We start from the raw sequence: 72089 nt of genomic DNA, 5'->3' as shown, positions 1-72089 counted from the left end.
GTTCACTTCCCGGGTCCTCCCTGCGTGGAGTTTGCATGTTCTCCCTCCGGGTGCTCCGGTTTCATCCCACAGTCCAAAGACATGCAGGTTAGGTGCATTGGCAATTCTAAATTGTGCTTTGTGTGTGTGCACCCTGCAGTGGGCTGGTGCCCTGCCTGGGGTTTGTTTCCTGCCTTGCACCCTGGTGTTGGCTGGGATTGGCTCCAGCAGACCCCCGTGTCCCTGTAGTTAGGATTTAGCGGGTTGGATAATGGATGGATGGATGTATTATTCCATGTCTTTGTCAATTTCCACTGATGGTCGAACATGCATTTTTCAAGATGGGCCATTGCAATAAATTGGTTTTAGTGTTTAACATGAAAAACAGGATAAATTTTAACATGATGCAGAAGCGCTAATCTATATGAAATCTGATCCATCCTTTTCAAAATGGTATAATGGCTAATGTAATAATGATTTAATTATCATGAGAAAACTCTTGATTCAGTCAATCCATTTTATGGGGAATTTAAGGACTCTGGCAGTTCATTGAACAAAGGGTCTATATGTTGTGCTGCCTGTGTGTAAACAGATCAAAATGGTTTGTGTGCTGTGAAGCTTCAACATACAAATAGTCCATTGAGATAACAGATATAACAAGCTCAAATAAATAGAACTTCTACTGCTTCTCTGCCGTGATAAGCATTCTAGATATGACAGTGTTGATATTTGGTGACACTGCAATGTAGGCTCACAGAACTGAACTTCTAAGTATTTTCAGAGAATGCAACTAGCACTACCTCAGTTAGCAGAAACAGAACCATAGCAGGAGATTTTTAGAAAATGAGAAGAGGCAAAAAACCCATGCATCTAAAACTTCGTCTCTGTAAATCTTTTGGCAGATAAAATGCTAAATAGTAACAATCACAAGTACAGTAAATAATATGTTTTAAAAGTAAAAAAAATTAATTCTATACTGTAGGTCAGATGTCAGCAGGTTCTCTCAAAACTGCTTCTATTTGTTCCTGTGGCTGGTTAAATATTCAGTTAAACTTGAAATGTATTTGAAAGTTCCATAATTAATAATGGAGTTTTACATGTATTTTACAGTTGTTGTTTTTAAGCTATTATGAGTCATTAAGAGCTCAAAAGAGCCTTTTTATTGCGTAGCAAACTCTTCACACCAGTGTTTCCCACAGCCACAGACACAAGTACAATAATAGTACAGCACAATGACTCTTCTTTCTTTCTGTTTTCTTGGTCTTTGTCTCTTCTGCTCCCGCCCAGCAAGCTTCATCCCCCTTCCACATGACTCTGGCTCACCCTGTGAGGATGGCATGTCCTTTTATATTGGTTAACCTGTAAGTGCTTCTGCTCTTCCACCCACGTGGTCTGTAAGCACTTCTGGGTAAGGTGGAAACCTCATGTCATATGGCTCCTCAGACTTTGCAGCACCCCCTGGTGGCACCCAAGGTACCCAACAGGGCACCTCAACAACCCAGGGAGGCTGCCATCTAGTGTTCCCGGGGGAGGCAGTGCCCTACAGAAGCTGCCTGCCCCCATCCTTCTTTCTCTTGGGCATCCCATACTGTGTGCTTAAGTGAATCTCTTCTGGGCAGGTTAGTCAAGGTCCTGGTCTGCTTCTATAGCTTATTCTTGGAGACCTCTCACCCCTTTTGCCATTTTTGAAGACTCCTTATCATGACAGATGGGTTTATCTCAGTACAATGTTTAGAAAGGTGAAATTTTCGTTAAAGACGCCAGTGGGAGTGTTTCATTCCATTCTAACTGGACTCACAGAACACCTCAAATATTGTTGTAGGTCTTGTCTTATTCATTATGATTGACCATTGTTTCCTGGGTGATATCCCAGAGTCAGATTTAGTTGAATGTCTACTTTAGTAAAAAAGTACTCACAAGTCTTGACAAACAATTATGTGTGTTAGTCTGAAATTATAGACTTACGGAAATCATAAGATCTGCAGATTTTTTTTAAAATAAATATCGTCATCAATTCTTTTGCAGAAGGTAGTTTCTTTAAGGGTACAAAATGCACACTTTGAAAATGGATCTACCATAACTGCAATAATATGGTAACATACAGGGTATATGTTATGGGTGTAATAAGCCAATAGGGCAACCAAAAGGATTCTTATGTGGAAAATGGCCATTAAGTAACCTTTTATATCCTGATTAATGGTTATCCAATAAAAATGCCAGTGAGTTAATTTATTTGTTCTCATAATACCTGAATCGCCATCATATACCAGAATCATGACATTAAAACCTTACTGCAGACAGGCTCAGGAACATATAAAATTCTTTCAGGTGAATTAGTAAGAGAGACTAAACTGGAACAAGCCCTTATAATTATCATTATTAAATTCTCCCTTTTCCCCTCTTCAATAGCTGTAGCTGCCATAATACTTGTTTTCTAGAAGAATGGGTTAAAATTCAATTGACTGCTCTATTTCTTTAAACTAACAAGACAAAGCATCCACCTCTGTGTTTTTATCTCCTGCTTGTTTTGCATAACAATATAAGAACACAGGAAATCTAATCCCATTTCAGCCCATCAAGGTTATCTCTTTAGATACTAGTTATGCTGTTGCAACATCTTATTCAGATACTTTTTAAAAGTTTTCAAGGTTTATCCTTTAATTGCATGCTTTGGTCAGTTTGGTATGCATTTAGGACTTTGTACGTTTCTTAAAATGACTGATTTTTATGAACAGTAAAATTATTAAAGCTCTCTTGTTGTACACCCAGAGTTGTTGCTGTGGCTCAAGATTATTTGTTGTTTATTTATTCTTATGGGTATTATTTAAATTTTTGTTATAAATTTTGCTTTTGGTCTTGTTCAGTCCTTGTTACATTGATGTAATATTAAGGTTTGTATTTATATTGTGTTTTTATTAATTATTATATCATTGTGTATTATGTTAAATGTATATATATTAGTTTTTAGAACATTATAAAATTGTGAAGAGAACAGGCAATGTAGTCCAACAAGCTTGTCTATCCTTTACATCAGATAAAATAACATCCAGTTGTTATTCTGCTCTGTCTACTTACTTTGGAACCAAAGGAGGTGGGATCACCTGATTATGCAACTGGGGGATTGCCCCCAGCAGTGTAATTGGTGAATCTTTATAAATGCAAGAACTTTTTAGAAAGTAACAAAAATCACAAATAGGAAAAGATGAATGCAGCCAAAGATCTGAAGTGTGCCACTGTGTGTTTGAGGGAGGACAGAAAATATATATGAGTTTTTCACAATCTGAAAATTATGCAATAATGCTGATTTTAATGTTCAATGGGCTACTTGAAAAGATTATAGCAATACAGCAGTCTGCACTTTAAAATAGAAATGGGAAACAATACTGTAGAACCTGCGTTGTGTTATAACTAATAAGAAGGGATCATATATCAAAGGGTAGGCACATTGCCTTCTCCATGTTTACATACCTTAGCTGGAGACTGTTATGGCGCCAAATAGCAGTAAATTCCACTGAAGTGCTTTAGACAGATACTACATCTGCATGTGCCATAACTACACATAATGTACTATAATGTGGGGTAATAATAAACACTATAATGGCTCAGTGGTGTTCTGTCTCAACAATGTAACTAATGTAAGACAAAAAAACGATAATGAGAAAGTAATTACCTCCACAGAAGAAATTATGGAGATCTCCACACACCACTGGTGACAGTTTTCACCAAGTGGTCACTGCCCATGAATAGTTTGTAAAATGTAACTATCCAATTATTATTGTCTATCCAATTACTGTATGTTAGTAATTTGTAGTTATAATTGTTTTCACAATTGTAAAAATATTTATACTTACTAGAATAACAAAACAAGAACTAGGTACACTCCAATTCTCTATAAACATTCTTGATGAGCATTATAAAATAAATCATTACATTTATATAGCGCTTTTCTCAGTACTCAAAGCGCTATCCACACAGGGAGGAACCGGGAAGTGAACCCACAATCTTCCACAGTCTCCTTACTGCAAAGCAGCAGCACTACCACTGCGCCACCTGTGAGGACCATGCATTGAAGGGTGAGAAGTGAATATCTCCTGCTTTGTGGACAAGCTCTTCTGACTCTACACAGGTCGCAATGTCAAAGGGTGGATTGTAGTGAAAGGTTTCAAATGTGCCACTGTGATCTGTGAGGTTTATTCCATACACATTATTGTATTTAATAGGGGTAATTGAGGCCATACAGTACATAAATACAGCAGAACCCATGCAAATCAGTTGACAGGGAGAATCTAACAGAGAGATGAGAATAAAAAAGTGGAAGATGACCCAGGCAGACTATTTAAAAGTGTTGATGTGCTCCCTGTTTGATGATGATCAATATATGGCCAAGGGCCGCTATCTGCTATTTAGCGTGCCACTGTGAACAAATCCTATCTTTGGCAAATATATGTTCTTATTTTGCAGCCTGAAAACGTATAAAGCTCAGGCAACTGTGCTAAACAGTAGAGTTTACCTACAGACAGTTGAAAGACATTGTTCCTGCCTATACCTAGGAAATATGCCATCCACACTCTATTACGAAGAAATCCAGGGCAGACTGCAGGAACCCATGACTACATCATGCTTTTACTAGCTCTCCTTTGAATATTATATTATTGGAAGTGTCCAGCCAATATTAAAGAAGCTAAGTATATTCTTTCTTTAGTGTTAGGTTTTCTTTCTTCATCTTAGAATCACTGCCATACCACTAGGGATATATATAATATTTTATAGTATACAGTGCATCCGGAAAGTATTCACAGCGCATCACTTTTTCCACATTTTGTTATGTTACAGCCTTATTCCAAAATGGATTAAATTCATTTTTTCCCTCAGAATTCTACACACAACACCCCTTAATGACAACTTGAAAAAAGTTTACTTGAGATTTTTGCAAATTTATTAAAAATAAAAAAAAACTGAGAAAGCACATGTACATAAGTATTCACAGCCTTTGCCATGAAGCTCAAAATTGAGCTCAGGTGCATCCTGTTTCCCCTGATCATCCTTGAGATGTTTCTGCAGCTTAATTGGACTCCACCTGTAGTAAATTCAGTTGATTGGACATGATTTGGAAAGGCACACACCTGTCTATATAAGGTCCCATAGTTGACAGTTCATGTCAGAGCACAAACCAAGCATGAAGTCAAAGGAATTGTCTGTAGACCTCCGAGACAGGATTGTCTCGAGGCACAAATCTGGGGAAGGTTACAGAAAAATTTCTGCTGCTTTGAAGTTCCCAATGAGCACAGTGACCTCCATCATCCGTAAGTGGAAGAAGTTCGAAACCACCAGGGCACTTCCTAGAGCTGGCCGGCCATCTAAACTGAGCGATCGGGGGAGAAGGGCCTTAGTTAGGGATGTGACCAAGAACCCGATGGTCACTCTGTTAGAGCTCCAGAGGTACTCTGTGGAGAGAGGAGAACCTTCCAGAAGGACAACCATCTCTGCAGCAATCCACCAATCAGGCCTGTATGGTAGAGTGGCAGATGGAAGCCACTCCTTAGTAAAAGGCACATGGCAGCCCGCCTGGAGTTCGCCAAAAGGCACCTGAAGGACTCTCAGACCATGAGAAAGAAAATTCTCTGGTCTGATGAGACAAATATTGAACTCTTTGGTGTGAATGCCAGGAGTCACGTTTGGAGGAAATCAGGCACCGCTCATCACCAGGCAATACCATCCCTACAGTGAAGCATGGTGGTGGCAGCATCATGCTGTGGGGATGTTTTTCAGCGGCAGGGACTGGGAGACTAGTCAGGGTAAAGGGAAAGATGACTGCAGCAATGTACAGAGACATCCTGGATGAAAACCTGCTCCAGAGCGCTCTTGACCTCAGACTGGGGCGACAGTTCATCTTTCAGTAGGACAACGACCCTAAGCACTCAGCCAAGATATCAAAGGAGTGGCTTCAGGACAACTCTGTGAATGTCCTTGAGTGGCCCAGCCAGAGCCGGGACTTGAATCCGATTGAACATTTCTGGAAAGATCTTAAAATGGCTGTGCACCAACGCTTCCCATCCAACCTGATGGAGCTTGAGAGGTGCTGCAAAGAGGAATGGGCGAAACTGGCCAAGGATAGGTGTGCCAAGCTTGTGGCATCATATTCAAAAAGACTTGAGGCAGTAATTGCCGCCAAAGGTGCATTGACAAAGTATTGAGCAAAGGCTGTGAATACTTATGTACATGTGATTTCTCAGTTTTATTATTTTTAATAAATTTGCAAAAACCTCAAGTAAACTTTTTTCACGTTTTTACTGAGGAAAAAAATGAATTTAATCCATTTTGGAATAAGGCTGTAACATAACAAAATGTGGAAAAAGTGATGCGCTGTGAATGCTTTCCAGATGCACTGTATATTTATATATATATTTTTGGTTTATTAAAAGCTACAATCTCTAATGATCATTCTCCTAGGTAGCGTGCACCCCCTGCTGTTTACAAAGAGCCCAAAGGATTTGTCTAAAAATGCAAATCCCGAGAAATAATGTTCCAATATGTAATCCAGAAAAAGAAACCCAAGAACCCAGAAGTGAAACTCCAAGTAACCAAAAAAAATCCAGTATTTATAATAATTGTTTATTGAAACAAAGTCAGAGAATTAATGAACTATTAAAGGACTTGCTTCCCAGCCTGAATTTGTAGTTGGTCCCTTAGAAATGTGGTAAGGGAGGTCCCATCTGTTTGGGTTCCACCCACCAAATACAAGGAACACCAGTAAAATATGAATACATATATAGATATAAAAATATGACAAAATTAATGAAAATCATAAAGAAACCAAAAAAATGCAACATATTAAGAAGTATAATATCCATCCATCCATCCATTATCCAACCTGCTATATCCGAACACAGGGTCACGGGGGTCTTCTGGAGCCAATCCCATCCAACACAGGACGCAAGGCTGGAACAAATCCCGGGCAGGGTGCCAGACCACCACATGAAGTATAATATTTAAATACTAAAATGAATAAAGAAAAAAGAAACAAACTTGAGACAGAGTGGCAACTCCAGCTATACCATAACAGCCCCTGCTTTGATTAAGGTACTGTGTTTGGTTTGTGTTATTGGCTGCCTTACCTTTTTGTACATTGTATATCTTTTTTGAATGTTTTTTAATAAATCTTTATATACAAGGGTCTTGCCTTTTTTGTGTTGGATCAGAGGATTCATTGTTTTCCTCATCCTCATTTTTATAAACATTTTGAGGGGTTATTTTTAAGTGCTGTAGCCCCATCTGTGGTCTGTGCAGACTGGGAACTCTGCCTTTTTGAGTTTGGGGTCAGGCTACCTGGGTCAAGACCAGTTCATTGAGCCCAGATGTGAACTAAGGGCAGGTCTAGTCTTTTGTATGGATTTTGGAGGCCTGCTACCTGGTGTTGTGCCTTTTGTGGAACGATTTCACAACATTCCTTCACGGCAAACCTTACTTAAAAAATGAATCCTTGATAAATGGCAAGATTGGTTGGAGGGGGCAGAACATTCTTTTGTCAAGTACAAAACTGTTAGATTTTATTTAAGATAGGACAGTTAGGCTTTGTTCTTTACTTGTTTTAGGTTTCTTATCTTATCGAAGACAGGTCATTTTATAAATTTACAAACATTTGATATCTCTTGCATGTACATGTACCTTCAGTGCCTTTGCTTTGCATCCCTGTGTGTCTAAACGTCTTTTGATTGCTGCTCCCTTCTGTTGAGCACTTTCCCATAAACAGAGTCCCATATGACTGCAGTGGTGCCTCTGTGGCTAAGGATCTGTGCTGATATCTGGAAAGTTCCCAGTTCAAATCCCATCACTGCCATAAGGGACCTTAAGCAAGGCCTTTAACCTGAAAATTGCTCCAGGGGTGCTGTGTAATGGCAGAACCTGACTCTGACCTCTAAAGGACATACAAAAAGAACATTTCCTCTCAGGATTAACAAAGTATATAAAATCCAAATAATAAGCCTTTTCCTCAGATATTTCGAGGTGCATTGCCTGCCTCCTGTTCACTTTTATACCTCTCATCTTTGAAGGTGACTCTCAGCATGCCTCCTACGCCTTTACTCCTCCTAGTGTGTTTCACACTTACACTTTATCTTTCGATTGCATCACCAAACCCAAACAGACCAGTCACATCAAGTCACACAGACCTTAGCATTTTATTATGTAGCATACAGTAATCCCTCCTCCATCGCGGGGGTTGCGTTCCAGAACCCCCCGCGAAAGGTGAAAATCTGCGAAGTAGAAACCATATGTTTATATGGTTATTTTTATATTGTCATGCTTGGGTCACAGATTTGCACAGAAACACAGGAGGTTGTAGAGAGACAGGAACACTGCAAACAAACATTTGTCTCTTTTTCAAAAGTTTAAACTGTGCTCCATGACAAGACAGAGATGACAGTTCCGTCTCACAATTAAAAGAATGCAAACATATCTTCCTCTTCAAAGGAGTGCGCGTCAGGAGCACAGAATGTCAGAAAGAGAGAGAAAAGCAAACAAATCAATAGGGCTGTTTGGTTTTTAAGTATGCGAAGCACTGCGGCACAAAGCTATTGAAGGCGGCAGCTCACACCCCCTCCATCAGGAGCAGAGAAAGAGAGAGAGAGACAGAGAAAAACAAACAATCAAAAATCAATACGTGCCCTTCGAGCTTTTAAGTATGCGAAGCACCGTGCAGCATGTCGCTTCACGAAGCAGCTGCACAGAAGGGAGCAACATGAAGATAATCTTTCAGCATTTTTAGACAAGCGTCCCTATCGTCTAGGTGTGTGAACAGCCACCCTGCTCAATCCCCCTACGTCAGGATCAGAGAATGTCAGCGCAAGAGAGAGAGAGAGAAAAGTGAGTTGGGTAGCTTCTCAGCCATCTGCCAATAGTGTCCCTTGTATGAAATCAACTGGGCAAACCAACTGAGGAAGCATGTACCAGAAATTAAAAGACCCATTGTCCGCAGAAATCCGCGAACCAGCAAAAAATCATATTTAAATAAGCTTACATATAAAATCCGCGATAGAGTGAAGCCGCGAAAGGTGACGCACGATATAGCGAGGGATTACTGTATATCGTGCAAGAGATAAAAATGTAAAATCTGATGCCATATTTAGACAATCTGAAGACAGCAAACATACAGTCCAACTGAGCCAGATTATATAATTTTTCAAGTAAACTTTATTGCTGAATCAATCTCTGTACAATTTCCAGAAGATTTATTCATGCAAGTTACGGAGGTATGTTTTAATGAAGACTTACCCACCAATATTCTCATAAGGTTAAAATTTGTTCCAGAAACCTTAAGGGAACATGTGTTGCAATGGGACATGTTTCTTTAATTGTTGGGCACTAAAAAATAAAAACAGCAACCAAATTGGTTTTGCATTATTTTTGGTAGCCTAAAGACAGATGTTAAGAATGACACTGAATCATATGACATTTGTAACAGAAGTAAAATCTTATCTCCCTTGGTCTTTTGCAGCAAGTTCCTCACCACAAGTGACTCTAAGAAGAAATAATTATATATTTTATAACTGATCTTTTCCTGTCTAAGGGCTTATACTTCAATATTAGCAACTGGGGACTTTTCAAAGAGTACTCATTTTGAAATCACCTACCACAAAAGAATTTGTCAGGATGACTTGTAAAACAATTTGTCTCACTTCATTATATTTCTAAATAAATAATTTCACATCAGATGCACATGTTCCAAGGTACGTATATTTCCAGATTTTGGACATACTTTTGTTCAAAAAATAACATCTAACTTAACTTTACAAAATTAACTAGCAAACCAAACATGTAAATCAGAATCTTGAAAAATACCTGCTCTGAGATGACAATTCTTCACAAATTGATTAGCGTGATCTGCTCCCATTAGCTGACCTTTCAAGAAATGAATTACAAACCACTGCCATGGGAATATTCCCTCTGAATATGGGTACAAGCCAGTCATTTTTAACACAGTACAAACTCTTCTCATTCTAGTTTTGTTTGACCAACTTGGAGAATAAGTGGAAACAGGTTAGGGAGAACCTGTTGATGGTAGGCGCCTCTGTGAAGTGTTTATCTGATAAAAATGGAGAGTGGCCCCAGATTTTAAAATTGGATATGTGACAACAAGAATGCTCCTGCAATGATATCACAGATAATAAATTAAAGTAGCAGAAGGAAATCTCCAGTAAGATTGAATATACATGGTTCTGGATAATTCAGAAAGTGTCAAAACCAAAATCAATTCTTCTAAGAATGTCTTAGCTTAATCCTTTTTTTATTAAAATCACTTCCAGGTCCTTTTTTCCATCAGTCTATGTATTCACTTCAGGTTTCACTGGAAGCCGTTACAGGAGGTCCTGCTCCTTCCATGGACAATTTATCAATTAGTTAACTTCTTCTTCTTCTTTCGGCTGCGCCCGTTAGGGGTCACCACAGTGGATCATCTTCTTCCATATCTTTCAGTCCTCTGCATCTTGTTATGTTACACCCATCACCTGCATGTCCTCTCTCACCACATCCATAAACCTTCTCTTAGGCTTTCCTCTTTTTCTCTTGCCTGGCAGCTCTATCCTTAGCATCCTTCTCCCAATATACTCAGCATCTCTCCTCTGCACATGTCCAAACCAACGCAATCTCGCCTCCAACCATCCAACTTGAGCTGACCCTGCTAATGTACTCATTTCTAATCCTATCCATCCTTGTCACACCCAATGCAAATCTGAGCATCTTTAACTCTGCTACCTCCAGCTCTGTCTCCTGCTTTCTGCTCAGTGCCACCATCTCCAACCCATATAACATAGCTGGGTTCACTACCGTCCTGTAGACCTTCCCTTTCACTCTTGGTGATTTCAGTCTGTCACAAATCACTCCTCACATTCTTCTCCATCCATTCCACCCTACCTGCACTCTCTTTTTCACCTCTCTTCCACAATCCCCATTACTCTGTAGTTTCGATCCCAAGTATTTAAAGTCATCCACCTTCACCAACTCTACTCCTTGCATGCTCATCATTCCACTGACCTCCCTCTCATTTACACACGTGTATTCTGTCTTGTTCCTACTGACCTTCATTCCTGTCCTCTCTAGAGCATATCTCCACCTCTCTAGGGTCTCCTCAACCTGCTCCCTACTATCGCTACAGATCACAATGTCATCAGCAAACATCATAGTCCACGGGGTCTCCTGTCTAATCTTGTCTGTCAACCTGTCCATCACCATTGCAAATAAAAAAGGGCTCAGAGCCGATCCCTGATGTAATCCCACCTCCACCTTGAATGCATCCGTAACTCCTACCGCAGACCTCACCACGGTCACACTTCCCTCGTACATATCCTGTAAAACTCTAACATACTTCTCTGCCACTCTTGACTTCCTCATACAATACCACAACTCCTCTTGAGGCAGCCTGTCATATGCTTTCTCCAGGTCCACAAAGACGCAATGCAACTCCTTCTGGCATTCTCTTAACTTCTCCATCAACATCCTCAGAGCAAACATCGCATCTGTGGTGCTCTTTCTCGGCATGAAACCATACTGCTGCTCACTAATCATCACCTCACTTCTTAACCTAGCTTCCACTACTCTTTCCCATAACTTCATGCTGTGGTTCATCAATTTTATCCCCCTGTAGTTACTACAGTCCTGCACATCCCCCTTATTCTTAAATATCGGCACCAGTACACTTCTTCTCCACTCCTCAGGCATCCTCTCATTTTCCAAGATTCCATTAAATAATTCAACTTATCAATTAGTTAACTAATGGACCTAAAGGAGGGGCTTTCAGCCTTTGGCCTGGCTCACCGGAATTTGTGGCCTGGACAAGCTCTTGATAATGACTGATATGCACTCACAAATCATTTGCATTGGTCATTCCAAAACACGTTAATGTTTAACATTGAGTTGTATGTTAAGGCTGTTTATACTATTGTGATTTTTATGTCTGCCAAATCAGCTTGTTAAAACATTTATGAGTTCTTCTAAATATGAACTTTTTTGTCACCCTGTGACCAGGAAATGCAAATGGAAGAAATTAGGAGGTGGGCAATGCAAAAGAGGATGGTAATGGCAATCAAGAGGCAGTGCGCTCGAAATCGAGAGTCAAACAATGAAAGTTGAAGTGATAGCAGCTCAAAGATGGCAGTACAAGCAACTCCTAATATTTTTTGACAACTAGTAGAGGCGACCCATGTTATGTGTGAGCACACTTTCTCTACAATGTGCTGCACTCAATTCATTGTGCTACCACTAATCTGTCTCCTGACTATAAAGGATTAATCTCCTCCAGACAGCATTGGGAAGCTCACTGAAATAAGCATTTGTTATTTGTGAAAAGCTACAGTTTTATGCAGAAAACGTTCAGAGTAAATTGTAAAGGGTATTTTTAAGTATTAATTAAACAAGCAGGGTTGAAGGGTTGGCTTTGTTCTTACTAATTGTAAATAAAAGTTCCAGTTTCTCTTTCTTCAGTACTCTTCTTTTTCATTGGTGTTTTTTTCAATAAAGATTTGATCTAAAAAAATTATTAAACAATACTGACTTCATCACAAGGTAAACAAACATGTTAATATATTCTGTACTAGAGCAACCTCCAGTGTATCAAACTTCTATAAATAGTGTTTTTTGTTTAGTTTTCCTTTCAGAGACAAATTAAACGTATTTTAACTATGTCATTATTATGTTATCCTTAAAAGTCACTGTAGTAAAAAGGATCCCCCTACCCAAATGTATCCCCAGTGTCAAACTTTTGGGTCTCAATGTAGTCTAATGTCTCTTCCTATGTGTAGAAAATTTTGTTAAAATTGGACCCTTTATGTGCAACCGTGTAAAGAACAAACACACACACCTTAAGGTTTATATATTAGTTAATGCATAAGCCTATCATTTAATGTCCTTTTGAAGGAAACATTAATTTCTTATTATGTGACCCACTTGGCTTATTGAAAATTAGGATTGGGACCATCAGTTAAAAAATGTTGAGAACGACTGAGCTAAAGGAACATTCATAGAATATTCATCAGGAAAGCCTGCTCCATCACAGGGCAAACCTTGAACACTCGAGAAGCTGTTGTGGGAAAGAGGATGGTGGCAAAAAATTGGATGACATCATGAAAAACACCCTTCATCCCCTCCAGGAGGCACTCTCTTGGAGCACTTTTAGCCACAGGATTGTTCCACCACGGTGTGCTAAGAAGTGCATCTGGGGGTCTTTTCTGCCCACTGCTTTTAGGCAAATCAGTGCTTTCTCCTGATTTACTCTTTATGTTCATTTGGAAGTATATGCATAATATCCATTTTTTTATTTACTTATTTATCTATCTATCGATTTAGCTGTACCGTGTCTCTGGTGGATTTTTATTTAGGGGATAACACAATCTTGCACAGAGGTCAATTTAATATTAAACTATACAAAATTAGTCGTTACTGAAACTTTTTCATGGGTATGATCTTGTAAAAAGTAAGGACTATGAAAAAGAAAGACAGAACCAAATTAATTTAATGGGCACATCTTTTCACACATTCACTCACTGGCACTACACAGTCATCAATTGAGACTTTTGATAGGAGCACATGATAGTTTGAGGAAGAGCATGTTAGCTTCACAATGAAGGCACCCCAACATGGAATCAAGATAGGATTTAAGAGATGTGAGGCACAAAATAAAGATATGTTATATTATTGGTCAAAGAATGACTTGTAGTTTAAGTATTTCAAGTACATATCTCCTATGGAAGGCCACGTGGCTGCAGTAGTTGTTAAAAAAACTGAAAACATAATGGGGCAGCAGAATCATATAATAGATTAATTTGATTTTTTACTAAATAATACTGTCACATATAGATGAAAAACTATGGTGCATTTTAGGCCAATGTTAATGTAGGATAAAGCTAATCTAATTGAACAGAAAAAACAAAGGGTATTCAGTCTTCTCATGAAGTACTACTGTTTAAAATACATAATAGCAGGTTTGAATGGGGCTAAAATACCATGAGGTACAAGTGTCCCTAATATAGTGAGTGAGACATTCTCTTGTTCCACTTCCCTAACCACCTCCACATACTGACTTGCAATAACTGACATTTCTCTAGGTTACAGTATACAGACCCCACACACATTAGCTGAAAATATCAGCAATCTGGAGCTTAAAGGTTCTTCAGATGTACATCAATAGGAAACAAAAAACAAACCACAGAGTAAAATTCTGAACTGTTTTTACATGCATGGTGATGGATAAATACCTGTATCCTTAAATAATGCTAAATTGTTTTCATATAGCTGAATATTTTGTTTACATTTACATGAATTAACTTGTTGTAAATTTCAGCTTCTTCCTTTCAGCCTTTAAAGAACTACATAATTGCCCTGTTTTATGTACACTAATTATACATAAGTCTATTTTGGAGTTCCCACGTGGAATTTGAGAAAAGCTGTTCAGCCTTGAAAGTATGGTAGTGCTATAATTTTTCTTTCAGCTCTTTAATTAAAACTAAAAGGTTTCGTGTGTGTGTGTGTGAGTGCAAATGCATGTGTGGTAGGCTTTGTGAGCGGAAGAAATATTTTAATTTTATTGCTGTGTAATCTGCAATGAAAAAGGGTAGCTTAAATATTTTCCTATTAAGTAATTATTACACAAAGACAATTTTGTTTCTTTTTCTGTACAGAAACCTATGCAATAAAATTTCTACAGCACATACTGTAGGGATACGATTGACTATGTGTGTGTCAAACACACCACAAAGAAGCCACAGTGGGGCACTATTGTTAACTTTTAAAAATGTTGGAATATTGTGGAATAAATTAAATATTTCGCTGAAAAAATCATTACATTTTGCATCCTGGAGTTTAGGACATCCTGATCCTTTATGTTGTTAGTTCATTTTCAGACCAGGCCCTTCATCCAATACTTTCATTACCACACCTAAGTAGTTCTTTCTTTTAATTTGGAGCTTTTCTTCATTTTAAATACAATGACCAGCCAGCTGTTTTACAAAGGCTTGCCAAAAAAGCAGTGAGCGGAAAACTGTAGGGGTCAGAAGACTTGTGGTTTTAGGGCAACATTTCATGATTAAAAAAAAAAAACAAAAAAACCCCAAAAATATCAAGGGCAGTGAGTCTAAGGAAAGTCAATTCTTGGACCCCCTGAATACTTACTGAACACTTTGACTCTGCTGCCTCTGTGACAAACAGCCCAAGTATATTTTCGCTTTTAGGGTGCCAACACATCCTCTGCATGGCATATGTATGTTGTCCCTGTGTTTCTGGAAGATATTTTAATTTCCTCTCTCATTCTAAAGTCATGTGTGTTAGTCAATATGAAAACTCTACAATGTCAAGGTGTGGAAGTCAATGGGAGTTGGATGTATGTGAAAGTGTACCTTGCCATGGAGTGAGCCCAAACATTCCAGGATGGGCTCTAATGCACATACTGTACCCTTAATAGAAACAGCATGTTCTACAAATGGATGGATGTGCAGGTAGGATTCTGTGGCAACTGGAGAACATCATCAGGATAGGAGAATAAGGGGTAGGGTAGAAACAAAAAATTTGGTGAATATTTTGAGGTGGAAAATTGGGCAGGTTACATAATGTGAATACAGCAATCCCTCACTATATCGCGCTTCGACCTTCGCGGCTTCACTCTATTGCGGATTTTATATATAAGCATATCTAAATATATAATGCGGATTTTTCACTGCTTTGCGGGTTTCTGCGGACAATGGGTCTTTTTACTTCTGGTACATGCTTCCTCAGTTGGTTTCCCCAGTTGATTTCATACAAGGGACGCTATTGGTGGATGGCTAAGGAGCTACCCAGTCAGAGCACACAGTTAAGTTCCTGTGTGCTGATTGGCTCAGCGACGAAATTCGATTCTGCTGCGTTATCCAGCAAGTCTCGTCTCACTCATTCAGCATCAACGTGCATCGCTGTATAAAGAGTTAACTTTTGTGCTCTTTTGTGTTTATCTTTGTGCATAGTCAAGCTCTTCGTTATGGCTCCAAAACGATCTGCTCTTGCTACTGTTTCAGGGGCCGTGCCCAAACGCCAATGGAAGATGCTAACGAATGCCGAAAAAGTAAAAGTTTTGGATTTGTTGAAGAAAGGGAACAGCTACACCGCTGTAGGACGCCATTACAGCATCAATGAATCCATGATTCCTTTTATTTAAAAAGGAGGAAAAGAATATAAGATCTATGGCCCCAGTGTCCTTTAACCAGGGCGCAAAACGAGTTGTAAGTGGATGTAATAAGGCGGTAGTCCGGATGAAATCTGCTTTAGGGATTTGGATTGAAGACTGCCGGAAGAAGAACAATGGCGGTGCTACACAGTTGCCTAAAGAGGCTCATTGAGAAGAGCTGTAATGCTCTCCTTTGTTGCGCAGTAAAATTAAACTCATCGTTATCGGACAAGTCGTCGTGTCATTGTTGGTGAGTAACCATAATTAATTTTCTACGTACAGTACTTAGTACATGTACGTACGTTTAGTGTCACTGTACACACATTTTACTATATACAATTTTTCTTACATTGTACGTATTTATTGCTGGTGGCCTGTCTATCGTAATGGCTGTAACATATGTGATATCGGAGATGCTCGATATCTTTAAAATAATATTTAGGTTTTACTGTATATAAACAGTGTGTTTACATACATAATTTCAACGAATCTTACCTAATATCTAAGAGCATACAAAGAGTTTATGCTGTATAACTGTGCGGGAAACGTTTATAAGAGTGTGGGAGAGTTCATAAGGGCTTAAAATATATAAAAATAACCATAAAAACATATAGTTTTTACTTTGTGGATTTCCACCTTTCGTGGGGGGTTCTGGAACGCAACCCCCATGATCGAGGAGGGATCACTGTAGATAATGTGAAGCACACACACACACATATACACAGATACCCTCACTTCTCAGTCTCTACCCTCTTCCCTCCATCTTAAACCTATAAACCCTCTCCCTGCCAGGGGAGTCTTTACAGCAACTCATATCCTAATCTAAGTTTGGTCTGTGGCAGGGTGCGGCTTTTAAACCTGATCTGGGTCTTTTTCTAGGGCAATCCTCAGAATAGCTTGCAGGGTTATGAATGCCATTGAAATGTTCTGGCACTCTCACTTCAGGGATCTCACTTGCACCCACAGGTATACCAACTTCTGTAATGTCTCTAACTTCCATTAAAAAGTAATGCACTCTTGATAGCCACCTTCTGTATATATTCAGCAGGGTTACATTTGCTCCTAGCTCAGGAGTGGGCAAACCTTTTGGCTCAGGGGCCACATTGACTTTTAAAATTTGACAGACGGGCCGGGCCAGCACTAGATGCATACATATCAAACATAAACATAAAAAAGGCATTACAGTGTTAATGTTTACATTCAATTTTAGTGGGAACAGTGTTGTTGATCACCCTTTTTTGCCAGTGCATCGAAGTCTGGTGTTAGTTTTGCTGTGGCAATTCTCAGAACAGATCTGAGGTGTTCATTGCTCAAATGGGATTTGTGGGGTGCTTTGTTGGTGTTCATAACACTAAAAGTCTGTTCACACACATACGTAGAGCCAAACAACACCAGCATCCTCTGTGCCATCTTCTGGATGTTTGGAAATTTGGCTGCGCTTAATGAAGCATAAATCTCATCCAGTTTAAGAGAGTTGAACTTCTCCTTTAAGACGGTGTCACATTGGAGATCAATCAGTTCCAAGTGCAACTCCTGTGGCGCCGTTTCAGGGTCCTGTGTGAAGGGACATGACACCAGCTGCAGTGACTTGTAAATTTTTCCAAAATCAGAGAACCAACGGCAGAATTCTCCATGCAGGTCGTCCAGTGATTTCCTATATTTTTTCACAAGTCGAGGGGTCTCTTTCAGAGTAGCCAGTGTGGGGAAATGAGCGAATGAGTTGTTTGACATTTGCTTTGAGAATAAAGCTAGCTTGGTTTTGAAGGCTCTAACGTTTGTGTACATTTCATGCACAAACTGGTCTTTCCCTTGTAGCTTCACGTTCAGCTCATTCATGTGTGTCAGCATGTCCACAACAAAAGCTAAATTACAAAGCCAAACTGTGTCACTCAGCTCAGGAAAATTGTCAGCTTTCTCAAGTAGCTCCAAATATGAGATAATCTCCTGTTTGAGCTCCCACACTTGTTGACATACTTTCCCCAAACTTAACCAGCGGACATTGGAGTGGTAAAGCAAGTCCTGGTGATCAGCGTCAATTTCTTCAAAAAACGCAATAAACTGACGACGCTGAAGTCCCTTCGCTCGAATTAACGAGTTTTACAACTGTCTTCACTATGTAGTCAAGCTGCAATACGAATTTACGCAGTGCTTCCTGGTGGATTAGGCAGTGTAAGAAAATTACCTCCTGCTCAGGGTTGTCCTCCTTCACCCTTTCCTGGATTCTTTTGAACGTTTTTTCCAGTCAGATTTGGCGATCCATCTGTGGTACTCCAATGTAGCTTGTGCCTATTTATGACCCCCGACACTCTGTCATACAAGTCCTCTCCCCGCGTTTTCCCCTTTAGGGATTCCATGGCCAAAAACTCCTCCGTTATCTCAAAATTGTTATTAATCTCTCTTATAAAAATTAAAAGTTGAGCGGTGTCCTTTATGTCATTACTTTCATCCAGTGCCAAGGAATATAATGTAAATGACTCCGCTTTTTTGTTTAACTTGCTAGCTAAGTCTTCGTCAATTAGCTCAACAGGGCGAGTCACTGTCCTACGTGATAAGCTAACTTTTTCAAATTTGTTCTTGCTCTCAGGAGACAAGATACCTGCTGTCTCTACCATGCACTCTTTGAGAAACTCCCCTTCGGAGAAAGACTTGCTGGTCTTTGCTAATTTGAATGCCAGCACTTAACTTGCCTTCGTGCTTGATTCTTGGATGGCAGTTTGTCGGATAAAGGTGTTTGCTGAGCCTGCAAACTAGCTGCCAAACTCTGAGCGGTAGCCGTCCGTTCTTGCGTTGACTGGTTGTTAGCATAATTAGCATGCTTGGTGGAAAAGTGACGGCTGATGTTGTATTCCTTTAAAACCACAACAGTTTCTAGGCAAATAAGACATACAGCCTTTGACCGGACTTAAATGAAAAAGTATTTAGTTGTCCATTCCTTATTAAACACTCGGCACTCACTGTCGACTTTTCTTTTCTTTGGCCCACTCATTGTTGCAGATGGGTTCAGAGCAGTAGCAGAGTAATAACAGAGAGTAACCCGGGCTCTGCAAAATCAAGTCAATGTATCACTGCGCCTAATGCACCACCTGGTGGAACGCCAGGCATTACAGGACAAGGTCAAATGAATGCAGTCATAATTATGATATGATTTGATTTGGGCAATTTTGTACCAATCTTCGACGGGCCGGATTAAAAAGACCAACGGGCCGAATGTGGCCCGCGGGCCATAGTTTGCCCACCCCTGTTCTAGCTATACATCTGCATGTGCTCTCCTGGCTTACAACCATTTTCCTATAACTTATCTTACACTGGAGTTGCTACTTACAGTGCAACCAAATGAACAAGTGACACCTGCACTCCTGGATTGCCTAAGGGTCAGTAGCATTACTTCCTCCATATTGATCCTCTGAACTGAGACCTCCATGGTAGTGTGCTGAGCCCCCTTCTATATTCCTTGTTCACCTTTGACTGTGTGGCCAGACTCAGCTGTAACTCCATCATTACATCTTCTGATGACATCACCAACAAATAAGAGAAGATAGCAGTGGTGTCAGGACAACAATATTTCCTTTATAGACAGGAAAACTAAAAAAAACTTGTCCTTGATTTGAGAAAGCAGAAGACAAACCATACTCCTGTCTACCTCAGAAGAGATTCTGTGGAAAGAGTCTGCAGATTTGAATTTCCTGAAGTCACCATCATTGATAATCTTAAGTGGGCACAGTACATCTTGACTAACGTCAAGAAGGCTCATCAGATGTCTGAGGAAAGCCTGGTTGGATCCATCTACACTCATCAGTTTCTGCAGATGCATAATGGAGTCACTCCTCACTTGCTGCATGACATTCTGGTGATGCTGCATGTTGGGCACTGCAAACATCACAGTGAATAGTGAGTTTGGTTTAAAATATTACTTGTGTGGAGTTTTCTTCTACTTAGAATGGCAAACAGTGTTATTTAACACTAGAAATAAACTTGCAATCCCGGGCCACCTTAAATTCCTTCGCACCTCTCCATCAGCGTCTTTTGTTTTGTAAATGTGTCGATCAGCACAAGCAGCAAAGAGCCTACTATTCCACCACCCCACCCCATACGCAGCTCAACTTGGGCAAAAAGTTCATGCATTACATGTGTGTTCCGGGTCTACAACTATCTATGTAAATGTAGGATGCTTGGAAATGTGAGAAATGCAAGAAATGTTGAACACAAACCTAAAACAAACTTTTTTCATGTTACACTACTAACGACAAAATGTAGACGTGAAGTGTATAATGTGTGAAGACTGAAGTCCAAATATCACATAAACACTTTCTCAACAGGTACACAGATAATAAAACAAGTGTGCTTTTATTATAAATATAACAGAAGAAAAAGAAATTGGGTTAGGGTACAACACTGACATGACTGCTTGGGTGGTGCAGAGGTAAGAACTGCTGACTAATAATCAAGAGGTCATGGGTTTGACCCCAGCAGCATCCCAGAATTATTGTTTTGAGTTGTGAGCTGCTCTTATTGTTACTATTATACAATAAAACCAAATATTTGATTAGTGCCTTTAACAGCTGGTGTAAATTTATGGTACTTGTAAAGGTTAGCGTTTATTTTATTTTTTTTTCAGTTTTATTCTCTCAGTCACGTTCATGCTCCCCTGATCTGACACTGCTGTTTTCAAATAAAGATGTGCTATAACAGAGGTGAACTCAGATGAGGGTGAGGATTCTACATCGGAGAGCGAGAACTGTTGTGTTTTGGGTCCTGAGTTGCACAAATCATACATAAGAAGAGTTCTCTTTAAATCATACTTTCTTCTTTGAGTTTTAGGAACAAGCTTTGAAGTATTTTTTGTAATACAGAGACAAAAACTGTACACAGTGTTCCAGGTAAGGCTTTATTAGTGCATTAAATTGCTTAAGCATATTGCCCTTTGACTTGCACTTTCTACATTATGGTATATAACGTAACATTCTGTTAGCCTTCTTAATGCCTTCTGTAGACTTTTTAGATGTAGATAGTGATGATTCCAGTATGAGTCATATGTCTTTCTCATTAGTTGTACTATCAAGTTGCAAACCTCCCACTGCATATATAAATCTAACATGCTTTCTTCCTATGTCTAATACTTTACATTCACTTATTTAAATTTCATCTGCCACAGATCTGTCCGTGTATATATGCTGTCCAAGTTCCTGTGTAGTGATTTTGTTCATTATAAATTATTTACCATTATTTGTAGTTCAGAGTTAAGCCGAATGATTTCTGAGGTGTTCAGAGACATACTGTCTGCTCAAATCCAGCTAAATGCAGTCAAATTGATTGGGCGGCGTTTCATGATACAGATGGACAATGACCCAAAACAAACAGCCAAAGCAACCCAGGAGTTTATTAAAGCAAAGAAGTGGAAAATTCTTGAATGGCCAAGTCAGTCACCTGATCTTAACCCAATTGAGCATGCATTTCACTTGTTGAAGACTAAACTTCAGACAGAAAGGCCCACAAACAAACAGCAACCGAAAGCCGCTGCAGTAAAGACCTGGCAGAGCATTAAAAAGGAGGAAACCCAGCATCTGGTGATGTCCATGAGTTCAAGACTTCAGGCTGTCATTGCCAGCAAAGGGTTTTCAACCAAGTATTAGAAATGAACATTTTTTTTCCAGTTATTTAATTTGTCCAATTACTTTTGAGCCCCTGAAATGAAGGGATTGTGTTAAAAAATGCTTTAGTTGCCTCACATTTTTATGCAATCGTTTTGTTCACCCCACTGAATTAAAGCTGGAAGTCTGCACTTCAACTGCATCTGAGTTGTTTCATTTAAAATTCATTGTGGTAATGTACAAAAATTAGAAAAAAGTTGTCTCTGTCCAAATATTTATGGACCTAACTGTATATTAAAAAGAGCAGTGGCTCCAGCACTGACCCCTGAGGAAACGGCACTTTTAACATCACCTCACCGTAAGCCTTTGTTCTCAGAATTTGAGCCAATTTTTCAATCCTCTATGCACAGATCTCCTGAGCACTCACTTTTTTTAGTTTGATCACTATAGGATGAAGTGGGCCTTGCCCATTCTGCTAGTCTTTAGTGGCACACCAGGCATGTTAAGTGAGTAGATTTAACAGGGATGAAGAAATTCAGCTTCACCTTTCATTCCAAAAGATGTGACTGATCAACAGGTTGTACCAATTTCAGCCTGCACTTCATCTGATAACAAAGATGCAGATCAGAGCTAAACTCATCAAAATGCGCCAAATGGACACTCAAGTCCAAATAAAAAGCTATCACACAACAAATGACAACTGTTATGGACAAAATAACATGCATATGAGAAGGCACTCAATTTGCAACTTAAGTGACTTTAGTCACTAGCTGCACTTATCTCTCTAGAGGAAAATCTGTTGGCATGCTTAAAAATGAGTTCTTGCACTCTCTGAAATAACCTCTCTCTGAAGCTTAAAGCTGATGAACCTCTCTTTTCCTGGAGAACTGAAAGTTGAAAATCTCTTCTCTTTGTAGACATGAAAGCTGAGGTTGCAGCCAGTACTTTAATGAAGAAACTTCAGCATGTAAAGTCTTGTGCCAGAAAGAGTGATTCTTTTCCCTATGAAGCTGCAGACAACATAGCAAAATGGGTAACTGAGGAAAGCAAAGAATACCACGAACACAGGACCAAATTGCAAAGAGAGAGTATACTCCAGCGCAAGGAGAACCCAGAGCAAGAACAACAAAACCTCCACAGAACATCAGATATCATTCTTACAGACTTGGCGTCAAAAAACTGTTTATCTGTGCCAAGGCAAATAAGAACTCTAAATAGCCAGTAAACAGTCAGCCTCTTCTGTGTTACATGCTTGTCTGACTTGTCTTTTTGCATCCTGTCATAGAACTCAATATACAGTATATATACAGTAAGCAGTTATGATATTTATCTAATCCTTGTTTTTATCAACAAATTGTATTATTCTGTTTCTTAAAACAAGTTTGTTTCAGTTACCTTGATGTAAGTCTAACAGCCAGAGACTGCCTCAGACAGAGTAACGGGAGGTAAGTAAAGTGAGAGCCTTACCAAATTATTTAATTAATTTCCAGCATTGCTGAAGACAGAACTGGTAATTCATCAACCAATTTAAATTTCATCCTTTTTCTACTTCACTAACCTTTCATGTGATACCTTGTCAAAATCTTTCTGAAAATCAAGATACAGTAAATGACATCATAATCCCCTGTCTGGACATGTGCTTAATATTTACTAATACATCTGTTATTGACATGTGATGCTCATTCTTCTCCTTAAGAATTTCTTTCTTTTAATTTACCCATGATACATGTTAAACTTAGTGGCCTATAGTTACTTGGATCAGCCTAAATCACACTTTTTATTTAATGAGATAATATTTACTAGCTTTGATTTTTTTGGAATTTCCCCCAAAAATAGTCATTTTCAAAAAATATGTGACCTGGTTTTGTTTATATGCTCACTAACTTCCTTAAGCACACTAGGATAAAGTATGCATGACAATAAATCTGAACCTTTACTTGAACTTGAACTTTAGGGAAATTTCCAGTCATCAGTTCTCTGTTATGCCAATCACTCTCCTGACCCTGGCAACCTTTGGCAATATTTGTATATTTCCTAAATGTATTCATTACATGGTCTGTGAGGCTGAAGTCATTCCTGGCAGTTTTCGGCACAAGACTGGGACCAGCCCTCAACAGCAGTCCATCTTCTAGCTCACCAGCACACAGTTGGCTTGTGTGTTCATCTTTGAGCTGTGAGAGGAAATTGGATTACCTGGACAAAGTCAATGTTGTCTCCCCGTGTCTCCGTGGGTTTCCTCCGGGCGCTCCGGTTTCCTCCCACAGTCCAAAGACATGCAGGTTAGGTTTACTGGCGATTCTAAATTGGCCCTAGTGTGTGCTTGGTGTGTGGGTGTGTTTGTGTGTGTCCTGAGGTGGGTTGGCACCCTGCCCGGGATTGGTTCCTGCCTTGTGCCCTGTGTTGGCTGGGATTGGCTCCAGCAGACCCCTGTGACCCTGTGTTTGGATTCAGCGGGTTGGAAAATGGATGGATGGATGGAAGTCAATGTGGACACAGGGAGGGTGGGCAAACTCCACATAGATAGTAAGTGGGCAAGGACTGAAATCCAAATATCTGTGTCACCATACTTATACAGTATGTGTCTCAATTGTTCATTCAAGTAGTCATCTTATTAATGTTATGAAGAGTGGTAGCTTCAGTTCCTTTACAAAAATTAAATTGAAATCTTGTGGGATTTGAAGAGTAAAGCTGTTTGAACTAAGTGAGCCTTTGAAAGAAGGTGAATCTTTTTTGTGCAATAAATTGTAAATGCAAATTTCCATTCTTCCATACAAATGCATGCAGTTGCCTTTTTGGTAAACAAATGCCTGGGGCAAAAAAAGAGTACAAAGACAGAAAGAGCTTAATAGGTATATTTTAACTAACGTGAAATATCAGCAGTGGTTAGTCAGGGAACATTTACCACATTAAGGGTAATCAACGCCCAACGATGTATAACATACAGAGATTAACCCTACCTTCCTGTTTTAGCCAATTAAGACTAAAGTCTGTACTATTAATAAGGCCACTACCCAGGTTCAAGTAAGAGATGGACATACCTCAGTCCCCTGTAGTAATGGAAAACTGGGATACGAAGACAGGAGCAAGTAGATGCACAATGAATCTCAAAGCTTTTGAGCAAAAGTGCAAGGCTCCCTTAATAAACATGGCAGAGGATTTTAAGTAAAGCAGCCAATTTAATCCTCTGTGGTCACTGCTGTTTCTTGCACACCACAGACATATATGGATTTACCCAAAACATATTTAAATCTTTGAGGTTTTTTTTAAAAAAAAAAAAAACTAAAACACTTCAGCCAACTTTTTATAATGCATTTTCAACATAATAATAGCTTTTATCTCCGGAAAGCAGAAAGAAATGAGATTAACAAGATTATGGAAGAGATAATGTTGAAAAGGGTTTTAAAAAGACCACACAGGACTAGAAACATACACATGCTCTGGCTGACATTTCACCTTAATCTTCTGGTTCTAAAAAAAAAAAAAAAAACAAACTTTTTGCCCGGTTAATGTCTGTTTGCTGGGTGGCCAACACCGGAAACCCCTGGGAAACCAGTGTGAAATTGTAATAGTGTGGTGAAATTGACTTGGTACAAACAAATTCACTGTTGTCTACCATCAGTTAAAAAAAAAATTTATCTAAAGGGCAATCCTACAACGACCTAAATCAGAAGGTGGCATGGCTTTGCCAAATTTTCAATTTTATTACTGGGTGGCAAATATACAACCCATAAAAACCTGGACATTGACACAAATAGAAGAACACACACTAGCCTGGTTTGCAATAGAAATGAAATCCTGCAGTACCTCTTTATATTCCTTGCTTTGTACACCACTAAATACTAGGTATTGCCAATATACTAACAACCCATTTGTCCTTCATTCACTCAGAATATGGAACCAATGTAGGAAGCACTTTAAGTTACAGAGTAGTTTATCTGTGAAACCTCTACATGATAACCACCTTCTTCCACACTCTCAAACTTACACAGTTTTTAATGTTTGGAAAACATTTTAAAAAATAAGATTAAATCATTTAGAGATTTTAATATAAATAATAGCTTTGGATCCTACAAACAATTACACTCCAAATTTAGCTTCCCCTTAACACAATTTTTCCATTATCTACAAATTAGAAACTTTGCTAAATGAAATCAGCACAATTTTCCTCATCTCCCACCTATTTCTGTTCCAGAAGAAATGTTGCTCAGTCTTGAAGACTCAGACAGCATTTCTATAATATATAAAACCATTTGAAAATCCTTTCCTTTTAAAGGTCCCAGAGTACATTGGGAAAAGGATATTTTACTCAACATTTCAGAAAAGGAGTGGAAGGCAGCAGTGCACAGAATTCACTTTAGCTCCATACTGTGTGCCTGCACCAAATTAACATCATTTTGGACAAATTTTTTTAAATGCCTATCAGATAGCCTTGGTGTCACAATCCCTCCTAACCCATTAACAGCTGTGTTTGGTGTACTCCCAGATGGACATAAAGTGGAGAAGGACAAACAAACTGTAATTGACTTTATTTCACTACTAGCACGTAGACTTATCTTCCTCAACTCGAAGAATCCTAAACCACCTCTTTCAAGTCAGTGGGTAACCAATGTTATATACTATTTGAAATTGGAAAAAATGAAATTCTCACTTAAAGAATCAGTTCAAAACTTTTTTTTTAAACCTGACAGTATCTAATAAATAACATTTTAGAATAAGCATTGGGGAGAAGGACTCCTTTCCTTCTTTACTACTCTCAAAATTTAACTCTGGCTGTTGGCCTTCCTCTCTTTGGTGAATTGAATTTAGTTTAGTTAAGTTTGACTTGATTGTATGGAACGTTACATGCTTTTAATAAATTCAATGAAAGATTTAAAAAAAATGGTGCCTTATACTCTGCTGTGGATAACAAGATAAGAAGACTGCTAAGACTGATGGACTACGGATGTCCTTTTGTATTGATAGACTGACAGTTTTATTCGTTCTAGGCAAGCAAGATGGCCATGATGTATTTGAAATGAAATGACATATGCAGGTTGATATGTGGCCTTGTTCTTTACTATCATCTTATTAAAAAAGCAGGCTAGCACAATCATAAAAAAGTGTCAGGTCTTTGGGTCCTATTTTATAAAGCATAGACTTTGTCTTTTTGCTTAAGTTTCTCTATTTGTTAATCCTTTTTAGCTGTGTTTTGTATATTGTTTTTGCAACACTAATTCAGTGTCTTATATGTTTCGTTTGTTTGTTTCAGCACAGAGAGGGACTGTTTTCCTTATATGCAAAATAGGCAGATGCTAATGGCAACTGTGCAGGTTCATAAGGGATAAGTCTGCTCTTGAAAACATGAAAAAGGCCTTCATTATTAGCTTCTTTTTTGTAAAAAGCCTGTTAGTGTTTTATACCTTTATTTGCCATTTTCTTTGTATCTCTGTGACTCCTAAGCACTTTAGAAGTTCACCAGTATGTTTTGTGAATACTAATATTTGTATCTTTTTGTGCATGCTAGTCATGACAAAGTCACCCCGGTACACTGACTCAGAGCTGTCTTAACAGCATCATAGGCCCCTGGGCAAAGTAGTGTGCTGGGGTCCCTGTTTTGATAGCAAAACAGAAACATACATAGACATCAGAAACATCATGAACCCCTATGGTCCTGGGACCCCCGGCCAGCGCCCATTGTGCCCATATATTAAGACAGCCCTGAACTGTGCCTGCATTCTATAATAGGCTTGAGGCTTTACCCAGTGGCACAACCACCTCTAGATCCTGAGCAAGACCTCAAGCTTTTTGAACTTCTCCACTTGGGACAATTTCTCCTCTCTAAGATGTGGAGAACAAGCCTTTCTTTTCCCAGCAACAATTATGACTTTGGATTTGGACAACTGCATAATACCCAGCTGTGATGCACTGTGGTACTGTGGTCAGGGTCTGATAAGACCAAGATGAAAATATCCTTGATATACAGCAGAGATACAACTGTTTCTGCTTATTGCTGATCTTTTTTTCTCTGTTGTAACTTTGTACTGTTGATCTTTAGGGCGCAGCCATCTTTTTTAGCAGTCATGTGTATGTGATTTAGTTATAGTGTTTGACCTTTGGTCTTGTGCCTTTTGACTTTGGTTCTTGCTATATGTTTTGGACTTGTTTATCTGGTCTAACTGCCCTTGGGTTATGACTCCTGGCCTGTTTTTCATGACTCTGTGATTGTTGGTCCGTCTTTCTTCACTCCTGGTCCACTTCTCAATTGTCTTCTATTCTGGCTATGCCATTTCTCACCTGTGGTGATACTGGACATTCTTTGAGTATTATTGGCTGTGCATTCATATTTTCTCCATTGAAGTCAATTCAGGTGTAGCACAATGAAACATAGTAGAATTGATTTATGATCACTAAGTATTTAAATATGATCACTTGGTTGTCCAGTTCAGAACATTAGGGATGAAGCACTCTGGTTTTGGAGGGCTGGGTAAATGAATTTTTTCATTTGAAGTCTTTTTTTTGACAAACCTGAATCAAATTAATCTGGTTTCCATTTTTCCTGTTTTATGCTAACACGAATACTGAAAATTGATATGACAGTTCATTCAATCAGTCCCTATTAAGTGGTGTTATTTAACTAGAGGAATTATACAGACAGTTCTAAAACTAGACATCACAGTTCACTATCAATCCCTGTTCAACTGTGAGAAAGTGCTTAGCACACCCAGCTTCAGAAACAGGCTCAGCTTCTGCTCTTATCACTTCATGTTGGGAGTTTGCATATTCTCCTTATTTTTGGGTTATTTATCTTCATAAACTCGAGTATCACCTTACATTTCAAAGTGATGTGTCTCTACATTGGCCTACTGTAAATTATTACTCCCTAAAATGGCATCTGTGTGGATTTGTGTGTATTGCTGTACAGACATCCTTGACTCTCTGCAGTGGAACAATTGAACTGAGAATGAATGGGTAAATGAAATTTCAGCTGTAACTTTGTATAAGGTACATTTCATGGATCATGGGTAGGCTGTGGCCCACCTGGATTAGCAGGTTATTTGATGGATCATGGATATATTTATTATTAAAATCATGTTGATAGGGTATTCTCTTACACAATATGTAAGATAAAGGTAATCTCTACAGCATCTTTCATGTTGATCAGGACCAGAAAACTCCTCATGCACATGGCTGATGCTGCTTGAAACTGAGTGGCCATCCAATGCTCACTGGGGCAATGCAGATAACTTTCACAGATGTACAGGGTGCAGTTGCAAAACAGAGATCATCATTTAGTGGAAACTGGGCTAGAATTAATAGAGTAAGGATTAAACTTGCACATTTTTGAAAAGGAAATTCTGTCAAAGAAATATTTTGTCATCTTACCACTAAAATTAAGGAAGTGGGAAGTTGGTTATGAATTGGAATAAATGATTAGCATTATTCATGATCATATGAAAATCAAAATGAGGAATAGAGAAAGTGTGATTTTGTAATAAAATGAATGATTTTATCTCTTCTTCTTTTTTGTTGTTTCACCATCTGCGTTAAAAATCTGTATTGTTTTAAAGGGGATCTACAATGAGATTTCATACCAATACACATCTCAATATAAGTGTGAAGAAGAACTTGCTCTGACCTTGACAGGGAAGGCCTTAATTATTGTTCCTAACTTGACCAAAATCCTTTACTCTGCGGACCTTCACTTTTTTCCCAAAAATCCCATGATGTTTATATCCTTTACTGCTGATTTGATGTTTTCAGGCCACATTTTAAAATGTTAATTATGAGGAGTACAACACGGAGCCATGGCATTTTAAATACTACGCCCTTCTAAACCAACTGCCCACTTATTATGGTGGTAGCTGTGAAACTGGGGTACAGCACAATGGCTTTGTGATTATGTGAGAAGAGGAAGGAGAAAATGATGCTGTCAATAAAGTGGGGAGCAGAGTCATGGAAGAGATCTTGGCAATTCCATATCTGGATATGTCCACCTCCTTCTGTGTTAGCTCCCTGTCAGAGTGGTTTGATTGAATTATCCTGGCCCTGGGTCTTACACTCATGTCTTTGTCAGCTTTTTACAGGAGTCTTAATTTTTAACACCCCCCCAAAAAAAGGTTCCTGGAGCATGTTAAATTTGCGTAACTATCCCAATCATTAAAGGCTGTATGAATTTGTTTGGTGTCACATAAAAGTTTAAATTTATATAGAAACAATGCAAAAGATCTCACTGCTTTAAATGTCTTCACTGCTCTATGAAATGATCTTGGTGTATTACCAATATCCAAAAATGCTAGGAGGAATTCACTCAAAATGAGCATGTTATGAAGTTGTAACACATATTCTTGAGATATGTTGCTTTACCCAACTGTCTTTGGTTGATTTAACTCAAAGAGAATGTTCTTGGAGAGTTTATGTATCTCTTTCTAGAATAAGTAACATAATTTTGAGGGCTGGCATATCAGCTAAGTAATTTTATGTTTAAACAGAGCAAATAAATTTAATTGGCAAAAGACCACGAATCACACGTGTACATGTCAGGATGTCATACAGCAGTCTTGTCATGTGGTTAGGGTTTTCCCCAGATTCCGTTATTTTTTCTACACTTTCTGATGGGATATAAAGACAATAGGTTATTTTTTATATTTTCAGGATAATTTTCAGCCTTATTTACTCACAATTAGGTAGTTTGCATTAAGTAATTACTTTTTTTGACAAAGTATGACAAACAATATTTGGGGTCCCTGCTCCTTAGTGCAGTGCAAGAGAAAGTTAAACACTATACATATTGGTTCTTTTTAAAAATGCCAGAAATCTGGATATGGAAGTAATTCTGGGTTAATTTGGCTTCAATGAGATGGCAAGCATTTTGCACATAATGCATTACAAGAGGAGCCTTTTCCTTTCAGTGTGTTGATGGCTGATTATTTTGCACAAAAATGACATCATTCAGTGCAAATGGACATTTGATGGCATTTTTACAAATCATGCCTTTAGGCAAAGGATTGTACATTGATAGTTTATTATGTGAATTTAGTGATAAATAGAAATTAAAATTGACATAAATAAAATTAATAGGTGTGCATTTTATCAAGGTAAACGACTAGAGTTAATTTTCACTCTATTACATTAAGTTATACTGACCCTAGTAAATCAACTTTAACTAACCCTATTGAGTAAAAACTTAAGTTTAGCCAGTCCTAATAATTATATTTATGTAAAAAAGTATATGAATCTTAAGAAGCCTTCTTCTAGTTTGTTCTTGGAAACACCCAGAGGTGTATCCTTAAGTCACTGGAAGTTTTCATTTTTTAATTTGATGTTTTCAGAAGACTCAGCTTCGAGAATTAATGAGACTTCAGAAAATAGCATTAGAAACTGTGAGGCTATCACTAAGAAAATCAAAAGCCAGCTGTGCAGTGGTTAGGTTTTCTTTTTTTTTCTTTGTTTCTATTATAATTTGCATGCTGTGATTGGTGGTTTGCTATCACAGGTGAGTGGGCACTTTGGGGTTACGGTGATGGAGTCTTGGAGGGGATTGGGGGCTGGTGTTTATGACCTTTCTAATGTTCAACAATCTTAAATTTATGATTTTTCAAACATAGTTTGTAATTTATTTTTCTTTGACTTATCTGCAATTTTATAAACTATTTTCCTGTTTTTTACATTGCTATGTGTCATACCTTACTCTGAAGAAGTAATTGATAACAAAACAAAAACATCTCAAGATGCCAGCCTACTAAAGATTCTAAGGAGTAATAAAATAACAGTTGGATGGCAAGCTTTTATCGAAGTCCCCAAAGCTGTGGAACAATCTACTTGCTTGTATGAGAGATGCCCCATTCACCCTGAGCTTTTAAATCCGGCTGAGGATTCGCTACTTTACTTTGGTATACTCTTATTACAACTGCTGATTAACTGTGCTTACTGTATTTGCATTTGTTATCCATTTATAGAAAATGTAAGTACTACAATAACTGTGAAGTGTCCTTTCTGTTCTGTTTATCTTCTTGGTGTCCTGCGGTGACACTTATTTCCACTGCTTAATTCAAAGCTCTTTTCCTGCACTTGGGAAGAACGTCTGAGACATTGGAAGCCTTCAAATCAAAGAAAGGAAAGATTCTGTCATCATATTCGTGGGTCCAGAGCAGCCTTATACTGTAGTATGCCCAGGATCAGGTGGCGGCCAGTTGGCTGAGGTCTCCAGGACAGTGTCTGACTTTGTCTGTTGTAACTCATCATGGCCCCCCCCAGAGATTTATTGTCTCATGTGTTGCTGCTGACTATAGTTTTTTTGTTTCCTCTCCTTCATTGTCAGCTCCCTATAGTTAATCTATAATGTTAAGACAGATATTTTTATGTGTATGCATTATGTAATTAGTATATGTAAAGTGATAATTATATTTTACCTGTGAATTTGTTATAGAGCTCTGAGCCTGTGCTCAATGAAAAGCACTATACACAAATAAACTGAAAAGAGATTTTTTTAGCATACATTTTATAGATCAGGCTAATTGCAGCCTCTACTTACCCAGGTTTTTATTACAATATTTTTATTTAAATTAATGGTTTGGGGGCCTGTTAACCTCCTTTATCCTGTCTTGTGCCTTTTTGGTGCTACTTACGAACTCATTAACCATCCACAGTTCTTTATAATTTCAACTAGAACTCATTGCAGGACACAAAAGACTTAAAGTATACTGACTTGTGTTATCTCAAGTATATTGTCTAGCCATACATTTTTTTTTACTACCTTTAACCTGAAAGGGCCCTGGAGTATTTAGTTAAACATTTTTATACTGTATGTCTATTGTTTCTAAAGAGTTTGATTTTACTACATTATGATTGAGAAATAAGACTTAAAGTCAAAGAAATGTTCATTTTAATATTCCCTTTAAGGGAATACATTTTAGGAATTGTTTTCCTGATCATTTATAATTGTGGATAGGGCAAGGTTATTTTTGTATGGAACTCAAACACCTACATTTTACACCTACATTTTTATACAAAGCACTTTTCATATTATGGTGCATTTACACAGCTAAGATTGGTTACAAAAGTGTATATGTATTATAGTGATTAAAAATGTATGACCTTGAAACTAATAAATAGATGCAAAGATGGGAGGGGTTCATGGATTAGCGGGGTCCCCAGATTCCTTGCCTGCTTTTTTTACTCTTAAACTGTCACATGTTTCTTCTTTACTGCTTTGCCATGATTTATCTGTTTTAATGATAATGTGTTTGCAGTCTCTGCATGTGTAGCGGTTCACTTTGCTGATATATCTAGGGTCTCAACTAAAATAAGTTTCAGACTTAATAAAAACACATTATTTTTGTCAAGAAAAAACTGACATCTGGTCACAAAATGTAACAGAGAATGTGCGTAAAGGAAAGTTTAAAAATGTGCCTCTGCTCTGCTCTGGGCCGCCATTGTTTGGGCTTTGTTCACGGAAGAAATGAAGATCTTTAGCACCCTCAAGGGGACACAAAGGATATGTGCAATAGAAGGCAAGGACAAAGTTAAATATTTTTTCGAATTATTTTTTAATATTCAGAGGTATCCAAATATGGTAAAAAAAATAATGCTTAATAAGATACAGAGTTTTATCAAGACATTTATGTAAATCTAACTTTAAATGTTCAGCCCCTTTCCGGTTTTTCAGTTTTCAGAAGTTGGAGATAAATATATATGCAAAGATAAAATGAACTGAAGTGGAAACAAAAATCATGATATACTGTATTATTTAATCTAATTTGAAATAAGTATATATGTAAAGATAAAATTAACTGAAGTAAACTCAAAAATCAAGATCTATTTTCTAATCAGAACAATGATGACAATGATGACTGCAGCTGAGTTTTTGGAAGTGCTCCAATAATAGAGCATGGTGCAAGTAAAGCAGCAGCAAAGAGCCCAAGGAAGCCTTCTGAATCCATAATGTATGTTATGTCCTTACAGAATTGTCTTCATGACACAACAGAACATGTTTGACTTTTAAGTCAACTTCATAGCTTTTTCCCTGTAAAATGAAGCACACATAGCAGAATCAAAACTTCTGAAATTCATATTATTTTTTCACACACATAACTATGAGGGGTGATTAAAATGTTTTGAGCCCAAACCTGATAAGATTATTCCACAGTGCTCATTTTCTAAGTGGCCAAAGATTAGTACTAATTATATGTTTCTAGTATTTTTGGGTTTTAGTGTATTTCTTGTTTCAGAACCAATTCAACATGGATATTGGAAACCAAAGAATTGAGTATTTTGCCATAATTGCATTTCTAGTGCTGGAGAACATTACTGCATGTCTTCAGAGCCTGATTCTCATCTAGACAGCATGAAACAAATTCTACAGTCGAAGACACTCTGCAGAATTCTGTTGTGGTGGGGTGTCTCTTGAAAACAACTTAAGCTCTAGCTAAACTTTGAAGTTGATGGCAGAAAAAAAAATCATGGGATAAATCATAATATCATAGAGTGGCAATGCATGGCAGTGCAGACATGCAGACGCTATAGGGATTAGTTATGAGGCCATAGTCTTCACACACTGGGGGCTCAGAATATGGAATGAAGCATCACTGCATTCAAAGTTCCAAATAATATTTCAAGCTATTGAAATAAGGCTGGGAGAAATGTAAAAAAGTGGGAATTGTGGTGTTTGAGCACAGAACCCCAGAATGCAAATGTTCTATTTGTGATTGGTCTGAAAAAGTGGGATGGGAACTTTGTTTTGTGAACAAGGCATGTTGGGTGCTGAAGGCGGGTTCGAAATAAAAAGCTGTTGTTTGTTGTTACCTAAAAGTAGTGATGGGCGGAGTGAAGCCTCACGAAGCATAAACACGTTTGAAGCAATTGTGTCGGAAATCGTATCGAAGCTTCGAAGCATTTGACACTCACCTCTCTAGTGACACCTCCTGGCCATTTTCATTAACGTTACACAAACATGATCCACTTCAATGATGTCTGTTACAACTCGTATTGCTCTTATTTTTTTTCAAATACAGACTGACAACGAAGAGAAGGGTTCGTCAGCAGCTTCTAGTGTCTGATGTCTAAAAAATATAAATACAACTAACGCCGACAGGCAGAATGCACTATACGATAGCAAGAGTTAAACAAAATAAGACGCCTCACCTCATGGATTCCCGGCTCTTTCAATTAGTACTGTATTTACTTTTGCACTGTATCATTATAATCACTCCTGTTATTAGTATTATAATTAACCCTCATCTTTTCTTGAGATCACATTTAATAGCCTTAAATGTTTTCTTTGGTCTGACTTAATTAAAACGGAGTAGACAGAAAATAAAGGTTTATCCCTGTACTTTGCCATGATATAGGTAAGCACATTTGAGAAAGAAAAGGTGAAATCCTTAAATCACATATGTTATTATTCGATCAAGTATTAAAATATTTCATTTATTAATACTTTACAATATTTTTTGGAGCTCAAAAGTAGAGTTCGCTACGAGAACAGACGCCCTCAGTGGCTCAATTTACTAAGGTGGTTGCTTTTCAAATTCTGAGCGTAGTGCTACCCGAGTTCGATCCGAATTAAAGACTCATCATAATTAAAAACATAATCTTGAGTGAAATCTTTATAACCAATTTGAACTAAATAATTTTGAGAGATACTGTGGACGGATCGCATAAGAGATCTGTTTGGGAATCATCCCCACTTAGAATCCCCATCAAAATGCGATGACTAATTACGTAAGGCAGCTCACGTATTTACATTAATTCATCTTCTATTCATCGCCATTTGACGTCCATGAACCCTTTCATTGAATAAGGTGATAACAAACCCACTGTGGTAGATCAGGTTGAATTTGCTCTGCAGCACCAAACATTCAAAGGTGTCAATCCGGAGCACATCAGAGAGGCTGAGAGACACAGCGCAGATCAGTCACCGACACACAGGCACACATGGGACACTCCGAGGTGAGCAGTGCATGGATCTAGTGAGCATTGCACGTATCAAGGTCGGCATTAAAGATTCTCTTGAGTGCTGAGGCAACAACAAAAAGCAGCGGGATAAACACATCTGGACCTGCTGCCGAAAAAGCATTTGCCTTTAACAACAGCATCCCTTCCTTGTGAACACATCTTCAACGTCCGGACAGGCGATCAGTAAAAAGTTGTCTTAGTCACAGCACAGTGGAATAATAAAACGTTTCCTAAAACATATAGTTGTCCAGTCTGTATCATTCCTAAGCAATCTTCCAGTTATAGAGGCGCAATCCCAGTTACTAACACATTTACCGTGTAGTTCTCTCCCCCCCCCCCCCCCCCCCCCCCCCCACTCCAACACTCAAAGTAAGAACACATTCCACCTTATTAATTTAATAAATAAAATTTTAAACCGCTAAACCTGCCATCAACAACTACAATAACAGTTGAAATCGTCACTCAATTTTTTTTTTTTTTTTTTGTTATAGACATAAAACAAGATGCCCATTTCCATTTGATATATCTTTACTAGTGTTCTCGCCTTGCTCACTCTTGGCCCACGGTGGAATTTGCTGTTAAATGAAAAAAAAAGAAAAACAGACTCTTTGGGGTCACAGTTCACAACGGGTGGACGTGGGACCCGAACCCATGCAAGCCTTATTATGGCGCGGCAACGCTACAGCTGCACCACTACTGTTTTCAGCAGGGTGGATGTATATAATGCATGTTTTGTATGTATGTATGTATGTATGTATGTAATGAAGACAAAAACAATGATATATAGATGTATACTACATGACATACTTTCAGTGTTGCATGAAAACGTTACATGAGGTGAAGAATGGATATTTATGAGAGTATTATAGTGAGAGATGTGTCGTCACCCATATTACTATTATTATTATTATTATATTAATCATTTAACATGTATGGATCATCCACAAACATTCATTTCAATGGGAATTCTGTCGAGTTTTTGAAGTCTGTTGATGCCATATGTACTTCAAACGGGAGCTCGATGAATAATGATTCGAAGCACTAAGCAGACATGCACACTGGAATCGTCAAGCTTGGTTAGAAGCACTGAGCAGGTATGCATACTGAGATTGCATCATGACGGGGCTCTGAAGCCTCAGACATGCGCATTGGGTTAACTGAGGCTTTGAAGCCTCGAGCAGATTCGAAGCCTCGGACATGAGCGCTGGGTTAACTGAGGCTTCGAAGCCTCAGACATGCGTAGTACTGAGATCATGACGGGGCTCTGAAGCCTCAAACATGCGTAGTACTGAGATTGGATTATGACAGGGCTTCGAAGCCTCAAGCAGACATGGTCACTGGTTACTGAATCTTTGTGAAGCCTCAGCACACTCAAAGGCATTGACCTCTATATTTTGAGAGTCTATCTGACACTTAACTCTCTAGTTATATTTTGTAATTCGTATTGACATTACACACTGTAGTTAATATAGTTAAAACTACAATTCAGGTAGTTGCTGAGAAGTAATTATTGTTCTTGTGGATTGCTGTGATTTCCTTTGTCTGATACATAGTGTCAAAGATATATTGTCATATATCAACTTTATATATATAAAAAGATTAGGTAAATCGTGCAACCTTTTTATGGAATGCTTAATTTTGTTCAAAACCGTACGTCATATAGTATACATCTATAAATATAATTTTTTATCTTCATTAGGAGAATACAACAATGATACTCTCATGTCAATTAAACCAATTTAACGTGTATATGTCAAACAACATATTTCCACATCTGCCGTAGTAAGAACAGTAGTAGTAATTATCCCGATTAGGTGGCTCAATGGTATCGCACCTGTCTCTCAGTAAAAACACCAGTGGTTCGCGTCGTTGATCCTCCACTTGTGAAAGGTTTTTTTTTCAATTCCTCCATTTAACAATATTTTCAGCTTGGATAGATAGTGAGCGAATCGAGCTGTCGAGGGAAGGTTGGGCCGCCGTAGTCTGGCAGGGGGCACACGTCCCTAATTATATTGTGTATGTAAAGAGTTTCACTGTAAAACGTAATAAGCTTCATATTTGTGTGTTTGGAGACCCTGGTGTCGTACTGAATTTGTATTGTAGAACAACAAACTACCGTGCAGCATGCCTAAATGTGTCTTTTCGTTTCTGATCGCTATACGGCACTACCAATTTGAGACAATTCGCTATAAACAGTTTCAGCCAATCAGCGCCTTCTAAACATGCAGAATGACAGTGTGAACCTTTATTGTAGCGGCGCAGCATCTTCGTTTCAGTCAGTCATTGTCCTGTTAGACTATTTACTGTTAAGTGCTGCTTCAGGTACCATTTATATTACAACAGGTAGCCTACGTAGTTCTTAAATTGGTATTGAAATGCACACACAAGTCTCCTAAATTATTTATTGAAATGCCTACGTTTACAGTGTCCGTTTTAGGAAGTCATAGTTTTTACTTGTTCCCGTTATTAGGAATTATAATTTCTCAGTGTCACATATTATTCATTACTACCCGCGAGTCCCGTATCATTGAGATTCTGTTTTATATTCTGTATAGGCAAACTTTTTAAAAGGAGCGTTAATTGAACTGACTATAGCAGACTTGTCATCTTCTTAAAATGACTTTATTGATTTGATATTGACAATTAATCATAAGGTCAAAAACCAAGGAGGATATGAGTTTGCATGGACTGTGCTGTTTCTTTTTTTTCGTGACATCACGTCAGTAGAGAGTGCGTCAAGTTAACAATGCATTCTGTCCTAAATGACAGCGCACACGCTTTTTGATATTTCCTAAAGGCCAATGTGTCTCAGTTTGCTCATTAATATATTTTGACAGCTTATTTTAGTGAGAATGATTATAAACATATTACCCATGTAAATCGTTCATAATGTCTCCAAAATATATTTGTTAACTTTCAGACAAGTACTATATTAACTGTTTTATACAAAATCCTTATTTCAACACATGCGAGCCCCAATTAGGATTTGAACTCGGGTGAGCGCACCTTAGCGCTGTAGCAGGAACAACTGGTTTTACGCTTTGAGCCAAAGCACTTCAGAAGACTAGTGAGTGACCAAATCGACTGCTGACTGCGCAGATATCAATGATGTCATTACGTTAGCGTGACTCAAAATCACGTGACGGGCGCATTTGAAGCAAGCCTCGAAGCGGCGCTTCGATCTCCAGTGCTTCGAAAGCTCGACACAGTGTCGAAACCTGAGTATCGAGCGGCCCATCACTACCTAAAAGGTCTGCTGCTCATTATTTTGGCATAAAAGCCCTCATGAACCACCACCTTTTTGGTGAGTAGAAAAAAGACATAACAGTGGTGACGAGTATGGGATGGGGTTTGTTTTGCCAAAATAAATAGAATTGGTTTTACTTGACTTCGTCGATACAGCAGACGGAACAATTGAATAGAGAAGTCATTTTTTTTTCTCAACAAGTTAAGCGGATAGGAGCAAACGCAATATGGCTTTTGGTAGGCCGGAAGATTTTCACTTTGAAGAAAGCGAGGAAAGTTTCGAAGCCTATTTAGAGAGGCTAGAGCAATATTTTGAAGCTAATGGTCTCCAACGCACGGATGAAAAGACGAAAGCAGTATTTTTAACAATACTAGGAAAGAAAGCACATAGTTTGCTAATGGACTTATGTGCACCATTGAAACCATCCCAAAAGACGTATCCGGAGCTAGTAGAGTTTTTGAAAAAACACTACGTGCTGAGAACAAATTTTATTGCCGAGAGATGCAAGTTCCATGCTAGAAATCAACTGGATGGAGAATCAGTGAGCGAGTATGTCGCTATTCTGAGAAAGTTAGCAGCAACCTGCAAATTCAGAACTTTTTTGGATAAAGCACTGTGTGATAGATTCGTATGTGGCGTTAAAAGAGCAGAGCTGAGGGACAGGTTGTTGAATGCAGCGCACAACAAAGATTTGACTTTAGCCCTGGCAATTGAAATGGGATTAGCGTACGAAGTAACAAAGAACAGTGCGCAACAATTTGTTGAGGACCATAAACAGATGTTTTTAGTGGTTATGGATGCATACGCTAGGTGGCCAGAGATAATCCATATGCCAGCTACAACCACAACTAAGACTGTGGAAGCTCTGAGGAGTTTGTTTGCATCCTATGGGTTGCCACAGGAAGTAGTCACAGATAATGGGCCTCAGTTTACATCAAAAGAGTTTTTAGAATTAAATGGAGTTAAACATATCAAATCCCCAGCATATCACCATGCCTCTAATGGTTTGGCTGAGTGGCTAGTTCAGTATTGCCAGTTTTCTATTTGGCTATCGAAATACACCTTATGTACATACTAAAAAAACACCAGCAGAGCTGTTTTTAAAAAGGCAAGTGCGTACCCGATTGTCCCAAATTAAACCTGAGTTTTCACATAGGATGCAGCTGGAAGGTTTAAACAAAACAGGTGGATCCCAGAAGCTTAGATTTTTTGTTGTGGGGCAAGATGTCTTGGTAAGAAATTACAGGGGAGGGGAAAAATGGTTAAGTGGTGTAATTTCAGAAGTGTTGGGTCCTGTTACTTATATGGTTCAGGTTGATGGGAAATGTGTAAAAAGGCATGTAAATCAATTGTTAAATACAAAACTAGCACAGAATGGTGAAATTGGCGTGGAGGAGGCTGATTTAGGCCAAACTGGAGGATCTCTGGATATCGATGATATTGAGATGATCATTGTAGCGGACACCGACACAGAGAAAAGTCAGTGCAACATGGAAACCGGTACTATGCAAGTGCCTCAATCTGAACCTCCACCATAGGTGGATTCACAAGTTCGCCCAGTTCGCATAAGACGGGCACCACAGAGGTTAGATTTATGAAAATTGTTTTGGAGTTCTTATTAAAAAAAAAAAAAGAATTTGGTAACTGTATTACTGAGCTGTCAATATAATTTAAGGAGACTGTTTTCTGGTTTGCTGTTCAACCTGGGTTTAGTATTTACAGGGGAGGAGCTGTGGTGTCTGAGCACAGAACCCCAGAATGCAAATGTTCTATTTGTGATTGGTCTGAAAAAGTGGAATGGGAACTTTGTTTTGTGAACAAGGCATGCTGGGTACTGATGGCGGGTTCGAAATAAAAAGCTGTTGTTTGTTGTTACCTGAAAGGTCTGCTGCTCATTATTTTGACATAAAAGCCCCCACGAACCACCACCTTTTCGGTGAGTAGAAAAAAGACAGAACAGGAATGAAGCCTGCATACATCAATATAGCCCTGTATCCAAACAACAATTGAAACAGCAGAAATATGGCAGTTCTCCAACACTTAAGACCTTCAATGTCCAAGGCCAATGCTGACCATATCATGTGCACAATTGTCTATGACATGAGTGTGTGATCCAAATAGAATAGATGCATCAGAAGGCCATAAAAAGTATTCACCCTTCAAAGTTTTTATATTTTATAATTATATAATATTGAACCACAATGAATTTAATTTAACTTTTTTGATGTTGATCAGCATAAAAAGATTATTTAATGTCAAAGTTAAAACAGATCTCAGCAAAGAAGTTTAAATTAATTATAAATAAAATGCAAAATAATTGATCGTATATGTGTTTACCCCCTTAACAGCAGTATTTAGTAGATGCACCACCTCTACCAGCTGTCATAACTTTAACTCTGTGTGCACAGGTTTCTCTCTATCAGCTTTGCACATCTGGACACTGCAATTTTCACCATTCTTTTCTTTGAAATTGCTTAGAGAAAAAGGCTGAATAAGCATCCTTTTTAAACTCTAGCCACAATTCCTCAACTGGTTTATAATTTGGACTCTCATTTGACCACTCCAGAGCATTAACTTTGCTGTATTTCAACCATTCCTGTGTAACTTTGGCTTTCTGCTTGGGGTTGTTGTCATTAAACAAATCTTCCCAAGGTGCAAGATTCTTAGAGACTACACCAAGTTTCTCTCTAGATAGATAGATAGATACTATCTATCTCTAGGATGTTCCTGTATTTTACAGAATTAATTTTACCCTCCATCCTCACAAGCCCTCCAGGTCCTGCTGCAGAGAAACATCCTCACAGCATAATGCTTTCACCATCACTCTTCATGATGATAATGTTCTTATGATAATGTGCAGTATTTGGCTAACACCAAACATGGTGTTAATGCAGCGTTTCTCAACCTTTAAGTATTTGCGACCCGAGTTTTCATAACAGTTTTAATCGTGCCCCCCTAATGTTTTTTTGAAAGGAGCCCACTAATACCAATTTGTTCTTTTTTAATTAATGATATATCATAGATGCATATTTTATTATACCTACTTAACTTTTATTGACATTTATCCAACTCTATATTTATTTTTCTAGTATCAGAATGTAGTTTAAGTTAATCTGTTTTGGTTTCAATAGATGTATTTTTCATATTTTCGATTCTTGTTTTCTTTTTTTCACATCTTCGTGCCCCCCTTTTTGTTACTTCGCGCCCCCCTAGGGGGGCCCGCCCCACAGGTTGAGAACCACTGTTTTAATGTCTGAAAGCGAAAAGCTCATATTGTGGTGTCATCAGACCCTATAAGCGTCTTCCAGCTGACTACAAAGTCTCTCATGGGCCTTCTTGCAAACTCTAGCTGAATTGTCTTTTTTTTTTAATGATGGCTTTCTCTTTGCCACTCATGCATAAAGCTAAAACTAGTGGCACTGACTCACCTCAAGCTGGACCTTTGAGATAAGGTGCATTTAGACTACAAACCTTTGACTACAGACAGATGATCTCCATTGAGCATAATTCTGTGACTTCTAAAACCTATTGTCTGCACCAGTGATGGTTCATATGTGTCATATTAAAAGGGGTGAAAACTTATTTGATTTGTGTTTTATATTTGTAAATAATTTAGATCTTTGCAGAGATCTGTTTTCACTTTGACATTAAAGAGTCTTTTTGTGTTGATCAGTGTCAAAAATCCAAATTAAATCAACAGAGATTCAATTTTGTTTAACAATGCTACCATCTATTTTCCAATCTGAAAGGGGTACCTCTGTGGAAGATGCTATGGCCATGATCTAGACAGCAGGTAACAAAAGAACAAACAAGACAAGACATTTTTAGTGCTGCAGAAAAGCTTCATGAATGTTTTAACAAGTATATTAGTGTTCATGGGGATTACACAACGTTGAAAAATTAAACTTGTTTGGTTTTAGTTGAGGTTCTTTTAATAAGTCAGGCTCAAAATGTTTTGATCAGTTTTTATATAATTGTTTCACAAATACTGCGTTTAGCTAAAACCCTGAAATTTGAATGTTAGTGTAGGTTCACTAGAATGGGAAATGGCATACATTAAATAACATGCTATTCATGAATTTACCTCTGTCAACAGGATGGAAGTATTTGAAAGATGGACTTACTTAAGGCAAGAAATTCTGCTTATCACCCATTTATCAGAAGGATTTGCACAGATGCGTATGTTCTTAATTGTGTGGAAACTGCAATGAAAGATAAGAATTTTCAGTGAAAATTCATATGGGCAAAAAAATGAATATTTCACACAAAACAGATACGGTACAGTAATCTTTCAGGTGGTTAGAGGGGTTTATGCGGGTTCTTTCTGGGCACTCTGGTTATTCCAACACCCCAAAAGGTAAACACATTAAGCTTTACATTAAGTAACTTGAAATCAGTCTAATGTGGGTGCTACAGTGTGTCCTGTCATGAAATACTATTCCATTCTGGGTTACTGCTTGTCTTGTGGTCAATATTTGCTGAGACAGATGCTATTTCTCTTCTACCTTGTAATGGCAATTGGTATAGAAAACTGAGTGACAAATCTTCCTCTGCAGACCAACTACTAGTTCAACAGGCTTAATGTTTTCTGCATTGCTGATTACAATATCAGGCTGCAAAAGGAAAAGGCTTTTCAAGTTCTTTTACAGTATCTGTGCAAAGCCTACACAGTCAAAGTTTCCATCCGTCCATTTACCCATTTTTTAATCTGATTATTCAGTTCACTTCAACAATACTAAATTAAAAAGAATGGCTGTTTTAGTCATTCTCTAGCTGCCCTTATGGGAGGGGTTTACATTCCTCAAGAGCAGAATCAGTTGAAGCTGTTTTGGTGTCACATAAGGATGGTCTCTTGGTGCTGCAGTTTTAGCAGGTTGGACCACTGAAGCCATAATACCTATAAGGAGTGATGAGGAATCTTCCAGAAGGAGAGGAAGACTGAGGTCCTTATAATAATAATAATAATAATAATAATTCTTTACATTTATATAGTGCTTTTCTCACTACTCAAAGTGCTCTCCACGCATGGATGACCCAGGAAGCAAACCCACAATCTCCTTACTGCAAAACAGCAGGACTGTCAGCAGGGCCATATCGAAAATAGATGTAGACAAGGACAAGTATGTTGGAAGACAATAACCTAGATATGAGGGATTTAAACTTCAGGACAAGAAGAATGTCTATATACATTCTTCATACTGAGCTATAGGAGGAGTCACATCAGGTAATTCATTTTAAAAAAAAAGTCCAATACAGTATCTGGTGCTATGGTAAAGCCAAGTTCTGCTCCAAGATAGACATCTAACACACAGCAGGCTTGTAGTTACTGACTGTAACTGGACACACAATGTCAACAAGTTACTGAAAGCCAATGGACCCACACCCTAGCAGAGCTATCCATGATGCAGCTGCTTTCCCTAAATTTATGAAGATCAGACAAAAAAGAAAAATTGAGTCTAAACTGTCCATTTGTGAAATTGCTCTTAAAGCACATAAATTGTTTCTAAATATAATAAAATATTTCAAATCCCACATGATTATTTCAGAATTGAAGCCACCTAATGGTATTTGTTTGTGCTTGGTGAATTTTTGTTTTTGCTTAACAACCAGAATCTACTTCCTTTTCAGTGGTTATGGTTTACAAATATCCAGTCTTATAAGTAAAATGTACAACATGCAGCAGAACTTACATAATTGCATCAATGTTGCAGGAGTCTTTGTTGGTCTGGATTGTGTAACCTTTCAAACGATAGCATGGAACTGAGGTTTTAGCATATGAAATGCAACAGTCATGATTGCCTAGAAAAAAAATATTTTTATTAAAAATGTAGCAGATGCTTAAAAAGGCAGAAATGATCATCTGTCACATGTTTAGATGTACAGAAATGTAAACATTTGCAATTGCCATCCAATTCAAACACTTTAAGTAAGAGATGCAGGGGCTGGTGCTGATCCCAGCAGAATTGTGTAAAGGGCAGAAAGCGGCTCTAGGTGGGCTAGTTCATTAAGAGGAACATTCATTCACATGCCAGCTTAAAGTCACCAAATAGCTGAATATGCACATCTTGAGGCTGCGGGTGTCAAACCACAATACCTGGAGAAAATGGCACACAGACACAGGGAGTATGTGCAGACTCCACATTGACAAGTAATGGATTCAAATGCACACCACAACAGTGCTTACTGAACTGCCAGTTATTCCAGCTTTTTTATTTTGGCTTTGGAGTCTCATTTTGTCATTTTATTTAACCCACTTGTCTTATATTTTACAAATAGGCTAGTCCAATAAATATTGATGAATATAAAATGTAATAGTAATTATCCATCCATCCATCCATTTTCCAACCCGCTGAATCTGAACACAGGGTCACGGGGGTCTGCTGGAGCCAATCCCAGCCAACACAGGGCACAAGGCAGGAAACAATCCTGGGCAGGGTGCCAACCCACCGCAGAATAGTAATTATCATAAAGTCAATTTATTATAACTTAGCACCAACTGTTATCCTATTGGTTCTGAGAAATGCCAGACCTCAGCAGAGCATACTGGAAATAGGACAGCACCATCAATCTTTAGGGAAAACAAAGCATTTAGTAAATTACTGTGATGTGGCACAATGACACTAGACTCTGAAATGTGATATATTTTATATTCATCTATACACTAACAGAATCTGCTTATCGAAGTTTAGACAAAGAAATCAACACTGGGTGGTGTGCTGATCTTTCTTTTTACACTCATGGAAGGTCACATAAAATTCCAAATTAACCTAAATAATAGATAGTACTATTACAGTTACAGATGATAATATTACATATTACTTATACAGCATATTACCTTTCTCTTGCTCAAAACACTTTGAGAAACAAAGGATGCCTTTAAAAGTCAGTTTGGTGAAACTGTAAGGCAACCACCATAACCACTGCACCAATAAAAGAAGAAAAACCTGCTGCAGGAACAATTTTTTGTGTGTAGCATGGCTGTAATGGCACCTTTGGAACCATTTGATTTTCCATACAAAATCTCACTGACAGCAAATCCTAAAAGATATTCACAAACTCAAGGAACAAAGTGACACGAAGCACTCATAAATATTCAATTTGTCTAAGTGAGAATCTTCTCAGGAACAAAGATAATGAAATTCTCTCCTGAAGAAAGACCTGGCAATGGAGTGCAAAGTCAAGCTTCTTAGAGCTAAGTCATCCCTTCTCACCAAGATAGACTTAAAAGAAAATGGAATTGAGCATCACCTGTGCAAGTTCTTCAAAAGAAGTGGAAGTACATGAGAAACAAGCTAAGTGAGAGGTGTGAGCAGGAAGTATGAAGAAGACTACAGTTCATTATGTCCTGTCAAAGATCACTCCGGTTACTTGCGCTAACTTTTCTGTGGTACTTAGGACAATAGTGAAAAGAAACTGAGAACTCTGAATACCTCATTGGCTGTTCTCTGTCCTCGCAGGAAGAATCCAGAAGTGCAAGCATCAGAACACAACCAAGTAAAGAAACCTGAAACCCTAAGAGTCCATCACAGCTCAGGAAGGTCCACAAGAACAGTTAAAGACTCTCATTTCAGCTTGTACCTATGACAGTTGAAGAAAAAATCCATACAACATGGTGGACAACTTTTGCCTGGTATTCGTACCAAGACATGATTTCTTCTTGAGAGGTCCTTCAAATATCCCAAACAAAAAAATAATGAAAAGTCCAGAAAGTCATTGGATACTGTTCTGTGTTTAAAATAACTGAGTCAATATGCCTGGCCTGAGAGAAAGTGTCACATCTAGTTGTTACATGAGCTCCACCTGGTGGTCAAATGCATGTATATCACAGCTGCTCATCTTTTTATTGGGATTTTTTTACATGGATGAGCAGCAACCAAGAGTACATGTGTAGGACCCTCTGATGCTGCAAAGTTTGTTGTCTCCTCTCTTAAGATACATAAATCCACTCTGCCTTCAAAAAGTTTCCCAAGAGCTCCATCTAGCAATACTCTATTCATACCACCACTAATTTGAAGGACCCTCAAAGTATTCCATATCTTACCTCTTGGACTCTACACTCTCCACTGACGGGGGTGCATAAACCATCTAAACAGTTTTCTATCTGGGAGATTCATTTGATGAACGTGTTCTGACTTTTAAGTGGACAGAAAATGGTGGAGACCTCAGACAAACTAAAAGACTAATTGATTGTAACATAAATGTAATAAGGCATCACAGAGTTGATTTTAAATTTGCCAAATCCCAAACGTTCCCACTGTATATGGATGTCTATGAGATAAGTGCTGAGAATACATCTTGTGTGTAGTATTTATCCAAGGTCTGTCCTCTTTTAATAAATGTTAGGTCTTAGATGTCTTTGAGGAACAGTAAGCAAAGGTTTGATAGCCCGGAAATACATATTCAAGAGTTCAAACCATCCCTCCCATGATGGGTTAATTCCCATCAGTCACAAGAATATATGATAAATGTACAGAAGAATATGGAATAAAACCTATAGGTGTCATTACTGAATGTCAAAATACTGAAGAGGAACAGTCACACCCCTGCATGCAAAGGTGGTATGGCACAAAAATGCAAAAATCCTTATTTAAAATGTTAAGCTAGTGTAAATTGTGTCAATAGTATTTTAAATTGGATGGTCTTAACACATGTGACCTATTGAGTTAGTTGCACCACTGGCTCTTGGGTATCTCTCTTTTTAAAAGGCAAAAGAGGCTTTGAGGTGCACAGCAACCAAGATCCATCTTTAGATAATATGGTCTGAAAGACCTAAAAGTTTATAAGGCCAGCCTTAAATGAGGACTCCATGTTTTGCATTAAATCCTGACCTCCACATCTGATATAAATGTGTGCCCTCTGCTAGATAGATAGATAGATAGATAGATACTTTATTAATCCCAAAGGGAAATTCACATACTCCAGCAGCAGCATACAGATACAAAAAACAATATTAAATTAAAGAGTAATAAAAATGCAGGTAAAAACAGACAATAACTTTGAATAATGTTAACATTTGCCTCCCCGGGTGGAATTGAAGAGTCGCATAGTTTGGGGGAGGAACGATCTCCTCAGTCTGTCAGAGAAGCAGGACAGTGACAGCAGTCTGTCGCTGAAGTTGCTCCTCTGTTTGGAGATGATACTGTTTAGTGAATGCAGTGGATTCTCCATGATTGACAGGAGCCTGCTCAGTGCCCGTCGCTCTGCCACGGATGTCCAACTGTCCAGCTCCATGCCTACAATAGAGCCTGCCTTCCTGAAAATGGAGAAAGAGAGGATTGTAGGGGACTGAATATGCTAATATTGGCTGTGAACAAAGTGAACAAGTCTAAGCATAGATGGCTTAGCATGGATTTTCTTTGTTCTGGTATTCTTTATGCATATATTCATTGCCTGCATCCTCTTCTGAAACATATGTATGCATAATGGACTTATGGACAGCCAGAGCCTAGACTAGCAGGGTCTTGCACATGGCCAAGCACGCCTAGTGTGTGTGGGTGTGTGTTTTGGAAAGAATTCTCTTAGTCTGTTGTTAATCTCTTTTGAACATTTATGCACTCTGTTAAAATACACACTCACTGCAAGCATGCATATTGTGCAAATGTGTGAGCCCTTTAAGTACGAGCTATTATGATGTTGGTGTTCATGCATGGCTGGAATTTCATGTATGTCTTTGTTGAGTTTACATGCTCTACCCATGTCTATGTATTTTTTAATGTGAGTACACCATTTCTACCATCACATTTCAAAGATAAGCACAGTATGTGTTGAGTGGTGGCAGTATGGTCCTGCATAAATAAGCATGGTTGTGTGTGTGTGAATCCTGCCATATATTGCCAAGCCACCCAGAGTTGCTTTCTGTCTTGTAAACAATGCAGTCCTTAAACTTGATTGATTGGGTTTCATCATGAATGGGTAGATGTTTATAATCTTATATGTTTTGATAGTTAAAGAAACAGATTTTTATGCACAACTTTCTTTTTAGCTAAATAACAACTGTGCCATTTTCACACTATTGAAATGCACATTAAACAATTGATTTCTGTCAAGTTTAAAACAGCTTATTGATGTAGAATGCATGGTATAATATAAGTTACATTTTGAAAAGAAAGTTGCAAGACACATGTTTACAGTATATACTGTAAAATTCTTGTGACCTTATATATCCATCCATCCATTTTCCAACCCGCTGAATCCGAACACAGGGTCATGGGGGTCTGCTGGAGCCAATCCCAGCCAACACAGGGCACAAGGCAGGAACCAATCCCGGGCAGGGTGCCAACCCACCGCAGGACACACACAAACACACCCGCACACCAAGCACACACTAGGGACAATTTAGAATCGCCAATCCACCTAACCTGCATGTCTTTGGACTGTGGGAGGAAACCGGAGGAAACCCACGCAGAACATGCAAACTCCACGCAGGGAGGACCTGGGAAGCAAACCGGGTCTCCTAACTGTTAGGCAGCAGCGCTACCACTGCTCCACCGTGCCACCCAACCTTATATATTGTTTCCTTTTTCCATTAATATGTAAAGTTAATGGATTTCTCTTTGCAGAGTTAATTCCTGATGCACATTGCTTATAAACACAAACAAAAGCAACAAAGGAAAAAAAGAAAGGTTAAAGAGTTTTGGTACCCAAAATAACTAAATTAGAAGAAAATGGATACTGTATATACTGTAGTTAAATTTAATTTTCACTGCAGAAGATAATTGTTACATGAATTCAGCTCATTGTTAGCTTTGTTAAAATATTCCAGTTGTCATCTATGAAATACATCCACACTCATACACATAAACACTTACTCGTAGTATTTCTATTGGTGTCCCTTCATACCAACAGCAATACGCCTGCATGATGCCTCACTGTGACTGTGACAACCAAGTCGGAATGTTTCTTTCTTTTTAATTACTTTCCTTTATAGTCATCCAGTGTGTGTTTATATTTATTTATTTGCTTAATTATTTACCTAATCAAGTATTTATTTATTTAAAGAGCTTCTGTGAAACGCCAAATTTCCCCAGGGGACAAATGAAGTTCTCTCTAGTCTATTGTATAAAGAAGAAATAGGGGAAGGTTAAACTTAGACTGAAAAGGTTTGGCTATTGAACCTTTGTTTATGCATTTGTGTGACTGTTAGATATGGGTTAATACAATATGTGTGTATGAAACATGCAGTTAATAGAAATTTCTGTAACAGTAAAGTTGTGTTTAATTATAAATCAGACCAGGTTTCCCTTGGGTCACAATCTGCTTAATTAGAAATAAGCTCAGAGGAACTACAGAGATGATTGTTTCTTTTTCCATTTTGTCATTGATGTCATAGAAAAAAAAAACTACACTCATACACTTTATTCAAGCATTTTGAACGATCTTTTGTTTTTGATTTTATGATAACATATCTAAAAATTTAGTTGTACACTAACTCATGATTTTGTTTTTTGTCAGCCAGTGTCTTTTTCTCAACTTCTTTCTGTTTCTTAAACTCACTAGAAATTATGCAAACACATTGTACATTTACTTATTTGGCTGACATTTTTATTCAAGGAGACTTACAACATTTATGATTCAATTGCTTCCAGTTCTTTTGGTTTTAGAGTTGGAGCACAGCTAGGTCAAGTGACTTGCTCATTGCTTTAGTGGTATAGGGTGAAAGTAAGTATGTTTTATATGAATAAATTGTCTGAAGTGAATAAATACTTTTAATGAAATGATTAATTGAATTAAGACATCATATTGTTTTGTTGGACACTCTTCCAATGGTTTCTCTTCCCTATTATTTAAAACAAATATGATATGCAGCTTTCTACTGTTCCCCCTTACTCCTTTCACAAATAAAAGATACCACCATAACCAAAACAGAAATGTTATGCCATAGAAAAAACTTTAAGATCCATACTAGTTCTATATATTAACTTAGCTTAAGCAATTATTTTGAAATACTTACTTGCAATACTCAGTTCAACAGAAAAATGTATAGTGAACAGTAGCATCAAAGCTATTCCTAAAAGGCTATATGATGCCATTGCACAGTAGGTACCTTCTGAGTTTTCTGTCAAGTCCAAATTATCTGCGAAGTCTCTGTGTAATACAGAGAAATAAAATTTGCAGCTATAGGCTTCTTTTTATATGTGTGTCAACTAGGTCAGATAGAGTTTCCTGTCTACCTTCCTTAACATCCTTAACCAGATAATAATTGATAGCAAAAGCAAAAAAAAGTTTAAAAGTTGAAGAGTACTTATATAAAAAATATAAATCTTTATTGGAATATTTCAAAGTTTTAACATGGGTAGAATTATCACATGCACTTAAAAAAGCTCCCTTACATGTCATGTAATTTTTTCCCTGCTTCTTCTTTATTTGTTGTATATTAATCTTTTAAAAGAAAGTGAAAAGATCTTTAGTTTTCTGCTCTGGCTTTTATTACACAATTCAGTTAGATTTGATCTTCCCTTATTTTTATCGCTTATTTTTTTCTCTTGACTTATAACTAACTGTATCTAATGTTAGAAACTTTGCATTCACTTTCTCAAAAGTGCCATGAGCACTGTAGTCAAGTAAAGAACATGCAGCTCTGGCCACATCTGTCATCACAGGTGATGTGTTGCATGTCCAGTAGTACATGAAAGTAAGAATTTCTCTGCACTATATACACATAATTATAGTGACCCTAAAAACTATAACCAGTTGGGGGAGCCGCTGAGCCCCAAACCCCAGACACAATCACAACCAAACCAGTCACAGGTTCAAATATAGTCCCTGTTTATTAATAAATGTTATTGTGGCACACAGGTTAAAACAACCAAAGTATAAACAGAACAGAAAACAAACCTCTTTCTTCAATTTCTCCCATTAAGACTTATCCACCACCTCCCAGCTCTGACTGTCTGTCTGGTGAATGTGAAGTGGCTCCTTATATCTTTTACCCGGGAGTACTTATGGGGCTAGGACATGGTTTGTCAGCAGCACTTCTGGGTCAGATGAAAGTCCCACATATTAGGTTCCATATCCCCATGAAACACCCTTTGGTGGTACCCATGTAACCCAACAGAGCTATATTCCACAACTCCGACTCTCATGATGCTCTGTAGGTATCCGAAAGGGACCCAAATCCCAGGGACACAGCCCTCTAGCGTTTTGGTGGACACAGTACCCAGATGCTGTTGTCTCTCCTGGTCCTTCCAACATTTTGGTCTCCAAGTTGTGTAAGGATTCTTGTTCCCATCTGGTCAGAGAGCCTGACCTTCCAGTTTATTTTATCGTAGCATTCCGTCCAAGCAAGTAATCATGCTTTGGGATGTCCGTCCATGGCCTGCGACACTTACAAAACCTATACCGTTATCAAAATGCCTTAGCAAATCATAGGCATGTTCAATATCAAAGAGAGGGGAACAATATCACAAATCAACCAAACAAACAGATAACTATATTGCATGAATATTATATAAACATGAACAGTACACTGCTAATTATATTTCAAAAACTGGAACCACAACCACCAGAACACCCAAACTATTACAGATATAATGACTTATTAACCAGGTGATGCATAAAAAGGAAGCTATCAAGATATACAAAGCTAATCACATCTTAGCTGCCTCCATAATGCAGGTTCATGTGCCTGTCTAACTAGTGCCTGCCTAATACTCACAGTTCTCAAAGCACAACCACAATTTTTCCTTTACCACCCTTCCTCGTACTTTTTTTCTTTGCTGGTTAAGTGTTTGTCCCAAGGGAGCAGCCTTTAAACCGTCAATTACCCTTGCAAAGTCCTTGAGCAACCCCCAATGTCCCTGTTTACACTGTAATATGTTAGGGGTCACTGTTGGCCTTTTATACACAACAGACAGACGCTCTGGACACATGTTAAAAGCATAACTGCAATAGTGCCCTCAAACACCTCCACCACAATAAACAGGCAATTCACCAATAATAATACTGATAATAAACACAAATCTCTCCTCCACATCTCCCAACAAGCACTGTCCTACTCCTCCCGACTCTGGCTCGCCTGCTGGGTCTTCAGCAGTCCTTTAAATAGTCCTTGACACAGAAGTGCTTGTGTTCTTCCGTCCACGTGACTTGTCAGCACTTCTGGGTCAGACAGAGAATTAAAGTTCTTTAATCAGCCTGGAAGTACTTCTGGGCTCCTGTCCTCATGACTTCCTAGTACTTCCGGGCTATAAGGGAAGCAAGACTCCTCCAGTCCTTCCACAGCACCCCGTGGCGGCACCCACGGCACCCAACATGGCTGAGATAATGAACTCCAAGTCCCAGGATTCCCATGTTGGGAATCCGGAGCTTCACTATACTCTGGGGGACTGTCATCTAGTGTTTTGGGGAGGCAGTGTCCTACAAAAGCTTCCTTCCCCTGTCCTATCATCTCATGGACGTCTCTTACAACACTTAGACTCTATGTTCATTTAATGGCTTCTAGAATAACTGGAACAGACAAAAGGAACCAAATTGTTTATGCCATACAATCTGTAGATATTACTAAGATATGATATGCCAAGATGGTATAGACAAATACCTACTGATAACAATAGTATCAATTATAAACTGTAGATGGGATGCTAAGTCATTAAAGAAAAGCAAATTCCAAAAATGATTTAGCTGCTTGTAGTGGTGGAGTATCATCAGACTCCAAGTAATAAAAATAAAAGAAACATCATGCTACAACACCACAACACATTAGTAATTCTTTGTTTTCAGTGTGGTATGTAATTCTGGACACCAATGTTCAAAAAGATAAAAGGGCACTTGAGGCTGTGAAGAAAATAGCAATCAATCACATCCTGAAGGGAATGTCCTACTCTGACAGCCTGAGGGAGGTGAACTTCTTTGATGTTGAGCACAGATGGCTAAATTGTCAGGATTCTCAAAAATGTACACACAAAGTTGACTCAGCAGAATCCTTTTAGCTAAATAGTGAATTGTATAGTTGAGGACACAAGCAGAAATTAAAAGAATGGGAAAGGACAATAAAGATGAGAAACTGGAAACACTAATTTACTCACAAGGTACTTGGAAACAGTCATCAAAACTGGGAACTTGGGGATAACAAAGGTGCTGTCAACATTTTGAGAGAACTGAATAAGTATTTGGTACAAATTAGATACTTGTCTGCTAGGGCAAGGTATGACAACTCCACAGAATAAATGCTAGGCCACCAACCCGGACATCCCTGTTTACTTCAATGTCTCTTTAAAGAACAAAAAGGGCACTTAATGGAGCAAGAAACCAAAAGGAGAATTTTACTGCATTGCATTAAATTAAGTCATCTAAACAAAAATTGAAGATTTTCAAAGCAGAGAGTCTGCTTTAAATTTAAAAATGACCCTTCTTTTCAGTTCAGGGTAACTTCATTTAAAGCTGCAATTACAATTGCTCTACAAATGCTTTAAAAAGTTCTCAAAATGTGTGTCAACATTGACAAATAAAAATAAAATTACTTTGTGAAATATACAAAAAAAAATCTAGGAGAGATTATTAAACCATTTTCTGCTGACTGGTGGAATTCTGACCTATTTGTTCAAGCGGACCCTTTATTGTGCAAACATGCAAAAGTTTATATAACTTATGCCTCACCATGAGGTTTTCAAACCACAAAGATGTCTTCAGGTGATATTATACTGAGATAATCAAAACCTAGAACTCTCTATCAAGTGTTTCCATCAGTTCTTGGTTTTTAACTGGTTATGTTTTCTTTGGCATTTTCACTTGTTGCAATATTATGGTGAGGAGTGTGGGTTGTGTTAAATATTAACTAACAAAACATAATAGTCTCCAACCAGCTTAATTCATGGTCATGGGGTGACTGGGGCCTATCCAGACAATACTGGGCAGAAAGGTGAAAGTGATCCTGGCTAGACATTAGGAAAAAATGAAGTTACAGAAGGTTCAACATAAAGCTTACATTTTTCATAAAATTAAACTCAGCATACATTTGAGAAATGATTATTTGCTTCAGACATATGAAGTTACTGGAATATTACAGTGCCCACTCTTTTAAACAAAATGAGTCTTATTATTAAATAAGGGCAGAAGATGATAATATTGTGCTGTTGCCCTTTTTATGTTACTCCATGATATCTGTTGCATAATTCTGTCCTTTTCTGACCTGAGTGCATATGGAGCTGGTATTTAGGTTCTCTTTACTTCAGTGGTTTCCATACATTCTACAATCAATATGCAAGGTATGAAGTGCTTTGTGAAAGGTGCAATATAAAACAAAGCCTGACAGCAGGTGAACCCTTTGGGACCCAGTAAAGTTAGCTGAGTCATTAAGTGCAAGAAGCCTCATCAAGTGTGCTGAGACAAATTCAGTATACAGTAGAATGCATTTATTACATAAATATTAAAGAAAATGCAATATGTATAAACAAATTAACTACTCTAAATAATTCAATATATGTTTACAAGCTTCTGTCAATTAAGTAAAGGGAATGTGCTTTGTAATTTTTGATTTCTATCCCATCCATTATCCAAATCGCTATATCATAACTACAGGGTCACAGGGGTCTGCTGGAACCAATCCCAGCCAACACAGGGCGCAAGACAGGAAACAAACCCCGGGCAGGACGCCAGCCCACCGCAGGGTGCGCACACACACACACCAAGCACACACTAATGACAATTTAGAATCACCAATGCACCTAACCTGCATGTCTTTGGACTGTGGGAGGAAACTGGAGTACCCGGAGGAAACCCACGCAGACACGGGGAGAACATGTAAACTCCACGCAGGGCGGACACAGGAAGCGAACCCAGGTCTCCTAACTGCGAGGCAGCAGCGCTACCACTGCACCACCCTTTGATTTCCATAAATATAAATAAAAGTAGGCATCTACACTAAGTGCCATGAACAGTATTTAAAGGTTCTAATGTCACAAGCTTAAAAAGGTGACTAAAAATCAATTTTTATAGATCTTTTTTATCTGGGTGTTCTTGTTTTGTTTGTGGAATGTACTTTATATCCTATATTAAGTAAACATTGCTATACTATTATTAATATCTCGTGCTTTGTAACAGATTTGTTTTTGTTTTTAAAAGCTCCAGGTCATAGTGGTGTGAAAGTTTTATATAAAGTAAGGTTTGAATGACCGACGTAATACGGGAAGATTGTCAATGACCTACTTTCCAATTTCTTTTTTTTGAGTTGTCAGGTTGTAAATCATTTTCCACAAAATCAATTTGGAAAAAACAGTCAATGCAATAAATAAAGAATAAAAATAACTTTATTTCTTTTCAAGTTAAGTCAACATTAACATCAATCAAGCCAGAAACATGGGCTGTGAAACTCTTAAAAAACTCTTAAAAGAAGACATAAAGTTTCATCCTCTTTGTCTAGTAAAGGGTCACAGGGCAGTGGAGATTACCCAAGCAACACAAGACAGGATGCCAGCCCATCACAGAGCCCCCCAATTCATTTTGAGCTTATTGACCTCAAACTTAACAGCTAAATTAAGCTTTGCAGTCTGATTTTCAGGTGTTGTTTTGAGGTGGAGTTTCAAGATTACTAAATACGGTACACACATTTGTATAAAATGTTTCATAGATGCAGATTCTGCACAGTAGAACAAAGCACCTTCCTTTGTGAGTAACACTCTGGCACCTGTAACCCAGTTTTTTATTTTTAAAATATACTTATGTGCTTTCACATTCAGTGGCAGTTCATTCATTGTCAATAGGCCTTTTACATGTTTTTAAAGAAACAATACATTTTGATTTCAATAATGAAATAACGTTTTTGTTCTGCTTAAAATGCAGAATGCTTATTTTAAAATACTGTTTATGATAAAAGCTGCACTCTTAGTTTCATCTCAAGTCTATTGAGACATAGTGTGATATTTGCTTCTAAGTCATCTTCTTTACTTTGTTCCTAAAAAAAACAAACAAAATAAAGTATCAATATCAGTGTACGCAAACAAAAGTCTAGATTTGAGTTTAACATGCATCTTATGATTTACCATTAAATAATCAAGTGCACTGGAATTATGGAACCACAAACTGGATAAGCAATTAAGAATATGATAGATGGTTCATAGCTCCTTTATACATCATACTTCTCGTGTAACCATACAGTATTTTATTGCCGTACAATACATTTTGCTCTGGAATAGGAATAATGAGAACTTCAAGATATTGTATTAGTACATTAAATCTAGAGCAGCTACTACTGTACAATGCTACTAGAGTCAAACAAAGCAGTTATTCAGTGGACGAGTGACACTCTCATTAGGTGACTAAACTATCATCTGTCATTTCAAGTTAGTGTTACTATTAAAGGAAATGTAATCCAACATTTACAAGGTAAACTATATTTTGAGACAAATGATTAATGCTCACTGTTTTAGTTAGCTATAACATTCTGACGTTTGCAAAAGTATTAAAAAATATTTTTAGATGTGAATCATGACATAAACAATGTGTTTTATGTCGCAGAAATGACTAAATTTCATGAAGCTTTGGGACTTGTAACGTAGGAGGCTTAAAAGTGGAAAAATATTCTATGACAAAAACTATTATGGTAAAAGAAGTTTAAATGTCAAGTAAGTACAAACATCATGTATGCAGGTATTCATTACTGATTTTAAATAATTTCAGGATACAAATGCCTGAATATGCCTTTTGTTCTATAGCTGTGGTTCCCAAACTTGGTCATGGGGACCCCCTGGGGCTTCAGATTTTTGTTCCAACCAACTTCTGTTTTTAATTGGACTCCTAGCCTAATTAAGTGAGCTGTTATTTCCCAGTTTCTTTGTTTTGGGGTCAACAAAGAAATTACAAAAGTAAGTGTGTTAATACATTTTTATAAAAATTAAGAAGTTTTATGTGAATAATGTACTTTCTGTCTCTCTATTATTGATTAGTTAGTGGTGCTGACTGAAGCAGTTGCAGCCTTTCATCATTTAGTGTTCTTCTCAGGTGTCTGCTTTACTTGTTTTTGTCACTGTTAGACTACAAAGAAGGGTATGTAGTAGACTACAAAGAATAAGCGAAAAATAATAGGAAAACTACAAAAATGAGTTAAGCATTTAAAGCTATAGCAAAAAAGAGAAATATTTCTAAATGTCTTATAATGTAAAAATCATACTGTTGTGTTATTCAGAATGCAGAACAAGAGAAGTGAAAAAAAAAGATCAGCTATCTAAATGAGATCTATTGTTATCACTTATTGTGAATCTGGTTGGATCAAAAACCTGCAGCCACAGGGGGTCCCAAGGGCTGAGCTTGGGAACCACTGTTCTATAGGAAGTTATTTGCCAAAAAATCATAATAATTCAATTATATTTACTGTTATTTGTCAGAAATGTTTAATGTTTTGCTGTATAATACAATGGTCTAAGAAATGAAAAGCAGACAAAGGAGTTATTTTATAGCCATGTCATACATAAACTATGCTGGTGTTTTAGCCTGTATAAAGTTATAAATGATAGACCATTTTTAGGTAAATACACAAATAAAAAGTAATTACATGAGTTGCTGAATTCGAATCTCCACCCATGTGTCTTTGGGGTTGGCACAAATGTGTTTGCCCTTAATTGTGTGGAACCTGAACAAAATAAACAATTCAAGTTTAGTCAGAAAGGATTATATCACATATGACATTAAATATTGTATGCTACAATACCTTTTAACCATTTACACACACATTTTATTATAGGTTATATTATATTATTAAAAACACATTTTAACTAACAGTACATGTATTTTTTGTTATACCATAGAGCTTTTTGTATCAACAATAAAATTAATTTGCCTGATTCAAGGAAACCAAGACTTACACAACTGCAGGAATATCACAATAATCCTGGGGCGTCTGAATGGAGTAGCCCTTAATTCGTATGAAAGGCAGCTGGTATTTGGAATAGGAGACACAGCAGCCTTCATAATCTTTTATAAAAAGAGAGAATAACAATTAAACTATGCCTCACATTCTCAGTCAAAGCAAACACAACAAGTACAGGCACAAAAACAACTTTCAATTCATTAAGTGGTCCTGCCTTATTTCTGTTATTCAGCTATTTAGCATTAACAGATTTGAAAGGCAAATACTTCTGTTATGCTGGCCAAATGAGAGGGTTTACAGAAGACTGAAGTAAGAAGAGACTCTGAGATGAATGTCGATGAAATTCTCTTTAAAAACAATCAGCAAAGTACAATTTAATCTTTAGAAAAATTGTTGCTTGCAGTCACTTACCTGCTGTGGTTTCTTCACAAAACATAGTCAAAGCCACAAACAAAAATGAGGCTATGAGGACTGCAGCTTTAGCCATCTTCTATGTGCCTTCTCTCTGTCAGTTGTGACTTCTTCAAAATGTCATTTCAGCACACCTGCTTTTATAGCACCTCAATGGGCTTTTCCCAGTCATGACAGCTTGTAATGAACATTTTGGAAACAGGACAAAGAAATTTTCCTGAAGCACTTCCTCTTTATATTTTCCCTCTGACATACCTGAATGATAAGAACAAGGTGAACAGAACTAATGAGTCACTTAATAATATTAGGCTGCTTTTTGTTTTAGCTTTAATACCGAATGTTTCTTTTTTGATAAAAGCTGAGTCCTAAAACACAGTTATCTTACATTATAAAGAATTGGACAAACTTATCTATTCAATTTGAAATGTTTAATCAGACTACTAAAGAATCTGACAACCTCAGTTAACAGTCAGTTAAGGAAGTTTTGAAAGGTTGTTCTAAATGAGATGTATTTCAAGTAATTACCCATCATATGAAGCACAGCTGAGTTGCAAAATGTAAAAGTCAGCCATGATACACATGAGTCAGTAAGTGAAGACGTCATTCATTTATTTGCTTAACCCAGATACAGAAGTGTTGATCAAATATTAATCTTGAATAAGAGTGTGAAACAAAACAACATAGGATGGAGAAAGTAGACATAAAGGAGTATGGAGGGTTTATGTTAATATGAAACAAAGAGAAATTTCTATGCATGTTGAAGAAAGAAGAAGCGTGGTGTTGTAGACAGGCCATATCAGTGTTGTAAGACAGGATCAAAATGTTTAGACACTAGCCAGTTAAACCAAGCAACATAATATCTGCGAACAGTAATCCATTTGGTATAACCTTTTCTATGCTACTCAAATAAAACATGATTGCATTTCAAGATGGGAATAGGTAATCACGTCAGGTCTGGAGAATAATGCTGTAATTTTAAACTTTGGGAACATGCTGAGTCTAATTGTTGTCATGTTTGAGGCATCACTGCATTACCATTTTATATTTTGCTTTGAGATGGCCAGTGGAGGATTGTAGTTGGCAACACCCGACTGTATCCAATGCATGATGTGATTGCCATACCTCTGTTCTAAAGACAGTGTCACATGTCATAGTATTGCCAGGGTTTAATCTCTGGCTTTAGTGCCCTTTCTTTTATTTGTCTATTTTATTGTTCTTTGTATATTCCTTCATGATTGTCATGTTTCAGCCAGTGTTCCTCCTCTGGCTGCAGTTCAAATTTTTGTTTAATGTCCTTTTTGTTCATTCTGTCCCTTTTGTTTACATGAATATTGCTTATATTTATTTGTATTCTTTGTTTTCATTTCATGCATGTATCAATGCCTTGGTTATGTCCCATGTGTTTTGTGGGTGTTTCCCCGAGAAACGGGGCAACCTTCCAATCACTGCCAGAGTGGGCAATTTAAGAAGTATTTTTGGGTCTTATGTGCTTTTGGGATTCATAGTTCACAACAATGATTTATGCTTTTGAATATATTTCATTTTCTTTTTGTTTATGTTCAATTATTTCTTAATGAGGTTTGTCTTATTTATTTACTATCTTAAGTTATTATCTTATATTAGTTGTATATTTAATAATATATATGGTTCTTTGTCAAGTAAAATGTATAATGCACCTAAGGGGACAGGGCCCAATAATACTGCAGCTAAATACTGCAACTGCCCTCAAACTTTGTGTTGGGCTGAGAAGCTTCAGTACTTTGCTGAGTTAATTCACTTCTAGTCTTGCTCAGTTCTGTTAAAAATTCAAGAGTTCCAAAGCACTAAAGTCCCAAGATTACATCTTGCCTGAAGAAGGGGCCTGAGTTGCCTCGAAAGCTTGCATATTGTAATCTTTTTAGTTAGCCAATAAAAGGTGTCATTTTGCTTGGCTTTTCTCTACATTCATAATGGCTAACACGGTACAACACCCTAGTACAGTACTACAGTAATTATTTAAAATGCCCACTAGAGGGGGGAAACAATCATACCCAAGCTAGTCACCAAAAGAGCAACAAAAAACCTATATAAGCAAACAAAAAAAGATTTAGTTATACAAAAAATGCTCTGTGGCAAAAAAATAAGCACAGAAGAGAAAAAACTAAGAGGGCACAGAAGGCAATACTTTCAGAATAGGCAATCATAAAAGCAAACACACTCCCAATACACAAAACCAAGAGTGGACAACAGGCAGAGAAAAATGTCACAGAAATTAATTCTCTATAATTACAAGAGTAATAAACACAGGAAGTTACCACCACCACAATCAACTGCCGGAGATTATGCCTTTAAAGTTCTGCGGGGAGTCCTTTGATTGTGACAGGCAGGTGGCCCCACTGTCCTTGGGGACCACCTGCAAAACACATGACGCATAAAAGATGATATATAGGTATATAACAACTAAATGACCAACACTACAGACATAAACAAAGGAATCAAAAATGAACAACAAAGACAAAAAATACAATACTATCCCTGCAATCCTGTGTTTCTAAATTTTTTGGTTTTGATCTCCAGTTTTTTTTAATCTTTGGATTGTGGACTAATTTAGTTAAATCTTGGTTTCCCCCATGTAGGCAAATCTTTTTGACTCTTTTTAATGTATTATTTTGTAAATGTTTTCATTAATTAAATATATTTTGGTAACATTGGTCTGTATATTATTTAGTTCCTATGTATCTTTTGTTGTTCTCTTATATACTTTCTATTTTCTGGAAATAAGCCCAGTGTTATGTCTCAGCCAAAATCCCCATACTGGCTGGTGTTCAGCTGCCTTTAATGTGTCACCTTTGTTCATTATTGATTTGTGTTAATATTTCTGTTTATTATATGCATTATTCTTTGCTTTTTATTTTGTCTGTGTAAGTATGGCTGTGTTGCATTCCGTGCATTTTGTGGGTGGTTCCCGTAAGAGGCGGGGCCACCTGCTCATCATTGTGAGGTACTGCCCTCACCTTTATAAAAGTTTAGGATAACTTATAGTACCTTGTAGTTAATTGAGAATGCTCTCTAGAATTGGTGAGTTTGTTTGTCTTTTGCTGTGCTATATGCTTTTTGTGATTTTCTGGATTTTTGACCTTCTGCTCTGGATTTTGTCATTGGATTACTGTATTGGGACTTTGTTTGCTATTGGATTGCCTTTGTTACAGGCAACTCCTTCTGCCTTATGTGCTCTAGGAGCTTTCATTTGTTACAGAGCATTTTTTAAAAAAAAATCAGTCTTTTATTTTAGAAAGATCCAGTGTCTGCATTTATATCTAACCAAGGTTTGGTGGTAAATCCCCCTCTAGTGGCCATTTTTAGAAGAGATTTTGAGACTTACATGCTTTGGGACTCCAATTCCTAACACCCAGGAGCAGAGGTGGGTAGTAACGAGTTACATTTATTCCGTTACAAGTACTTGTACTTCTAAGAGTAGTTTTACTGCACTATACTTTTTACTTTTACTTGAGTAAGAAACGCTACTCTTACTCTGCTACATTGGCAACACTCGAATCGTTACTTTTTTCCATTATATACGCTGTATTCCAAACATGCACATCGGAAGGAAGCCAAGCTAAAACTCCCTAAACCGTTTCCCATTCATTCTCTATGGCACAGGTGTCGAACTCCAGGCCTGGAGGTCCGCAGTGGCTCCAGGTTTTCATTCAAACCCTTTTCCTAATCAGTGACCAGTTTTCACTGTGAATGAACTCCTTTTCCCTTCATTTTAATAGCCCTGTTTTTAAGGATTCAGTCCTCTCAATTGATTCTTTTCTTCATTAAATGGCAGTCAAACAGAAATGTGACGTGAAACGAGCCAACAGATGACCAGCTAAACAGGGGTTTCAAACTCCAACCAATTTCACTCTAACCAATTTCTTAATGAGAAGCCAATTCTTGCTGTTAAGTAAACCCGTTACTTAATTCCTCGGCTTGCTGCTGCTCTCTTTCTGCTATAGCAGACATTTCCAAAACTGTTGATTTTCTGTTTCTTATTATTGACCTGAGAGATCAACCTTACTGAGACCCTCATCTTTCTTTATGTTCAGATAATGTGGTTAGCTGATCACCTGTTTGCTCATTTTGTGTCTCATTATTGTTTGGCTGCTAATTAAGGAAATAGAAGGAACTACAGGGTCTGAGTCAAGTTAATTAAAACCAAGGCAAAAGAAGCTAATTAGCAGCAAAAACAGGTCACTAATTAAGAAGGGAATGAAAACCTGCAGCCATTAAGGCCCTCCGGGGCCGGAGTTTGACACCCCTGCTCTATGGTAGTAGTAAACCTCTACCAATGCGATCTATTTTCTATCACTTCCTTTTCGGGGGGTGCTGTTCTGCGCTTTTCGCTGCTCTGCCTGCTCGCCTGCCTGCCTGCAGCGTCTGCCTTCATAGATGGGCTGGGGCGTTTTTCTTTTTTTTTAAGTAAATCTTTAAATTTAAAATGTTGATCGCGGTTATTTCTGTTGATTAATTAATGCTTTCATTGATTATAGCTAATACTGTTATCAAGTGGTCGCTATTTTTGCCTGTTGTATACAGTCTATCTAGCGCCTTTCACATCTATCTCCACTCTCACTGCCCGCTTGCCTGCGTGCAACGTGTCTCGATTGATATATGATTTAATGTATTTCTTTTTGACATAATTCTCCGAGTTGTAAAATACATATACATTATATATAAAACAAAACTACTATATAGCTAATACTGTTATGCATCTGTCTAGTGCAGGGCTACTCAAATATAAATTTGAAAGGTCCACTTACTAAATTTCCATTCAGTCTGAGGTCCGGAAAAGTGACGGTCAAATTCCAAATAGAGAACTCCAAAAAAAGGCAATCCCCAAACTTTAGAACTATACACAAAAAAATGACATGGTAGGCCTTTTAGTGTGAAAGGTGACACCTTCTTTGTGCCACCAGTTGTTTGAACTTGGGCATAAAAGGTGTGAGGGCAAGGCGGAGGCACTGATGTAAATGTTCATTGGTGAGGGTGTTGCGGTATGTGTTTTTCACCATGTTCATAGTGGAAAAGGCAGATTCACAGCAGTACGTTGAGGGAAACATTGTAAGAATTTGAAGGGCCATCTTCTGCAGGAGAGGAACACCTGCCGCAGTAACCATCTTTGTCCAGAAGGTGACAAGGTCACAGTGAGATTCCTGCAGTGCTAGATTTTCTTGTAGCTCAATTAACTCTGTTTGCAGAGAAGCAGCACTGGCCCATTGGAAGACTTTTGTGGCTTCATTTGAGAATTCTGCAATATTTTTGACAAGAAATGGATTTTCGATGCACAGCAAGACTTGTTTTCCCAAAGGGAAATCTTCAAAGCGAGTTTGGAAATTTTTAATCAGCTTGTCCAGGAATTCAGCATAATTGTGATGGTGATGTTTTCCTGCAGTCTGATCCAAAAGTCTTGGGAAGTGAAGCAGGTCCTGCTGTAAGTCACATTTGAACACCTCCAGCTTCCTCTGGAAAGCACGGACAGCTAACATGAGGTCACACACTGTGCTGTTTTTGCCTTGGAGCTTCATATTAAGGTCATTAAGATGGGAAGTAATGTTCGTTAGAAAAGCAACAATTTCCATTTTCTCGTCATTCTTCATGAAATCCACAAACGGTTTGGCTTTTGCACTCTTCTGATCCAACAGAAATGTCTCCAGCTCTTTCCGTAGTGCCCAAAAACGCTCCAGTACCTTGCCTTTACTAAGCCACCGGACATTGTTGTGAAGGAGCAAATCATCAAATGTTGCATTCACCTCTATTAGAAATGAGCGCAATAAACGATGTTGCAAAGCAGAGGATGCTCTCAGATAATTGACTAGTTTCATGACTGTTGTCATTACTTCTGAGTACCTTTCTCCAAGGCTGGCACACAAAACCATCTGGTGAATTATGCAGTGGTATGCCATGAGGTCAGGGTGGTGAGTTCTCAAGCGTGACACTAATCCCCTCTCTTTCCCAATCATACATGGTGCGCCATCAGTAGCAATGGAAACAACATGCTTCAGGTCTATCGCTCTGTCTCTAAGCATCTGTGTCACTGCTTCATAGATATCATCCCCCCTTGTGTGTCCATGGAGGTTTGTGAGACCCAAAACATCTTCATGAAATTCTCCCTTTTCTTCATCAAAAAATCTGACAAAGACCATGAGTTGTGCATTGTCCGTGATATCTGTGGATTCATCCACAGCCAATGAAATGAATTTGGCTTTTTTTATAGCAGAACTAAGTTGTTCAAGCAAATCATCAGCGAGTATTTCAGCTCGTCTTGCAGCAGTGGAATCAGAACAGGGTATTTGGTTTATTTTCTGAATTATTTCATCCTTTTGAGTCCCTTCAAACAGAGCAGTCACCACTTCACTCATACACTCTTTGACTACTTCAGCATCAGAGAAGGGTTTCTTGTTTTTTCCCAGGACCCATGCTACTCTAAGTGAGGCTTCTGTTGCCCACTCCTGTTGTGTGGCTGATCTATTACACTGCTTGTAGCTTCATATGATGATTTCAGCTGGTTTATTTTTATGGTCCTTACCTCTGAGTTCTGAGGGTAATTTTGTTCAAAATGTGCATGCTTGGTTTCATAATGGCGTTTCACATTACCACTTTTGATTATTGCTACCGTCTCGTTGCAGATTAAACACATTGGTTTTCTGCTTCCCACGGGGAGCACGAACGCATATTTTTCTGTCCACTCACTCTTAAATTCGCGGTTTTCAAAATCAACTTTTCTTTTCTTATCAATGTACTGTCTTGGGCCAGCCATCTTCACTTTCAGTCAGCAAAAAAAAAATTCAGTTATCGAAATTTGCACTGCCTGCGAGTGATGAGACTGCCTGTTCACCGGCCTGACCCAGAGCACGTGACCGGTATAAATCTGGCTGCCGTGAATGAGCGAGCGAGTATTGGGGGGGGGGGGGAGTAGTGGGAACGATACTGTTACAACTGCTGTGATTGGACATAGATGAAGCAACCAAACCGAGTAGAAACCTCAAAGATATATCGCGCGGAATCACAATTGCGCACTTCATTGAGAACTCATTTGGATTATGATTAAATTTGCATGTTTGTTTTGGCGTCGGTCCAGATTTAACCGTATTTGGGTCTGGATGCGGACCGGAGTCCGCCTATTGAGTACCCCGGGTCTAGTGCCTTCTCTGTTTGCCTATTATATAAGTGCTTTCCCTATCTATCCGTTTATCTTGTGCCTTTCACATGTGAATGTACTCTCACTGCCTGCTTGCCTTTCTGCAGCAACCTGTCAAATAGTGCTTTTCACATCTATCTATCTATCTATCTATCTATCTATCTATCTATCTATCTATCTATCTATCTATCTATCTATCTATCTATCTATCTATCTATCTATCTATCTATCTATCTATCTATCTATCTAGGTAGCTAGCTATCCCTCTAGCTGTTTTTTTTTTCTCCTGACAGTATGTCTTCTATTATGCAGTACCTTCCCAGTTTATCTATCTAGTAACTTCTCTGTCTGTGCATTATTCAGTGATCTGTCTGACAGTGTATGTCTTACAGAACTTAAAAATAAGAACAGTTATAAGGACACTTGTTCATGTTAATTGCAGTCTAAATTTAAAATTTTTTTAAAAAGAGCACCCTACATCTATTATACAGTGACTGTGTCAACTGCGTCAACTATCCGTGACTGACCAATCAAGGTAAAGTGAAACTTCTTGTACGTGCACAACCTGCCTTGTTCTAATGTTATTTTCTATCAGCTGTGCTATTTGGAGGGCAAGTGAATATGCAGTATTATGCTGTCAGTGTACAGTCAGTATATCTTGTCATTGTAAGTAGTTTGCACTGTTCAAACATACATATTACCTACTGGCTTCAAAAGATTTGCTGTGAAAAACTGAGATTTGGAACTTTGTGTTATTGTTGCATCTTTATTTTGTAAAGATGTTATTTATTTTTACTCATTTTTTATTTTATTATTTGGAAATAGCAGAATTTGCACATTATTATATATTTTTGTCTGTCTTATTACAACATTTCTATAAAAGAAATCATTTATTATGATCAAACAATTACTCAGTACTTGAGTAGTCTTTTCACCAAATACTTTTTGACTCTTACTTGAGTAATTTTTTGGATGACTACTTTTTACTTCTACTTGAGTACTATTATTTTGAAGTAACGCTACTCTTACTTGAGTACAATTTTTGGCTACTCTACTCAGACTCTCTGCTCAGGAGGCAGGACCACCCTGATGTTGCCTATTGAGGCTGGGGAGCAGGTCCCTTAGTGGTTCATTGACATTTAGAAAGTGAACTTTTTTGTCAATACTGTTTTTCTGGATTACAGATATTTTGCTTTTGTGGGATGTTTTTTTTTTTTGATTATTGAATTTTATACTGGGAGCTGTTTGTTCTGGCCTAATTTTTAGCCAAATTCTTTTATTATTATTTTCTTGCATTTAAAATCCATTTTGAACTTTTAAAAAACAGGCCCCATTTTAGCTTTGAGTAGGCCAACACTTGTGTGTAGTGGTGCTGGCTGTCTGGGATGACACAATAACTGGGCAGGTTTTACCTATTGAGAGCAGCAAATAATATTTGGAGACCAAGCTTACTTTGTGCTTTCTAGGCCTCCTTAAAATTCTGAGACCTAGTTTTTTTATATGAAACCTGCTTTTTGTACTGACTGCACAATGTGACAGCTGTGATATTTTAATATTCAGGTCAAGAGTCAAAGTCACAAAAGTGCCAACGGCGATATTAGGGAGTTGAATAAATCTTTCAAATAAGACAAAGAAATTAAACCAAAATTAAGTGAAATAAACAATTCAAAGAGGATCTGAAGCCAGTAAAATTGTACAAGTAACCAAAGTGTAAGACAAAACTGTAGATTAAAACATAAGTGAATTTGTAGCCACAATATCAGGTAAGACTAATCAATAAATGCCAGATGGGATGACCAAAAAGTATAAAATGTTGACTTTAATAATATAGACCTGGAAGCGTTGTGCACGGCATACTTCCGGTTAACCTTACCTAACAACAGTTTGGCAACCAGACCAAAGATAACAAACACTACAAACAAAATGGAGTCATAGAAAAATTTGATCACTAACTTGGCCTTCAAAACCCCAAATGATCCCTTGGTGATTTTTAAATGCAAAGGAATGGCTTAGATCGCTAACAAGTCCCCCAGACTCTCTTTCCTTGCACTGCCTTTCTAATGAATTTTGTAACACCTTAATGACATTTTTTAATGATAAAATCCAGGCAATACATTATAATTTAGGCTTTGTTGCTATTGACTCCACCATTGATGATTTTCCTCCTCCTACTCATTCATTTTCCATGTTTGAGCTTCCTTCCACCTCAGAAATCATGGATCTCATCAATAGCTCTAAGCCTTCAACCTCTCACTTGGATCCAATTCCCACTGTTCTGATTAAAACCTGCCTTCCCTCGCTAGCTCCTCTTGTTGTTTCAATTATTCACTCGTCACTTTCCACCGGAATTGTTCACCAGTCTATGAAAACTGCAGTGATTCACCCCCTACTGAAAAAACCTGGGGTTGACCCTACTGACTTTAATAATTTCCGACCAATTTCTAATCTTCCTTTTATTTCAAAGGTTCTTGAAAAAACTGTGGCTTCCCAACTTCATCAGTATTTATCTGCTAACAGTTTATACGAACCATTCCAGTCAGGCTTCCGACGTTTTCACAGCACTGAGACGGCACTAGTTAAGATCACTAATGATCTTTTAGTGGCTGCAGACTCAGGCCTAATCACAATCCTTGTTCTTCTTGACCTCAGTGCTGCATTTGACACTGTCTGTCATTTCACCCTGCTAAAAAGGCTATCTGCACTAGGTATTTCTCACATTCCGTTCATATCTTACAGACAGAACTCAATTCATTCAGCTGGATACATGTACCTCCACTCCCACTCCTGTAGTATCTGGGGTTCCTCAGGGTTCTGTCCTTGGCCCCTTGCTGTTTATCATTTATCTGCTTCCTTTGGGTGTCATTTTTCGTAAATGGAAGATAAACTTTCATTGTTACGCAGATGACACCCAGTTATATATTTCCACTTCACCATCTGCATCGCTTCCACCATCCTCACTTACTGATTGCCTTGCTGAGATCAAGTCTTGGTTATCTTCCAACTTCTTGCAGTTGAACTCTAATAAAACTGAGGTGCTTCTTATGGGCATGAAATCTGCAATAGCGAAGGCATCAAAGATCTCAGTAGTAATAGACAATACTTCTGTTACCTGTACTGATCAGATAAAAAGCCTTGGTGTAATTCTGGACAGCACGTTATCTTTCCAGTCTCACATCAGTTCTGTTACTCGAGCAGCTTACTTTCACCTGCAAAACATTAATCGCTTGCGTCCATTTTTGTCAAATCACTCTACTGCCATTTTAGTCAACAGTTTGGTCACCTCCCGCCTGGACTATTGCAATTCACTTCTCTTTGGTCTGCCTCAAAAGTTACTACATAAACTTCAACTTGTTCAAAATTCGGCTGCTCGTATAATTACTAAAACACCCTATTCTGATCACATTACACCCGTTATTCAGCAGCTTCATTGGCTGCCAATAAAGTTTAGGGTCAACTACAAAATTTTAGTCCTTACATATAAGGCCATTCATAATCTTGCCCCCACATATCTCTCACAGCTCCTACAAGTCACTAAACCCTCTCGTATGCTCGGATCCTCTTTTTCCATTAACTTAAATAATCCACCAGCACGTCTTGTTACGATGGGATATTGCGCATTTAGCAGATCGGCACCTTCCTTATGGAACTCATTACCTGCTTATCTTAGGAATATGACTACCCTTCACCAATTTCAGGCTAATCTTAAAACTTATCTGTTCAAAATTGCTTATTCATTGTAACTGTTATTGCTGTTTTATCTGATGTTTTATTTGGATTTTAAACTTTCTAGTTATTGAATGTTTATTTTTTAACCTGATTGTACAGTGACCTTGAGTTTTTTGAAAGGCGCTTCAAATAAAATGTATTATTATTATTATTATAAAGAATGAAAAACTATTGTCAGATCATGGCAGTACTGTCCATTAAGGAGTTCCAATAGTTGCTCAGAATATCCACTTATTGTCAAAAAGCCAGCTAGTCACACAATGAGAAATGTAGTATCTTTCTAAATAAGAATATTTATTATGTAAAAAATAATGTTATTAACAAGAAGCTCCAAAGAGCACAAAAACACAGATGACAAAGCCTTCAAAACAGGCAATCTAAAGCATTACAATGCAGATACAAATATCAACACAAATTCCAAGAGGCCGAGTCAAAAAATAGGGAAAGGGTCGCAAAAAGCAAGAAATCCTCAAAAACAACAAGATGTAGGATACATCTTACAAGTTTGAAAATATACCAATTGGGAGATTTTGAAATTTCAAGACTTTATACAGCAAGATCTTTTTGAGATATCTCAACAAAATTTGAACTTTCTCAACAAATGTCCTTGAAGAATAAGCATGCACTGTTTAAACAAAATTGGTCCCCTGGAGGGTCAAGTTGTTTCATACTGACAGACAGAGAAACATGGCTATTGCTATTGTAGCAGGTGCTTCATGCGAACACACCTAAGAATGCTTCCTAAATGTGTTTCAGTCTGAGTTCAACAGGTTGATGTTATCCTTGGAACATTTGATGCAGTCATGCATAATGTCAGAAGTCAAAATATTGGACCCCCTGACCTTGAGTCTTTTTCTAAACATGCCTTGCAAAAATGGCACTGTGTGGCCGATGGCATATGTAAGGGACTTATCCTGGTACATATTGATTAGACAAAAATTAATATACATAATTAATATAGTTTCATTCTCTGGCATTAAAAATTCAGAGAAGTTGTGACAAGCTTTGTGCAGTGCCTGGCATATACCTGTATATTAACTTGGTTGTGAAACAAGAAACAGGAAATAAACCACAAATGACACAAATTTGTAAGTTACATATTTTAGTATATTGAAGCGTCTCTCTGACCCCTTACAAATTAAGCACCACAGAATACCCATTTCAGTTTAGGCTCACAATGTTTTGATTCCACACCTAAGCTGATTCAGGGCGGTGTTTTGCACTTTATTTACTGCAGGACATCTGCCTCTGAGATTAGGTGAAGGTTTAGAAGACGATGTAAGGGTGGAAAAATAGAGACAGGAGGAGCATGGGTGGACAGAAAATAGTAGTGTTATAATTGGGTTTTGGTTTATGTGGGTTTTTGGTTAAAAATTTAGAGTAAGTCCAAATGTATAATTTTTTTTACCCTGTGAAATCTTTTGCTAATACTTAAAAATTTTGCTTTTTAAAATGGTTCCAGAGAGGTGTAAAATAATTTTGGGCTTTACCTCAATGTAATTTTGTTAGCATTGTTAATTGCCATGCAACTAAAATTCCTGACATTAGTATAATGTGAGCAATCCAAATAAATATGTCTTTTGTTTGAATCTATGGCTTTTTGATCTCTCCTTTTGTCTTTGAACCTTGGTTTTCAATTAGTGTTTTGAACTCTAACAATCAATAGTTTGAATTCCCAGTACAAACTTTGTACGTTATTTATCACATCTATCTCTTCGCTCTTCCTCATTGAAAAACTTTCTGTCTCTGCTTTGAGTCAGAACAAGTAGTTAAAGGGGGTGAAATATAGAGATGATGAAACAAACAAGGCACAAGATCAGCAGAGAAGAAAAATAAGTTATTGCTGAAGAAATCAGAAATGAATGAATTCGAGATTGGAACAACAAGCGGCAAACAAAACAATTTGGGGTAACATGTGATGGTAGTAAAAAAGTAGAATTTGCACACATAAGGAACTATTCAAGGAGGTAAAACAAGTGAGCAGGAATAAATCTTCAGCAAGGAAGGAAATGTAGAGAATAAACAATAGTTTCAGTAGGAGAATGAACCAAACTAGTAGAGGAGAA

At 37.9% G+C, this 72089-nt stretch overlaps 2 protein-coding genes across 2 annotated transcripts; both read right to left on the bottom strand.

The window, feature by feature from the left end:
• Positions 1–33139: 33139 nt before the first annotated feature.
• Positions 33140–51011, bottom strand: LOC114644159 (C-C motif chemokine 20-like). The gene is made up of 4 exons (XM_028792394.2): positions 50877–51011; positions 44617–44725; positions 43051–43128; positions 33140–33748 (listed from the first exon to the last, which is right to left on the bottom strand). The coding sequence occupies exons 1-4, from the start codon at positions 50953–50955 to the stop codon at positions 33724–33726; spliced, it is 291 nt and encodes a 96-aa protein (XP_028648227.1). The 5' UTR covers positions 50956–51011; the 3' UTR covers positions 33140–33723.
• A 5140-nt stretch (positions 51012–56151) lies between these two features.
• On the bottom strand, positions 56152–59331 carry LOC114644152 (C-C motif chemokine 20-like). The gene is made up of 4 exons (XM_028792386.2): positions 59136–59331; positions 58720–58828; positions 58410–58487; positions 56152–56813 (listed from the first exon to the last, which is right to left on the bottom strand). The coding sequence occupies exons 1-4, from the start codon at positions 59209–59211 to the stop codon at positions 56789–56791; spliced, it is 288 nt and encodes a 95-aa protein (XP_028648219.1). The 5' UTR covers positions 59212–59331; the 3' UTR covers positions 56152–56788.
• Between the last annotated feature and the right edge of the window lie 12758 nt (positions 59332–72089).

This window comes from Erpetoichthys calabaricus, chromosome 2 (genome assembly GCF_900747795.2).
Source record: "Erpetoichthys calabaricus chromosome 2, fErpCal1.3, whole genome shotgun sequence".
Lineage (NCBI taxonomy): Eukaryota > Metazoa > Chordata > Cladistia > Polypteriformes > Polypteridae > Erpetoichthys > Erpetoichthys calabaricus.
Note: the sequence above shows the minus strand (reverse complement) of the source record. Positions and strands in the feature narration are given on the sequence as shown.

Coding starts and splice junctions, on each gene's coding strand:
- LOC114644152 (XM_028792386.2), bottom strand. CDS start 59,211: ATGGCTAAAGCTGCAGTCCTCATAGCCTCATTTTTGTTTGTGGCTTTG. Junction 58,829..59,135: donor TTGTGAAGAAACCACAGCAG/GTAAGTGACTGC, acceptor TTTTTATAAAAG/ATTATGAAGGCTGCTGTGTC. Junction 58,488..58,719: donor TGTGATATTCCTGCAGTTGT/GTAAGTCTTGGT, acceptor TATTTTGTTCAG/GTTCCACACAATTAAGGGCA.
- LOC114644159 (XM_028792394.2), bottom strand. CDS start 50,955: ATGGCATCATATAGCCTTTTAGGAATAGCTTTGATGCTACTGTTCACT. Junction 43,129..44,616: donor TGCAACATTGATGCAATTAT/GTAAGTTCTGCT, acceptor CTTTCATTGCAG/TTTCCACACAATTAAGAACA. Junction 33,749..43,050: donor AGCAGAATTTCTTGCCTTAA/GTAAGTCCATCT, acceptor TTCATTTTACAG/GGAAAAAGCTATGAAGTTGA.